Here is a 72,089-nt window from a genome sequence, read left to right as displayed (position 1 = left end):
TGTGATTTTTGTTTGTTTGTTTGCTTTTTTGTTTGCTTTTTTCTTATTGCAGATTCCTAAAAGTCTTTGGCTCGCACAGGGATGGCAGGGCACAGGTCCTTGCGAAAAAGCGCCCTCCTCTTAAAACTGTAGTCAGAGAGACGACAGACTAAAGGGACAAAGTTGCAAGGCAGTCCAATTTGCGACCCAGTACAGAAATCCATTGCGGGTTTCTATTGAATGGATCAAAAACAACACACATTGCGGGGCAACCACCATTTCTAGTCATTTTCCTCTTGATTGTTTCTGCAAGCTTGCTTCTTGTTTTTCTAACTGGAGATAAGTATCATGTTGTGGGCTGCTTGCTGTTCTACTGTACCTTGGCCCCCAGGGGCGGTACTTGTTTCATGGGAGAGGAGTCTGAGACAGCCTTGTTACACATTGGTGGCTATTCTAAACCTGCATTTCAATCTATCGTCACAACAAACTCTACACCGTAGGAAAACACTTATGGAAAATACCGCTACACTTTGGCTGAAATTCCATTGGTTAATTCCCATGGTGAAGGAAAAAAAACCCATTGTGTCTGCGTCACGAAAAAGCATGTTCACAGTAATGTCAATCAGACAAAACGGAAGAAAACAAAGCTCATTATAAGGATACATTTTTCTTGGCACTGGAGCGATGTTGCTGCTTCTCCAGTTGGATTCAACACAGTAAACGCCTCACAATTACTGTACACACCCATGTATGTATTTTGAGGTATATAGATTATATACTGATCACACATAAATTACACTGATTGTTGGCTTGAAACACATCTGCACAAATTTGTTGAGCACCAATTTGACTTTTAGTTGAAGTGCATTGTGTAATCGCCTGACTGGAGCACTCAGTGCAGGTTTACAGGTTGGCATACAATCTGAACGAAGATCTCACTCCTTTGCTCTCTCCTATTGTCTTGCAATACGCACATGAGTGACAGCTCCTCTCTCTGGCTACACCCCCACACAGGCAGTAGCCATGGTGATTGTCGCACAACTCTCTTTCTCCGTCTCTCACCCTTCTCTCTGTTCTTTTTCTCTCTTTTTCTGGCTACTTGTGGTGGAGGTAGCTACTCTTCGGTTGGCGCTGTGTTTCTCTACGCATGCATGCTTGCCCTGTCTTCTTGCCTGTGCCAGTCCTGCGGGGGGGGGGGGGGTTGTTGTCTCGATCTCTATTACGTTAACTCATCATTTGTGGTGTGTGATCTTCTTTCCTTCTTACCCTGTGTTTGTGCCTGTGGTTTTGTGATTTTATATTTTGGGGGTATTATTCTTTTGTCAATGCATGACCACTTTGCTTTCCCCTCGAATTCTTGATATGTCCATGCCGTTTCTCTTCCGGAGAGACACTGACAGTTTCATATCTCTCTTCTGTTTTTTTTTAAATGTTTTAAAGCTTCTTTTAACCGAGGTTAATCTGGGAGCGGCTTCTCTTTACATTAGCTGGTTACCAACTCAAACTGACAAATTGAAGTATTCGTACGTCCATTGATAAAGAGATGCAGTACATATTTGCGAACTGAAGTCTCAGTGTATTCTGTAAGTATTTTGTGCTTTGAATTCACTGTGTACTGTTCCTTTGAAAACGTACCTGTATACTGTATATAACTGGTGTGAAAGCAAAGTTTGTTTCTTGACCGTTGACAGTAATGATGTAATTATACTCTGGTGTGTGTGATATGTGATAACTATATGCTAAAGCTTGGAATCGTGTCTTCATTTTTCATTTATTTTATAGTAAAATAATGCCTGTTTATTTCTTTTGAGAAGAACAATACCTCTTTGTTATTGTTGGGCTCTGTTTCTCCTGGAAATGTTATCTGAAGTCTAATATACCATGTTGGAGTTTGGAAATAAATTGAAATATGAAGTGGGGGGAAAAAGGGACGTGTTACTGTCGAAAAGCATACAACGGCTGCGGTAGTGATGTTTTGCTGACACACAGTAAGTGACCTGTGAGGTTCTGCAGACTAAATGATGAATGTTACAGATACATACATTACCATCACATCTTTCTGTCATTACAACTCGTTCTAACACTTCAGCCCACTAGATGGCATATTTGTCACAGCAAATTCTTCTGAGTTGCTGGTGCTTTCCTTGCGAGAGAGTGTTTGTGCTCAATTGCATGCTTACGTTCTTGCTTAATTATTTCGCCACCAAAAAAAAAACGCATTTGCTCAACATGCACATCACATATTGTACAGTTAGTACAGTATCTTGTGACTGATACGCGGATAGTTCTCATATGTCAATTCTCTCGTTGGATACTCTTTTCACACTATTATGGCTGAACCATACTGTGCTGGCTTGGTTATTTAGTTTTCACATTTGTATTTGTTTTATTATGGGTCCCCATTAACTGCTGCCAAGGCAGCAGCTACTCTTCCTTGGGTCCAGCCAAATTAAGGCAGTTATACAGTATACAATTGAAAACATGACATTACATTTCACAACAGATTAAGTGTGTGCCCTCAGGCCACTACTCTACTACCACATATCTACAACACAAAATCCACGTGTGTGTGTGTGTGTGTATGTTATCACATTGGTCAGTAATTAGTTCAGCAGGTGACAACTGATAGGCCACGATAAAGTTAGGAACTTCTTACATCACTTCCTTCATTTGTTCTCGATTAGATTTTAATGTTTTGGAATGCATTGGGCTTCAGGAATGGGAGCAGAGTAATTCAAAACAAGTTTAGTAACTCGTGCTTTAGCCAGCAGCCCTGGCATTCTGTTTGTGTGTGAGAATTGGGTTGTTTCTGCACCCCACCCCTTATACATCCTGTGCTACCCCTCCATCTTGTCCATTATTAACTTTTTTTGTATTTTTGGGTCCTAAATGACATGGATCATTAATACACTAGACAGCTGACCCTTCTAGAATGCCTGCTTGTTCTACTGATGTACGATCTTAAAGACGCAAAGCAGGAATGAGCCATTATAACACAAGCTGTGCTATTTGAGCTGTATTTCTCAAGCAGATTCAGCCCTAGGGCAAGAATCCCCCTCCGGAACACTGCTGTGTGTGTGTGTGTTGACAGTAATTTAGGCATCATAATGTTTGATGAGCTGGGGAATGTGCAGCCAACCCCCATAAACGGTTGTTCCTAGTTCTCTGAAGAGTAACAGGAGCCTTGCCCTTGGGAGCCAGGAATTCCTGTTTGGCTCCCAGTGCTGGAAATCATGTCACTGCTCTGGATTGAGACCCCACCCCTCTTTATTTGAAAGGGATCATTTACACCTCCTCATACACATCTTTAACAGTGTCTAGAATGAAAAACATCGGAAAATAAAAGCCATACAAGACAATGTGTTAAAACATTCAGTAGTTCTTCATCCTTGAAATATGTGGGAACCATTTTATGTTGGACTTTGGTCATTGATGGACTTCAGTTATAGCCTTAACACTGCAGACTTATTTAGACTCCAAAGGATTTATGCATTGGAGACGTGTCTCTGTGCAGTTAGTAAAAATGACCAAGACCACTCCCACAGACAAGTTGTCATGTTACTAAGGTCACAGACTGAAAAGACCTTGCAAAAACAATGTATCGAACACATTTGCACAGACTATAAAACCTCTTAGCTCATTATTCAGTCAAATATCCTATTTACTTTTTGAATATCATATGAATCATTTTGTTTTCATCAAGAAATTATATGAACAGCCCAGTTTGAACCATATAGGACCAATGAGACATTTTTTAATGTGATGACGTTGAATCAAAGTGTTAAACTGATTGGATTTGCACAAAGTCATCAACATAAAGGAATTTAGTCTTATTATCCAACGTTTAACCTAAATCCAATGACATGCTAGCTTTTTATGCTGATTTCACGTTTGTTGACAACATAAACACACTGAACAAAAATATAAACACATCATGTAAAGTGTTGGTCCCATGTTTCATGACCTCAAATAAAAGATCACCTAAATGTTCTATACTGTACGTACAAATACCTTATTTCTCTCAAATTCTGTGATTTTTAACCCATCCACCTGACGGGTGTGGCATCTCAAGAAGCTGATTTAACAGCATGATCATTACACAGGTACACCTTGTGCTGGGGACAATAAAAGGCCAGTCTAAAATGTGATTTTTTTTGTCACTCAACACAATGCCACAGATGTCTCAAGTTTTGAGTGAGCATGCAATTGGTATACTGACTTCAGGAATATCTATCAGAGCTGTTGGCAGAGAATTTAATGTTAATTTCTCTACCATAAGCTGCCTCCAACATTGTTTTAGAGAATTTGGCAGTGCGTCCAACTGGCCTCACATCCGCAGACCACGCCATGGTGGCGGTGGGGTTATGGAATGGGTATAAGCTACAGACAACGAACACAATTTAATTTTATCAACGGCAATTTGAATGCACAGAGATACCGTGACGAGATCCTGAGGCCCATTGTCGTGCCATTCATCTGCCCCCCATCCCCTCATGTTTCAGCATGATAATGCACAGCCCCATGTCGCAAGCATCTCTACACAACACCTGGAAGCTGAAAATGTCCCAGTTCTTCCATAGTCTGCATACTCACCAGACATGTCACCCATTGAGCATGTGTGGGATGTTCTGGATTGACGTGTATTATAAAGCATGTTCTGGTTCCCGTCAATATCCAGCATCTTCGCACAGCCATTGAAGAGGAGTGGGACAACATTCCACAGGCCACAACCAACACAAGCCAGATGAACTCTATGTGAAAGAGATGTGTCGCACTGCATGAGGCAAATGATGGTCACATCAGATACGGACTGGTTTTCTGATCCACGCCCCTACCTTTTTTGGGGGGAGGTGTCTGAGACCAACATATGCACATCTGTATTCCCATTCATGTGAAATCCATAGATCAGGGCCTAATTTATTTATTTTAATTGACAGATTTCCTTTTTGAACTGTAACTCCATAAAATCGTTGAAATTGTTGCATGTTGCGTTTATATTTTTGTTCAGTATAAATGTAAATCAAAACTATATGTTGAAATGATATCTGTGCCCAGTGGGATGTTTCCACTTTTAATTAGGTGTTTGCACCCGTTTTTTCAGCAAGGGATAAACTTTTCACCTGGTGGAACACTTAGTAATTCTCGTCTCAGGTGTACAGGTGTAGGATCTTGATTTGACCAGTATTGTAGCAGCAAAATAATCCTGCTGAAACAGGACTTGAATGTTTAGTCCATTCACACTTTTCTCGCCACTGCAATGTTGCTTATTCAGTGGTTAGGCTATTAGCTAGCCATAATTAGGCTACGTGAAAAATGCAATATAGTGAATTTATGTAAATCCTGCGGTGCAGGAAAATTCTTAACAACAACAGAGTGGTAAAATCATGATCCTACACCTGTATCAACAGACCAATGCCACTGGGCAAGAACTGGTTTAATCAGCGTTGTTGGAATAGACGTTGAATTGATGTCTGTGCCCAGTGGAATGCTTACAATGTGAAACTCATCTAACTGTCAATAGGTTCCAATAAGTCCTCTCCTCGAAATACAAAATTGTACAACTAGCATACTTGAATTTAAATCTGTAATATTGGTGGAAAGTAGCAGGGCAGCATTTCCTGTTTGAGAGGAAGCGGGAAGTGACTGGAGGATGGTGATACTGCACTCTGGGCCCTCAGAACAATACAAAGTCTCCCTCACACAGGAAACGGATCTGCGTCAAAGTGGACCTAACAGAGTTTTATAAAGGCCAACGGCAAAGACCCTAACGAGCCAGGATAAATCACTGTTTTCAATCCACACACTCTGACTTATACCCCAGTCTTGAATTAAAAATATCCCTTCAAAACAATGACTGTAGGCAGCTAACTATATACTCCCTTCCATATGTATTTGGATAATGAAGTCATTAAAACATATATTTGGCTCTATACTCCAGGATTTTGGATTTGAGATCAAATGTTTGATATGATGTGACAGTACAGAATGTCACCTTTTCTTTGAGTGTATTTTTTATACATATCTATTTTACCATTTAGAAATGGAAGCACTTTATATATATAGTTAAAAAGGCTTCTGACCTTTGTAATTTCCCTTTAGAAATGTTAAACTTGGTTTTCCCTTACGAAAAATGTATCAGGCCCTACAAAAACGTCCATTGATTGTAATCCACATAATAATGCACATTTCCTGTTGCTGAATAATTATTTTCCTGCTGTAGCAAACTGGCTCAAATTAAGATCCTACATATGTATAGTATAATGGTCTAATTTATTAGTTTTTATAAACACAGACAATAGTTTTTTTTTTACAAATCAAGCTGCTTTATACCTGGACGCTAGACAGCACGTAGTTCTTTGAAGATGTCATTCATGGAGCATTTTCTGCAGGATGGAGTGTGTTAGCACTTCACAACTATTTTATCAGTTGGAAACACACACAGGAATTCCGGCTTGGGAATGACCATCAAGTTCCTGGCCACTACAGGAAGGTGTGCATAAAAATCACTTCCAAAGCGGGCAGCCTCTACCAGTCCTCTCCATTCAGCGAGGGAACACAAGGGAAGTACACATTTGTATATATTGATGAAACCAAAATTGGGAGATGGCCTAGATGATAGGCCTGAAGTCAGTCAATTGAGTAGAGGTGATGTGGCAGCTGCAACCACGGAGTCTCAAGACGCTTGGCATTGTGTTCTCTATTCTATGGTAAGTTGTGAGGACAACTTATTATTTAGAAAATAACTTATTTCTTTCCAGGAGAAACTTCAGTATGCAGTTGTTTGATAATATTCTAATCATGATGAAGTCGTATGATACGCAAAAGTAACCAAGGATAAAACGTTCATAATCAAACTATTAGTTATCGGTAGTTTAATTTATCAGATGCTATTTATTATTTGTCAATTGATTAGTTGAAACACCTAAATGTTTCCCCATGAAGTCTAAAATGGCAAACTTTTTTTTTTTTTGCATCACGGTGTGTTGATTTAGCCTCGCAAACCACCTGATTCTTTGAGGTTTAATGAATAGTTCACTTTAAACTCTCAGGATTAAGCAGCTGGCAATGCTAGTGTTGACGCACCCAGGATCAGAAGTCGACTTCAAATTGTGTAATTGACAGCACTAGTTTCAATTATTCAATTCAAAACAGGCCAAATTATGTTCATTGTAATATTTTAACGATAGCCTATGAAACCTGAATTCGTTTCTACATTTGAATAAAGAAATGTTCAATTAGGCATGTCTTGTGCTGATCAATGCTCTAACAAATGCCTTGGTTTATTATCTTACGCATTGCAAGCTGCCCTCTAGGCCTATTTATTGTTCTGCTATTCAAAATGAGCCCTTGATATCATGTAGCCTACCTTTGACATCAAGTTGTGTAGGCTAATATCCCATTGTTTCACATAGATGGAAGCTACCCTTACCTCAACCGCCAATGAACCTGGAGGCCTGCAGTATTTCAAAGTGGGATTGGATTGTTGACTCCTCTAAACCAGACCAACCCTTGGATTTCGTCCCACAGAAAAACAAGATCAAGAGTATCTGCCTGCTTTACGGTCCATTATTACTTTTGGTACGCGCTAGGCCAGTCTCAAACTCGTACCGTGAGTAATAATGCACTGTGGCTGTCACTGCCAACGAGGGACAGACCACACCACCATATCTTACTTTCACTGTTCTCCATATTCCTATGCATCTCGTTGTTGTAAAGCAAGAAATGTGATATATTCATGAAAACAGTGTTTGAAACTCTAAGGCCTTGTGTAGGGAAAGACAGCATTTTAATATAATAATTTGTCTACTTTCATAAACAGACTATTCATTTTACTTAAATATTATTGTTGAGTTGTTTACAGGACATATGTTGAATTTTCTGTACCTTGTGATTGTAAGCTATATGCGAATGAAGAATAATAAAAATACTTGAATATAGCTTAGCCAATAGCATTGTAGGCATTGTACATCTACCAAGGCTTCAGTTGAAATACCCCAACATTGTTTGTGATCTGAGCACCACAATACTTGCTTTGCCTTTACACTGGTTGGTGAATTCTAAGTATACCCCCCACCCCCCCAATCTTAAAGTAACTGGCCTGTGAAAATGTCACTTTAAAAAGTACATTCTGGTAACTCATATCCAAATAATGTTTCATCCTATGCTTGTATTTTTGGCCAAAGCATAAATTGGAATACTAGCACTTCAAAAAACCGGACTGTTTAAAAAATGCTTGTTACTTCCTCATAGAGGATGATGGCCAATCAGCATTCAAGAGGAGGATGAGATGGCCAGTCAATGGTCTATTTGAATTCATAATTTGAATGACCAGTGTACACCCACACCATTCTGTTGTTGGGGTATGCCAACACCGTTCCAACGCAGAAAAGCTGCTTTTTAACCTACTTAATAAAAACCATTTTGAAGGAAAAATATTTTACTCGTATCGTAAGTAATTATAGGTCATTTTCCATAGAAAACATTTGTCAGTTGCTTTAAGATGACTGCATTAAATCACTGGAGGATCAGATTATCTGCTAAATGACTAAAATGTTATACAGAGCTGCAGAATAAATTCCCTGAGCCTTGTGACTGTTTTTGATTGTGTATGTCTATCGTTTTTCATAGGCTATTTTCACAAAATGAAAAAGTTTAATTGAATAATGTTCAGAAATATTATAGCCACTTCTCCTACTCAGATGTCTACCTATAATAACCATGACAAGTTGACCCCCCCCCCCAATTCACACACCTTTGTATCACTTACATACGTGTTGGTAGCAACTAGCCAAAACAGTACTTGTGTGCATCGGCATGGGAATCCTTCATCTCATAATCATGGATTCTGCAAATAATGAGGAAACTCATCCACTAAATGACAATGAAGCTATGAAAACCAGTGTTTAAATTTTTTTTTTTTTTTTTTTACCCCTTTCTCATGATATCCAATTGGTAGTTAGTCTTGGCCCATCGCTGCAACTTCCCTACAGACACGGGAGAGGCGAAGGTCGAGAGCCATGCATCCTTTGAAACACGACCCTGCCAAATTGCACTGCTTCTTGACATACTGCTCGCTTAACCCGGAAACCAGCCGTACCAATGTGTCGGAGGAAACACTGTCCAGCTGGCGACCAAAGTCAGTTTGCAGATGCCCGGCCAGCCACAAGGCGTCGCTAGAGCGCGATGAGACAAGGAAATCCCGGACAGCCAAACCCTCTCCTAACCCGGACGACTCTGGGCCGATTGTGCACTGCCTCATGGGTCTCCTGGTCACAGCCGACCGTGACACAGCCTGGGATCAAACCCAGGTCTGTAGTGATCATTATGCCTAATTCTATAACACTTATCGATAGTCACTTATCATGACATAATTAATACAGAAATATAATGATATAAGGTGTCAGATTACATTTAAACAAAGTATTTTTCTGCATATCTAGAGCTGTCTATCCTGACCAGTGGTTCTGAATATGCTTCTCTGCATCTCTACTAACATATCGGTAAACGATTGAAAGGAATGTCTTATTCTATACATTTAGTAATTACTTGCTTTTCTAAAGTCTATCAACCTTGCCAGCAGGCATGCCAGCCAAGTGAGTTAGACAAGCTACTCTAACTTGATTGATAGCCTGAAATGGCTTGGTAGTAGCTAGTTATGGAGTTGGGAGATTGGCAACCTATCTAGTTGGCTAGCTAAAGCCAACTTCATAAAATTGCAAGGTGGCTAGTATTACAGAGAAACCAAAAAAAGGGATTCCAGCATTGGCCAACCCCCCCCCCCTGTAATTGTTGTCATTGGTACACTTCAACTGTGAGAGACGGAATCTAAAACAAAAATCCTGAAAATCACATATGATTTTTAAGTAATTCATTTGCATTTTATTGCATGACATAAGTATTTGATCACCTACCAACCAGTAAGAATTCCGGCTCTCACAGACCTGCTAGTTTTTCTTTAAGAAGTACTCTTGTTCTCCACTCATTACCTGTATTAACTTCAGCTGTTTGAACTCTTTACCTGTTTAAAATACACCTGTCCACACACTCAATCAAACAGACTCCAACCTCTCCACAAAGGCCAAGACCAGAGAGCTGTGAAAGGACATCAGGGCTAAAAGCGCACGCAAGGTCCTCCTGCTCAAGCCAGCGCATGTCCAGGCCCATCGGAAGTTTGCCAATGACCATCTGGATGATCCAGAGGAGGAATGGGAGAATGTCATGTGGTCTGATGAGACAAAAATAGAGCTTTTTGGTCTAAACTCCACTCGCCGTGTTTGGAGGAAGGAGAAGGATGAGTACAACCCCAAGAACACCATCCCAACCGTGAAGCATGGAGGTGGAAACATCATTCTTTGGGGATGCTTTTCTGCAAAGGGGACAGGTTGACTGCACCGTATTGAGGGGAGGATGAATGGGGCCATGTATCGCGAGATCGCGAGAAACACAAAGCCAGGGCAACTAAGGAGTGGCTCCGTAAGAAGCATCTCAAGGTCCTGGAGTGGCCTAGCCAGTCTCCAGACCTGAACCCAATAGAAAATCTTTGGAGGGAGCTGAAAGTTCCTATTGCCCAGCGACAGTCCCGAAACCTGAAGGATCTGGAGAAGGTCTGTATGGAGGAGTGGGCCAAAATCCCTGCTGCAGTGTGTGCAAACCTGGTCAAGAACTACAGGAAACATATGATCTCTGTAATTGAAAACAAAGGTTTCTGTACAAAAAAAAGTTCTGCTTTTCTGATGTATCAAATACTTATGTATAAAATGCAAATGAATTACTTAAAAATCATACAATGTGATTTTCTGGATTTTTGTTTTAGATTCCGTCTCTCACAGTTGAAGTGTACCTATGATAAAAATTACAGACCTCTATATGCTTTGTAAGTAGAAAAACCTGCAAAATCGGCAGTGTATCAAATACTTGTTCTCCACACTGTATGTGCTAAAAAACCTAAATAACAAATAGTTAGCTGACATGGGCTAGTTGATCCGGACATTTCTGACAAGTTACAAATTGCTCTCTAAGGCAGTGGTTCCCAACCAGGGGTACTAGCACCTCTGGTGGTCCCTGGCCTATCCACTGGGAGGCTTACTGGTCAAATGTACATGAGGGGGTAATTCAGGGGTACTCTGGACAGAGCTAAATTCAGTTGGTGGTACAGTAACTGAAGAAAGTTAGGAACCATTGCTCTAAGTTATGCAATGACTAACATGACAAGATGAACTGATGATGCACTACCCACAGTTTGGGAACCACTGCACTAGAGTATCTAGCGTCCTGCCTCTGTGCTGCACTTTGGAAGGAACAAGGAAGGAACACTTACTTGGGATAATATGGGGTATGCTTTTCCTTCTCCAGTCAATGTGCCCCCTCTGCAAAATACCGTTAACATATATTGTTTTATAAATAATTATGATCATAAATAATTTAGTAATCATCTGAAAAATGTAATAAATTATTATAATTATGAGGGGGCACATGCCCTTGTGCCCTCTGTGGGTATAACGTCTCTGGGTGAGTCTTCCTCAGGTTGTTATGGGGATCATTTAAATTGAACCTGCAATGTGGTTATGCATGGTGGCTTTTTTCCCATGGTTACTACTCACAGGGTAGCGGTAGCCTCTATGCTTTCAGTTTTCAGGGAAGGTGTATGTGTGTGTGCAACATTGCCATGGTAGGTTTGATTGAATTGCAGCAATTTGTAATTTCACAGCAACAATTCAGTAGCCTGAAACTAGACATTCATAATAAGTAACCTAATATTTCAATAAGATAGCCTTAGTGTTTCCAACTAATGTACCTTTCTTTTAACCATATTGCAAATACATGTTATACACCCCAAAAATATGTTTGCATTTTGTTTTTGATTATCAAAGCACTGACCCAATAGTTGTCTATTTCAGTACAAAGACAAACCACCCATTCTAATAGACATCAAACCAAATATGGAGGCAAGAGACCCAACCGTTCATGAAATAAAGGTGCCATAAACAGCATGACAATCTAAAAAACGCACAATGTGGAAAACAACATGATTATATAGACGGATCTGTCTGAACCTGATTTTGTTCAATTTTCCCTATCCCATTAGGCAACTTTTAATGGCAGTTATCAGAAGTTTTCAGAACCCAATCCGAAAAGTGAGATGTTCAGAAATAACAGTTTCAACACGTCCATTGAGAAGAGCAAAATCACAAGACCTGAAACCATCCCCATGTTCCAAGACAGGATCAACTTTCATTATGCAAACGACAATGGGAATGGTCAGAATAATTGAAACCATTACTCAACCTAGGCTAATTGTTCTTCATTGTTACATTTGTATGCCATCCATTATCGTTGCCTGTTACACAGTAATCCAAATCCTTTCATTAGTATTAAAACATCATACATCGTATTTATTAGACCCTACCATGGATGATTGGTTCAATAAAAGCCTTGCCTCAAGATCAATCTTGACCACAAGGTGGTGATCTAACAACAAATTGCAGCGCATGTTGCTGGCTCATGCATTGAGGATACGGGAGAGACATTATATATACAAAAGTATGTGAACACACCTTCAAATTAGTGGAATCTGCTATTTTAGCCACACCCGTTGCTGACAGGTGTATAAAATCAAGCTCACAGCCATGCAATCTCCATAGACAAACATTGTAATTAGAATGACCTTACTGAAGAGCTCAGTGACGTTCAACGGGATGCCACCTTTCCAACAAGTCAGTTTGTTAAATGTCTGCCCTGCTAAAGCTGCCCCTGTCAACTGTAAGTGCTGTTATTGTGAAGTGGAAACGTCTAGGAGCAACAACATCTCAGCCGCGAAGTGGTAGACCACACAAGCTCACCGAATGGGACCACCTAGTGCTAAAGTGTGTAGCAAGTAAAAAATTGTCTGTCCTCGGTTGCAACACTCACTACTGAGTTCTAAACTGCCACTGGAAGCAACATCAGCACAAGAACTGTTAGTCGGAAGCTTAATGAAATGGGTTCCTACGGCCAAGCAGCCGCACACAAGCCTAAGATCACCATGCGCAATGCCAAGCGTTGGCTGGAGTGTTGTAAAGCTTGCCTTCATTGGACTCTGGAGCAGTGGAAACGCGTTCTCTGGAGTGATGAATCACGCTTCACAATCTGGCAGTCAGATGGACAAATCTGGGTTTGGTGAATGCCAGGAGAACGCTACCTGCCCGAATGCATAGTTCCAACTGTAAAGTTTGGTGGAGGAGGAATAATGGTCTGGGGCTGTTTTTCATGGTTCGGGCTATGCCCCTTAGTTCCAGTGAAAGGAAATATTAACACTACAGCAAACAATGACATTCTAGACGATTCTGTTTTTTCAACTTTGTGGCAACAGTTTGGGGAAGGCCCTTTCCTGTTTCAGTATGAAAATGCCCCCGTGCACAAAGTGAGGTCCATACAGAAATGGTTTGTCGAGATCGGTGTGGAAGAATTTGACTGGCCTGTACAGAGCCCTGACCTCAACCCCATTGAACACCTTTGGGATGAATTGGAACGCCTACTGCGAGCCAGGCCTAATCGGCCAGCATCAGTGCTCGACCTCACAAATGCTCTTGTGGCTGAATGGAAGCAAGTCCCCGCAGCAGTTTTCCAACATCTAGAGGAAAGCCTTCCCAGAAGAGTGGAGGCTGTTATAGCAGCAAAGGGTGGGCCAACTCCATATTAATGCCCATGATTTTGGAATGAGATGTTCGCCATGCAGCTGTCCACATACTTTTGGCCATATAGTTCATGCTTTATTACACTTAAATTTTGAAAAGGATAAACATTTATCCAACTCCCAGTCCCTTTTAAACAGACGGTTTATATGAGTTTTAGATATTCCATTTACTTTTAAATTGATCCTGCAAATGATATTTAACCGCCTTGGATTGCTCCAGAAAAAGGGGTCATGGTAATGCAACTATTAAAATATTGTCTTACGGTGGTTGCTAGGAAACTAGTGAACCCAAGACAAGTATTAGAAGAAAGAAATCTGTGGTGATTCGTCGATATTTAGATATTTTCTTTGATGGACATGAATTAACTAATATAGATGGTGTAAGTGTTAAAATAAGAGAATAGTAGTGAAATGCCCTCCTCACAGGGTTATGTTGAGTGATGTGTACAGCAGAATACAGTAGGTATATCTGTGCGTTAGCTCCTTTGAGTAATGCTTGTACACCCTATACTTTGAATCAATGCAGACAGCCTCTATGTGTGAAGCCATAGCCCTCTATTTTTTTTGCATTACTTAAAGGTGGGTTTCTCAACCCTTTTCCTTCTGAGGACCACTGAAAAAATCCGGGGACCCCCTACATCACATATTTAAGAGGAAAAAGTGCGCTCAATATTTAATGTCTACACAATATATCAATATACTTACTATACAATACAGCATATCACCAGTGTTGGGGAGGGGTGTAGTTAAACTAGTAATTTAACTACATTTTGCAGTAGCTTGGTGGTAGTTAAACTAAATTCAAATATTGGTAGTGCTTTAAGCAGTTAAATACTTTGGTTAGCGCTGTAGCTAACGACTTAAAATACACACTACTTAAAAAAATTATAATAATACAATATGGGTGAGGTAGACAATAATTTATTTTTGGAATTCGACCTTCCTAATTTCACATTCTCTTAACATCTGACTCCAGAGAGATCTGTTGTTGCAATTTGTAATATATGACATTTCAGATTTAGATATCATAATTTATCATTAAGTAGTTTGGATGTGGTGAACTACTTTTTCAAGTAACTTTAGTGAAGTAAACTATATTTTCAGAGTAGCTTCCCCAACACTGTATATCACATTGTGTAACCAGAGTGCATGTTTTTATGTCTGCAATAGTCATTATCCCTTGCAGTGTAAGATCAAGTTTCCAATTGTCATTCCTCCTTAAACCTCACACATAACCACCTGTTCCCCAATACACAGGAACATTCAGAGGTATAACTACTGCATGTGTATCCATCAAATGCTTATTTCTGGGCATATTTGACCATCTCAAATCAAACACTCCCCCTGTCTGCTATGGATTATAATTAGGTGTCCAAAAAGCCCCTGCACAGTCACAGACACATTTCCCTCTGTTTTAGAGTATAGAGCTCTCACATTCTCCAGGGAGACTAGGCCCATTTTCAACTCAGTAATGACTCTCAGGAATCTGACAGGCTGGGGTTGGCAATGGGGCTGATATCCTGCAATACCCTGGCACTGAATGGAATCCACATTACATCTGGCAGGCTCTGTTAGTGCTATCAGATGTGAATTACACGGCCGTGCGCGGTCTGTTCTTTCTCCGTCTCCTCCTTTGTTCTGTCTTTGTAACTTTTGTAGGGACAAAAGGTGATGCTAGGAATTGTGGTTAACAGATGCTTCGGATTGCTTAGAAACTGATTGTCAGGCAAGCATTTGGATTTGATTGTATTTAAAGTCAGTTACTCTATGTAAGGTGCATTTGGAAAGTGTTCTGTCCCCTTGACTTTATCCACATTTTCCACCTTTTCTAAAATGGATTAAGTAAAAACAATTCCTCATCAACCTACACACAATACCCTATAATGACAAAATGAAAAAAGTTTTTTAGAAATATTTGCAAATGTATTAAACATAAAAACAGAAATACCTTATTTACATAAATAGTCAGACCGTTTGCTATTAGACTTTAAATTGACCTCAGATGCATCCTGTTTCCATTGATCATCCTTGGGATGTTTCTACAACTTGATTGGAGTCCACCTGTGGTAAATGCAATTGATTGGACATGATTAGGAAAGGCACACAACTGTCTATATAATGTCCCACAGTTGACAGTGAATGTAAGATCAAAAACCAAGCCATGATGTCAAAGGAATTGTCTTCAGAGCTCCGAGACAGGATTGTGTCGAGGCACAGATCTGGGGAAGGGTACCAAAACATTTCTGCAGCATTGAAGGTCCCCAAGAACACAGTGGCCTCCATCATTTTTAAATTCAAGAAGTTTGGAACCACCAAGACTCTTCCTAGAGCTGGCCGCCCAGCCAAACAGCAATCGAAGGAGAATGGCCTTGGTCAGGGAGGTGACTAAGAATCCTATGGTCACTCTGACAGAGCTCCAGAGTTCAGCTATGTCTGAAGCACTCCAACAAATCAGGCCTTTATGGTAGAGTGGCCAGACGGAAGCCACTCCTCAGTAAAAGGCACGTGACAGTCGAGTTTACCAAAAGGCACCTAAAGGACTCTCAGACCATGAGAAACAAGATTCTCTGGTCTGATGAACCCAAGATTGAACTCTTCGGCCTGAATGCCAAGCGTCATGTCTGGAGGAAACCAGGTACCATCCCTACGGTGAAGCATGGTGGTGGCAGCATCATGCTGTGGGGATGTTTTTCAGCAGCATAGACTGTGAGACAGTCAGGATCAAGGGAAAGATGAACAGAGCAGAGTACAGAGAGATCCTTGATGAAAACCTACTCCACAGCGCTCAGGACTGGAGCAAAGGTTCACCTTCCAACAGGAAGCACACAGCCAAGACAACACAACGCAGGAGTGGCTTCGGGACAAGTCTCTGAATGTCCTTGAATGGCCCAGCCAGAAACCAATTCTAACATCTCTGGAGAGACCTGAAAATATCTGTGCAGCGATGCTCTCCATCCAACCTGACAGATCTTAAGAGGATCCGCAGAGAAAAATGGGAGAAACTCCCCAAATACAGGTGTGCCAAGCATGTAGCGTCATACCCAAGAAGACGCAATTCTGTAGTCACTGCCAAAGGTTCTTCAATAAAGTACTGAGTAAAGGGTCTGAATACTTATGTAACTGTGATATTTCAGTTTTTGTGAAAATGTATTGCTTTGTCATCATGGGGTATTGTGTGTAGTTTGATTAGGGGGGGAAATTACATTAATTTTAAAGGTTTTAATGTAACAAAATGAGAAATTCAAAGGGTCTGAGTACTTTCCGAATGCACTGTGCATGTACTCCTCTTCCTGGGTGAAGAAGTGTTTCCAAAATCTTCTACTACCTGATCATATCGAGTTGTGTATTATCGAAACATTTTGAAATAGACCGTTCTTGGTATGTGTGATCCCTATGTTAACACAGTAGGTAAGTGTTCAACACCGGATCATGTTTGTTGATGCCTTATCTGAGGACCTATCTGTATTGGTGAGGCATTGAGAGGCATGCATGAGAGCTCTGACAGGTTCCCTAGATTGTCAGACCTGTCTTCTCTAATACTGCTTTAATTTGTCTCTTTGTATTGGGGCTTGTAAGTGCGTGACAGGTTTTCAGAGCTTGTCTGATTTTCATTGGCCTTAAAAAGCGTGTTTTGGTGCTCACAGAGCATAGACTAGAGCTTTTAAGGTCAACATTGAAACACAATAGTATTTTATATTTTACATTATAAACTGGGTGGTTCGTGCCCTGAATGCTGATAGGCTGAAAGCCGTGGTTTATTTTTACTGTTCTAATTACTTTGGTAACCAGTTTATAATAGCAATAAGGCATCTCGAGGGTTTGTGGTATATGGCCAATATAGTACGGCTAAGGGCTGTATCCAGGCACTCCGTTAAGAACAGCCCTTAGCCGAGTTACATTCATCTTGGTTACATTCTGCTGCCAAGACAGTCACAACAAGGCAAAGCAATGTAAGACAATCCTTGGTTAACACATCTGCTGTAACTTCCATTGTAGAAGCTGCAGGTTACGATGATAACATCTAACAAGCTAACAGGAATCTCTTGTCGTGCCCTAAAACCGGGTGCACATGTATCCAGCACCATGGACAGTGCCATATCAGTGCTAACTTGAAGTCAAAACTAGAAAAAGTAGATATGGAAGTGGAGGCAGAAATAGAGGTCACCTCTCCAGCATATACTGCTCTTAGATTCTTTGGTATCCCGCCACAACGTCAATGGACGGTGGTTGCTGACTATAACCCAATACGGGTTCCAGGAGTTTGATTATACTACAGATAAAATGTACCATTTGGACTACAGATTATGCCATTTTATAAACACATCAGTGAAAGTAATGGTGCAAGGTTCATTTCCCAGAGAAGCAGCAGGCGAGTTAAATACTGTAGCACTAAAGAAGTGAGGCGGAATGTGCCCTGGAAGAATGCATCCAGGCATCTACTCACCTCAGGTTTGATCCTCATTTGACATCTCGTTAACCTTTTGTGGCTGACCTGTGAAAATTGTCTGTGTGCCCACCCCTCACTGAGCCATACGCTCAGCATGGCTTTGCTAGAGACTCCTCTGGCATCCTTCAACCGTTCCCACCAAGATGGAGCAAGTAAAGCGCCGCACTTTCACAAGTCAGTAAAACATTCTACAACCGAAGTATATTTGATGTTTTCAGTGCGTTTATTTGTTTTGTTCTATGGTAGACAAACTTATTTTGTCAGTCAATCTTGCGTACTACTTTGTGTTTGTGTGTGTGTGTGTGTGTGTGTGTGTGTGTGTGTGTGTGTGTGTGTGTGTGCATGGGCATGTGTGTGTTTTCCAATAAAGAAGCAGATGGAGCTGTCAGCTTCTCCTCCATGCACAGTTAATCTCCTGAAAATCTAATCCTGACATTCCACAATAGCTGCTCACTACACCAGTGCTTACCATAGTTTTCATAGATTTAGTTAGGGTTTGGATCTCATCTAGCAGATTCTGTGAAAATGAGGATACAGTATGGCTAACCATTTGGCTTTTCAATTGAGCACTGAAAAGTCCTTAGAGTTAAGCTCAGTTGAGCACTGTCCTGACCTGCAAAAGGAGCCGTTGCTATAATTAAGTTATTGCTATTAATTGCTCAAGACTAGATCACTCTATGAGAGAACTTTAGTGCTCCTTTAAAGAAAGGAAAACTATACAAGCAATAGGTTAATATTTCAGTGCACTACTATTATAATATTATATATATAACTGTAATAGGCTCATATTAATTATTGTTATTTTTGAATAAAGGTCTAATTTATTGACCTCTGACCCTTTGATATGGATTTAGCACATAGAAGATGCAGAATCCAAAATCTGCGCTGGGATGAAACAAAAAAATTGGAGTGACTGAAAAAGCCATTACGATATGACATTTATCATTTAGATACAGAAATGCGAAGAGCAGAACTGCGAGCTGCATTGTGCAAATATGTGGATGGAATGCCTCTTTGATATGGCTGGGAAATGTGAGTCAGTCAAGGCATTCTGTGAGTATGAATTGTACTGAACTTCTTCAGTCAGATAATGAGATCTGTCTTGAAGCTAATGACCTGCAAATGGGATTGGAGTCAGATCAATTCATTTGTATTAATATTTTAATTATTCAAAGAGCAAGGGTTTCTTCAAAGCAGGTTTTTCTGTCCTTTGATCAGATTTTTGGGCAGAACCTATAGAATGGATGACATGTAACCTGTAAAAATAAACCAACTTTGTGGAGACACTAGTTATATATTGACAACATGATTGTAGTGGTACTGGTTCTGGTTCAGTATTTATACAATGTTGGACAGCATAACATGAATGCAACGGAGTAGACTAACAAGGGAAATACATGCCTTGTTCTCATGCCAAACCCTAAGGCTACATAGCTTTGAATAAAACCCATCAAAGCCGTAGTACAGAATGTCTCTATCAGCAAATTGCCCCCACTGAGAACCGTATTGCTCATCTCTGTGCAGCGCTTGTCTACTACGTTGTATGAGGGGAACTCGGAAAGTCTCTTGACGCCCGAGTACAGAGGCTGGGGATACACATAGCGCACATGCCAGGGTAGTCTCTATGCGCCTGAAGTGTTCTTAGCACTGATTTTCTTGGCCTCAGCTAGAGAAAAATAAGAGCGCACTCCGTGGTATTTGTCTCCTTTCTCTTGAAAGCCTTAAAACACGAATGACTGTGTTTCCAACCTCAAGGCATTGTTTGCCTTCTCTCTGTTAATGCACAGGGCCGTGAAAAAGTATTTGCCACCTTTCTAATTTTCTCTACTTTTGCATATTTGTTATACAGAATTTTATCAGATCTTCAACAAAGACCTAATATTAGATCAAGGAAATCTGAGTGAACAAATAACACAACAATTACATACTTATTTAATTTATTTCTTAAACAAAGTTATGCGATGCCCCTGTGTGAAAAAGTAATTGCCCACTTACACTCAGTAGCTGGTTGTGCCACCTTTAGTTGCAATGACTCCAACCAAATGCTCCAGTAGAGTCTCTCATGTCACTGTGGATGAGATTTGGCCCACTCTTCCATGCAGAACCGTCTTATTAACTCAGCGACATTTGTGGGTTTTCAAGCATGAACTGCTCATTTCAAGTCCTGCTACAACATCTCAGTTGGGATTAGGTCTGGACTTTGACAAGGCCATTTCAAAACTTCAAATGTGTTGCTTTTTAGCCATTTTCATGTAGACTTGACTGTGTGTTTTGGATCATTGTCTTGCTGCTTGACCCAGCTGCGCTACATCTTCAGCTCACAGACGGATGGCCTGACATTCTCCTGTAGAATTCTCTGATTTGGAGCAGAATTCATGGTTCCTTTTATTAAGGCAAGTCGTCCATGTCCTGAGGCAGCAAAGCATCCCCAACCCATCACACTACTATCACCATGCTTGACCGTTGGTATGAGATTTTTACTGTGGAATGCAGTGTTTGGTTTTCGCCAGGCGTAATGGGACCCAAGTCACCCAAAGAGTTATACTTTTGACTCATCTGTCCATAGAACATTCTTCCAAGAGTCTTGATGATCATCCAGGTGCTTCCAGGTGCTTTTTGGCAAACTTGAGTCAACCTTTTGGACGAGATGGTTCCCATTATGTCTGGCGAAAACCAAACACTGCAATCCACAGTAAGAATCTCATATCAACAGTCAAGCATGGTGGTGGTAGTGTAGTGTGATGGTGAAGTATAATTTTTTTTGTTATTTGTAAACTCAGGTTCTCTTCATCTAATATTAGGTTTTGGTTGAAGATCTGATAACATTCAGTATCAAACATATACAAAAGTAGAGAAAAACAGAAAGGGAGCATATAACGAACGATAGCTAACACACCTCACGCTGTTCCGTACATTTGACCTTATTTTAAGGCCCAAAAGACGTAATACTTCCAGATCAACTGTAATATGAATACCATTGTAAAGCATAATTTCTCCTCTTTCCAGCAAAATCAATGACGAGACTTTCATATTGCCCGTCTCTGCATGATTGAAGAAGGCAATGGAGCGTTGCCGGGTCTTTAAAAAAAATGGAGAGTGGGGAAGCAAACGCTACTGCGTTTGTGAAAGGGGGAGATACAGTGGCTTGCGAAAGTATTCACCCCTTTGGTATGTTTTCTATTTTGTTGCCTTTACAACCTGGAATTAAAATATATTTTTTGGGGAGGTTAGTATCATTTGATTGACAGAACATACCTACCACTTTGAAGATGCAAAATAGTTTTTATTGTGAAACAAACAAGAAATAAGACAAAAAAACGGAAAACTTGAGCATGCATAACTATTCACCCCCCGAAGTCAATACTTTGCCACCTTTTGCAGCAATTACAGCTGCAAGTGTCTTGGGGCATGTCTCTATAAGCTTGGTACATCTAGCCACTGGGATTTTGTCCCATTCTTCAAAGAAAAACTGCTCCAGCTCCTTCAAGTTGGATGGGTTCCTCCGGTGTACAGCAATATTTAAGTCATACCACAGATTCTCAATTGGATTGAGGTCTGGGCTTTGACTAGGCCATTCCAAGACATTTAAGTGTTTTTAAGTGTTTAGCTTAAACCACTCAAGTGTTGCTTTAGCAGTATGCTTAGGGTCATTGTCCTGCTGGAAGTTGAACCTCCATCCCAGTCTCAAATCTCTTGAAGACTAAAACAAGTTTCCCTCAAGAATTTCCCTGTATTTAGCGCCACCCGTCATTCCTTCAATTCTGACCAGTTTCCCAGTCCCTGCCGACGAAAACGTCCACACAGCATGATCTGCCACTACCATGCTTCACTGTGGAGATGGTGTTCTCGGGGTGATGAGATGGCTTGGGTTTGTGCCAGACATAGCGTTTTCCCTGATGGCCATAAAGCTCAATTTTAGTCTCATCTAACCAGAGTACCTTATTCCATATGTTCCCACATGCCTTTTGGCGAACACCAAACATGTTTGCTTATTTTTTTCTTTAAGCAATGGCTTTTTTCTGGCCACTCTTCCGTAAAGCCCAGCTTTGTGGAGTGTACGGCTTAAAGTGGTCCTTTGGACAGATACTCCAATCTCCTCTGTGGAGCTTTGTAGCTCCTTCAAGATTATCTTTGGTCTCTTTGTTGCCTCTCTGATTAATGCCCTCCTTGCGTCGTCCATGAGTTTTGGTGTGCAGCCCTCTCTCGGCAGGTTTGTTGTGGTGCCATGTTTTTTTCCATTTTTTAATAATGTATTTAATGGTGATCCACGGGATGTTCAAAGCTTCGGATATTTTTTTATAACCCAACCCTGATCTGTACTTCCCCACAACTTTGTCCCTGACCTGTTTGGATAGCTCCTTGGTCTTCATGGTGCCCCTTGCTTAGTGATGTTGCAGACGCTGGGGCCTTTCAGAACAGGTGTATATGCTGAGATCATGTGACAGATCAGGTGACACTTAGATTTCACACAGGTGGATTTTATTTAACTAATTATGTGACTTCTGAATGTAATTGGTTGCACCAGATCTTATTTAGGGGCTTCATAGCAAAGGGGGTGAATACATATGCATGCACCACTTTTCTGTTTTTAATTTTTGGTAATTTTTTTAAACAAGTATTGTTTTTCATTTCACTTCACCAATTTGGACTATTTTGTGTATGTCCATTACATGAAATCCAAATAAAAATATATTTAAATTACAGTTTGTAATGCATCAAAATAGGAAAAATGCCAACGGGGGTGAAAACTTTTGCAAGGCACTTTACGTGTGGGGAAACGGCATTTTCACCCAATATATCCAACTTATCACCTCTAAAATGTAAATAAAACACTATGAAGAGTTTATATAGTTTCTCATGACATACCTATTTCAAGGTTAGTGTTGAATTGAAATTGGGTTTTTAGGGTGGTGCTACATTTATCGTCACAATTAAACTGCGGCTGTCAGGGTTTTTGAGAACCATGATGGCTCGCAGTGATTACGCAATTTTTGAAATTACCAGGCAAAGCTCCATTACCTTCCTAAATCATGTAGAGACGGGCAGTATGAAGGTCTCGTAATTGATTTTGCTGGAAAGTGGAGAAATTGTGCTTTACAATGGTATTCATATTACAGTTGACCTGGAAGTATTTATGTTTTTGTGGCGTTAAAATAAGGTCAAATATACGGAACAGCGCAGTGTACTAAAGTGCATTAGCTATCGTTATTTGCCCCTTTTTCACTGCACTGTATTCTGAGTGAATATTGTGGCAAAAGACAGATAAGATATTGTAGTACCTAACCTTTTTCATTGTTTGAAGCTTGGAAACTTTATTGCTATTTTTCTGGCACATTAGCTCAATGGAAATACTGGTGGAATGGCCTACCTTATAAATAGGTGTAAAAACACACTTGAATGGAATAGTGTGAAAAGAATCTCAACTGGCAGTTTTTATAACAATGTTTGATATTACTTAGGCGGCAGGACATACGGTAAAACACTTTATTTGGATGGTCTACAGACTATCAGTAACAGTTGAACTATCTACTAACCATAACCCTAGCCCTAACCTTAACCCTTATCCTAACCCTAAACTTAACCCTAACCCTAGCCCTAACTCTAACTTTAACCCTAACCCTTATTCTAAACCTAATTCTAACTATAGCCTTAGCAAGCAGTTGCTCATCAACAGATAATGTGTTAATAGTATGATAATGTGTTAATAGACCATCTGTAGATTTTTTTTCTTCCTTTTGTACATTTTTCCTTTTTCATCCTATTACTCACCAGTGATACAGAGTGCCAACCAGCACATACCACAGGACTTGAGTCTCTGACATATGGCATTTGAAGTCCAGGGACCATCTGGGCCTTAGCCTTTGTATGGCACACTGCCCTGCTCCTCGCCTAAGCGAGACAAATACTGGGCCTCAACCAGAATGTCATCCAAAAGCCCCACCAAATGAGAAAGTATGAGCAGACTGGCCAAAACAGAAATACTGCGTGTATTGCCTGTTTGTAATACTCAGTATTCATCATATTTGTATATTTTGGAGGGGATCACATTTTGCATCTAGTCCAACTGGGTCCATTTGGTCAGTCCAAGCTGTAATTGTGTATTATGAGATGAGCTGAGCTCAATTGTAGAGTCCTAAATTCCATCCTCTTCGGTCTAACCCATTCTCGCATTATCTAAGCATTCTAATTTCCCCCAAGTACATACCACATTACCATTTTGATGTTGTTTGTGATGCATTAACCCCCCCCCCCCCCCCCCACACACACACACATTCGAGAAAGATAAGCTTATCAAACACCTCACTTTCACTGAAAACTCTTTATTCTCCCTCGTTTGTCTAACAATGTACATATTTGCAAGGTGCAGCACAATTATTGTCCTTGAGCTACTGTAATGTCATTACTGAGCTGGCTATTTACCTGATTAGAATATCCCTATATGCATTTTAATAAAGTATTTCACCAAACTCCTGATAAAGATGCAGGACAGATGTTTATCCAATGTTTCAGTGTTTAATTCATGTTTATTTAATCAGTTCATTTCCATTCATGCTATGATATATTTTGTTCTCTGTCGCTCTTGGGGGGGTTCTAAATAGCCTAGGCAATGGAGAGGCAATGGGGAGGTCTAATGAGTTACTGCTGCCTTGTTTCCTGCCGCTGTGCAGACGTGGCCTGGCCAAAATGTTGCGTAGTCAGAAAAACTGCACAACTCCCCGTTGATGTGGTCTATAATGTTGAAGATCGAACAGGACGTACACCTAAGGTATAAAACGTCAGCTGTCACTTCTGTTGAGCTTCCTAATGCCACTGTAAAGGCCACTGTCATAAAGATTTCACATTTATCATGCTTTTGTTGTTGACATGCATTACCAAAAGCTGGTGGTATTGATAAATGGCAGTGAATGAGGCAATCATGGCATAGTTTTGCCCTTAGTGTGGACTTGAGGAATGGGAGAAAAGATTGCGTGCTGTATATTGTAGGAAACAAACATAAAATATGCATTGGGTTGTCTTATTTTCGAAAATGAATGATGTGTATGTGACTGCTAATTAAAGATGTAAGCCAACATTTAGTGCAGCAAAATACCAACATTTGCAATTCGTTACTTCAGTGTCTGATGTCCCATGTAACTTATTGCATAATGTTTACACATACAAAGAGCAAAGAGTTTAAAAGAGAAACATTCTTTTCGATGCCAACTCCATGTTTAGAATCACGAGAGATGTGGTGGCAGACAGAGGTATATGTTCTCTATTGTCGCGCATGACATTTGTTACATGTTGGTGCAGGAGCTTTCACGGCTATTACGAAGATTAAGCGCAGGAAGCCTGCAGCTCATACAGTACTTCCCCTTCTATGAGAATCCTTAGCATTCTGCCTGCGTCGGCATCCTTTGTCGTTTTAGTGCTTTGACTCACAAGACATCATCAATCAGCTCTTTACTGTACTAATATCACCATTGGAACTTTCTTGAGATTTTCACTCAAACCCTTATAGATATCATATACGAGCACAGACATTTTCACAAGTACAGTAAAAGCCTGAACAAAAGATTGCCTAGGCGTTTCATTTCTCGCGCTGTGTCAGAAATATAACATCAATGTGACACCCCCCAAAAATCTGCCTAAAACACAATCCTCCCTGTTTTGCATCACACACACCCTCAAAGCAGTTGTAATAAATAATATGTTACGGTCTTTCAGGGAAGCCATGACATTGACTGTGAATTCCGGGGTGAATTTGCATGGGGCTCCTTTGTTCGTGGTTAGAGGACTTTACTTCTTGTTTTGTTCTTGTCTCTTGGAGCTGGTTTAGCCTCTCCGCACGTCTAGAAGGCTTTGTGCCCCCCCCCTCAAAACCAGCACAGGGGGATTTGTGGACGAGGTAAAAATAGACAGAGCAGATGCTCTTTTTTTCTGAAAGCCATTATCAGTAGTATCTGAGGTGTGGCTCTGGAGACTGGCACAGAGATATGCTTTAACACTTTACCACATTGACGAAGAGCAAGGTGATAGCTGAAGGATGACTGAAGTGTTGGAGAAAGTACACACGAGGCAGAATATAGTTGAGAAATAAAAGCAGGAGAACATTTCAACTGAACTGGTGTGCATAATTTAAAATGGAATGTTTCAGATTACACATATGGTACAGTAAATATATCCATTTATAAATTATACGTAAATTGTTAGGAATTTAACATTTAGGATATTATGCTTTGAAATTCTGGGTAGATATTCACTCTGTTTTACAGATTTATGGTTTGTGCTGACCTCCTTCTCTGGGCAAGTCTTTCAAATACACCATATTGTAGAATAGAATATGATATGTCATCTCCAAACAACAGTAACACTTTACTTGAAGGGGATATACTGTACATCAGGCATTGATAACATCTTTGTATCGTATGTCATCTCTATTCATACATACTGTACGTAGTGTTATTGGAGAACGTTCTTGCAATGGAGGACATTTAAAACATGTGGTGTATTTTAAGTTAAAAAGGCTTCTGAAGTTTGCAATTTCCACTTTGAAATTTCAGACTTGATTTTCCCTTACGAGAAATGTATCCGCCCCTACAAAAATGTCCATTAATTGTAATCCACATAATAATGAACATTTCCTGTTGCTGCAGGATTATTTTCCTGCTGTATCAAACCGGCTCGAATTAAGATCCTACATATGTAACATCTTTACTGATTATATGAACGCCTAATGTACGTGTTCATTTACACCGTGGGCAATCTGACAATCTGATATGTCGATAGCAGAATCTATTTCAAATTGAATTCTAGAATTTCACAGATGCAAGACTTAATCCCGTTGACAAATATTTTACATTGGATTGAGATTGATTTGAAGCCTACAGAAGGATGAATGGTTTTCATTTGTATAATCACAAGTGACTAGACTACAGAATACAATGTTGAACGTTTCTGTCTCTGAAGGGAAATACCTTTGTAGGCCTGCTGTGGTTATTTTGAATGCACCATCTGTGCTGATGTAATTACTCAGAACTAAATGACTAGAACACTGTCAATAGAACACTCACAAGGTGTAAGGATATCCCTTTAAAATCCATGTGTAACAGGGAAATGTTCGGTAGAGGAAACATTGATTGATGATTTGTTTCCATCTTAAATATTGGTTCATTGCATTAAACTGTGCATACAACACATTTACATGCACAAAAGGGATGTGAGAGATAGCTGAGAAAGCAATCAATCAAAACTCGACTGAGAATCAGATTGATTCTCTCTGTGGGGAAGTGTCAAATGCAAATGCATCCCACACCACACTCTGCACTATGTTACCAAAACATAACTACTACCACAAGATAGGATATGTAGTGGACACAAGCCAGAATATGAGGATGTGGAATAGTATAGTATAGTACTGTACAGTACAGCAAATTTAGAATAGCCCGTTGGAGTTCAGTCAGCATGCAGTAGCTAAAGAATGAGTACAATGATTATATTCAGAAGGATTATAGCATCACAGTATTCTTACTAGAGAAAGAGATGATTGCACTGAATTCATGGAGCATCAGTAATACCACTGTACTAACCAAAGTGGGCTACCTCCGTCAAGATAAACATCTTACCTCCAGATTCTTCATTCCCATATGGTGTGCAACAACTTGGAGCTAGAGACTCTGGTATGTGATGTCTTCTTTTACAGGCCTTGTTGCTTCTGCATTGTTCATCATCATTATTGTCGGAGCGAAACCAATCATTTTCTCAGCGTTGGGAGAAGTGTGGAGAGCTAATTAAGTGTGTTGTGTTTTGTGGCTGAAGCTCAGTCAGCGATGTACGGCGCTGTATCCAGACCAGCTGTTCCGTGCTGCCAGAGGGAAGAGGTTATTGCAGTGTACCTCTGTTGCCATGGAGAGGGAATGGTGGATCCAGATGAGCAACAATAGCGAAATTACTTTAATGTGCTTTCTTTCCTCTCCTTTCATGTTCTGGGTTGTACTGCGTTTTTGTGTCCTATACTCCATTGACCAAACAGTTGCATACGTCGTTTGGATAATGCAATGAGATGTGAAGCACTTGTTTCAAAATCTGTGAGACAAAAAAAAAAATCTGCATTTTACAGATGCATTGCAGAAATGGGTTTGATTGAGGAAAGTCATCTTATTCAGAAGTTTATTTTCTAGGACAAAGAGTCAATTGTAGAACAAAGCTCATGTTTATTAATATGAATGGTGTTGCAGATACATATGCAAGCTCAACAGAATAAAATGTCACAATTTATCACTCTAAGAAACAGACAGAAGATTTGTGATGTCAAATAAAAAAAAATTGCCAATGGATACTTCACTGGCTCATAGGTACATCGTTTGCACATTCTCGTGATCGTTACAGAGTCGTTTTTTTTTTTGCCTGACAGAAATATACAAGCTCGTCAAATACAATTACAATCTACAAAGACAGGCTATCACAGTAAATATCAATACCAACAATAATAACATACTGTATATCAACCCCAATGACAATAAGAAAGTAAAAAGCCTGCCTCCTAGCAATGCTAGACTAGTCTCCTGTACAACAGCGTCATAATATTGCAAAATACATCCAGAGAAGGGAACCATTTTGTTTGGTAAAAATGCCCATGCAAAAAGAAGATACACACCACAAAGAAACATTAATGAAACAGGGTGCTTCCAACAGTCTTTGCCTTAACTGTCTGTAGTCTGTGTTCCCAGATATACGGTATTGTCATTGACTAGATTCTTTACACTGTGGTCCATTGGGCCTCATTTATCAATCATACTCAGATCCTACAATGTACCTACAGGTGATCCCATGCAAATGAGTGGTTGTGTTGTGTTGGTTCCTGAGAGGACGTATTGCGCAGGAAAGACAGAATACTTTGAGGTGTGTTATGAGGTGTCATTACACCTGTTCCAAACAGATATTTTGCTACCAACGCATGGGGATACCATTATGGGTTAATGTTAATAGAAATAAGAAACATGGCTCGCCTCCCGGGTGGCGCAGTGGTTAAGGGCGCTGTACTGCAGCGCCAGCAGAGACCCTGGGTTCGCGCCCAGGCTCTGTCGTAACCGGCTGCGGGAGGTCCGTGGGGCGACGCACAATTGGCCTAGCGTCGTCCGGGTTAGGGAGGGCTTGGCCGGTAGGGATATCCTTGTCTCATCGCGCACCAGCGACTCCTGCGGCGGGCCGGGTGCAGTGCACGCTATCCAAGGTTGCCAGGTACGGTGTTTCCTCCGACACATTGGTGCGGCTGGCTTCCGGGGGTTGGATGCGTGCTGTGTTAAGAAGCAGTGCGGCTTGGTTGGGTTGTGTGTTGGAGGACGCATGACTTTCAACCTTCGTCTCTCCCGAGACATTACGGGAGTTGTAGCGATGAGACAAGATAGTAGCTACTAAAACAATTGGATACCACAAAAAATTGGGGAGAAAAAGGGGTAAAAATTCAACAAAAAACGAAACATGGCTCTGCGTTATGATGATCACTACAGTAGTCTCTCTCCACATTTAAAGATGCAGGTATCGAGTTACATGGTAAATGGCTGCTCCATTTGACAACTTTTACTATCTGTTCCAGTAATTATAATTACTGAATTAATTCACTCTAATACATAAATGTATTGTTATATAGAGCTTTTCCAGATGTTTAGGGGAAACGTGACCTCAGCCACCACCAATGAGTAGCACCCACCTGGGGAAAGTGGTCATGATTGTGTGTTGTGTCCCACAGTTTGGTTTAATATAGTTTGATCAACAAGGCCCAGGATTTCATATCCCTTCAGCTTCTAGAGTAATTCAATTCTACACTACGATACATTAGGCTGCACTATTCCTCTGTGATGAAAGAAGTCAAGAGTGGGTAATTCCATAAAAACACAATCAATATAAGACTTTTGAAGTCATCTAAATCAAGAAAGGCATTACCTTTTCGGTACCTGTTCTTACATTCTGTTTCTATACCTTCTACACATTATATATCATGATGTACTTTATTTCTTGTTACTGAGTAACATACAGGATACTTCTCTACTTCCACAGTACTCTACCCTGCACCTTAGAGACTACAGCCCCTATACAGTCATTGAACACTGGTCACTTTAATAATGTTTACATACTGTTCTACCCACTTTATATGTATATACTGTATTCTAGTCATGGCTCATCCTATATAACTACTGCTGTACACACGTTTTCTAATCATATACTGCCCGTACTGTCTTTAGACACCATTATATGTATATATATTTATATTCCGGTCTCTGACATTGCTCGTTCTCATGTTTCTTAATTTCTTAATGTATTTAAATGTTTCTGGATTATGTGTGTATTTATTTTTTATTGCTAAATATTACTACACTGTTGGCGTTACACAGCGTTTCCCAAACTCAAGTCCTCTGGACCCCAAGAGGTGCAGGTTTTGTTTTTTGCCCTAACACTACACAGCTGATTCAAATGATCAAATCTGATGATTAGTTGATTATTCGAATCAGCTTTGTAGTGCTAGGGAAAAAACAAAATGTGTACCCCTTGGGGTCCCGAGGACCTAGTTTGGTGAACCCTGAGCTAGAAGCACTTAGTATTTTGCTGCGCCTGTGATTACATCTGCACATCTGCGTACATTTCCAATAAACTTTGATTTGAGTTACATATCTCCCCTACTTTGAAAAATCTGTGGACCAGACCTGTGTTCAAATTCAGTTGATCTAGCCAAGGTTGATTGAGCTTGCCTGGTGCAATGGAACCAATGTAACTGTTGCAAAACTACAAACCCCGCCCATCTTACACTCCAAGCAGGCTAAAGCAAATGCTAAAAAATATTTGAACGTAATCAAATAGTATTTGAACCCAGGTCTGCCGTAGAATTAGAAGGTCACAGCATGGCTAGCTATCTACTGCTCCTGCTCGGAGCGAATGACGTGGAACAAGGTAACATTGTACAGCACCTGGTGACCATTATTCCACGCATACAGCGCTCTGTCTTTAGGGTTATAGTCCAGCATGGAGATGTGAGAGTACTTATTCTGGAACGGTATGTCAATGTACTCGTAGGTGGACGAGTTGGTGCTGAAGGCATAGTACACCTTGGTCCCACCGGAGTAGCCATTGGTGACATATAGCGTACCACAGATCATGAAGGCCTCTCCTGCGCTCCTCTTGGGGTGATTGGTGGTCCAGCTCTTGACGATCTGCAGGGTGTTGGGGTTCAGTTTGCTGATGACAATGTTCCCCGCGTTCTGATTGGTGGCATAGACGGCCCAGAGCCCGCCCTCGTCCACCATGAGGTCGATGTCCGAGTGGCCTCCCCAGGAGTAGTGGTACATGTTGTTGTAGCCGGCATAGTCCAGCTGGCGTGACTTGCTGATGACGGAGGTCTTGAAGTCAAACTTGATGATGGTGTGGCTCTGGAACTTGTTGAAGTAGATGGAGCCGTTGTAGACCACCTGACCCGTGCCCGACCACGGGTGGGGGAGGCGGTGAGACGTGAAGTTGTCGGAATTCATAAAGTCGTAGATGGACATGTACTCCCGCACAAATCGGTTGTTGTGGTAGCCGTCCATGTACCACACCTGGATATGAATACAAGAGCATTAAAGATTTGTCATTCTCAGGTACAGTGTGTTATTGCAAATGTTCTTCTAAAGCCTTCCTGTAATATCAAATCATGGAGCGCTTGTGGTCTTTCTGCTGTAACCCTGAGATTAAATTAAGGATATCAAAGTTTTCCCAGACAGACTTTCTCTACAAAGCCGGGGCTTCGACCCTCATCAATCATTGAGAGCCAGTGCGGATGACTCAATTTATCTCTGATCTCTCAGATTTGGAGTGTTGCCGTTCTTGACACAAACCGGTGCGCCTGGCACCTACTATCACACCCCATTCAAAGGCACTTAAATCTTTTGTCTTGCCCATTCACACTCTGAATGGCACACAATCCATGTCTCAATTGTCTCAAGGCTTAAGAAAATTATCCTTTAACCTGTCTCAAGTGACATCAATAAGGGATCATAGCTTTCATCTGGATTCATGAAAAGAATGAATGTCAGTGGTATTCCTTAATGAACACAAGAATAAAAGTTATGCATGATAACGAGTGATATTTTAATATTTTAGTAAAACAAAACGCTCATCCAATCCTTGGATTCATCTCTTATCAGACATAATATCAGACACCACATAGTATAAATAATATCAGACACCAATTATCCCTAGAATGACTTATCTTACTGCAATGACAACCCGGAGATGCAAATACCTCCCATTGTTGTGGTGCCGGTGAGCTAATCCCAGACAGTGAGGCATGAAAACACATTACTGAGGTTCTAATGGGGTCCATTTTGGTGAAAACTTGAGTAATTGGGTAATTCAAACATGATTTATGCTACATTGCTAGCTAACATCTTACATCTGATATTTTATCTTTCCTGAGGTTCCTCACAATTGCATAATTAACAAAACATGTTTTCGCTGACTCTGTTTTATGTTTATACTGTATAATAAATATGATAGGTATTGCAGAAGCAGACCTACCCTAGTGTCATCCTCAGGTGCCAGGGGGTCAGTCATCCAGGATCCAAACCTTGATCCAGACGTCTTAATTGTGATTGGATCGCTGATTCCTGTCAGCTTCCCACATGCTGCAAGAGCCAAAGACACAATGCAAGATACTGCATTTATCTCTGTAATATCAATGCTGTCTATAGGTTGGAAAACAGTGTGTGTGTGTGTGTGTGTGTGTGTGTGTGTGTGTGTGTGTGTGTGTGTGTGTGTGTGTGTCTGCCTGCATAGGTCAGTGACCTTGATCTACCAGCTATACCTGATATATAACTATGTTGAAAATTACATTTTCAATATGACTTGTTTATGATGACAAATCCAGCTTTAGTATTGCATTCTAGTGATCAGTTCAGTGATTTCTTCAGGTTTTGACATTCGTGTTTTAGCTGAAGGGCTCTCTAGCAAGAACTGTGTAGATACTGTATATATGTGTATGCCAGAATCTAGTCCTCCTGCAATCTATTTCTGTGCCTCAGAATCAACGTTGGCTCACTAACTTTGGTCTCGTGGTCTCTGTACAACAGTATCAATTCAATAGCATAGATAAATGATAACTATGAATAATGGAAACATACTTTTCTGTTTTTACATAAAGCACACACTCAATTACTCTCCTCTACAAATGCTATATTAAAAACAGGGACAGTAAGTGCAATATTACATTTTGAGTCAATTCACACTCACACCTCCCCCTCACTTCACATCCAGAAAAAAGTAGCAGCCCCCATTCTTCTTAGATAGCAAGAGTTACATAGTACGGAACACTATCTCCCATTGCTATAGTACTTGGAAAGTTAAAGCTGAGCACTTGAAACAAAAGTGGATAATCCTCTTATATTGGAGTGAGACATTCTTACATTTCTAGGAATTTGCCAGCACATTAGCTATTCTCCCTCTCTACAGGGTCTATGTTTTCCTATTGGTACAATCAGCATCCTAACAGTCAATGCTACCAACAGTGCATGTAGCTGGCTTGATAATGGAATCATATAGTTGCCCGAAGGAAACTGACTTCAATGCATGTTGTCTTCCCTCGGTCTCATTCCTTACCAGTCTATTTCTTTTACATTTTACCTGCTAATGTTTTTTTAAACATGCATTTTGTACCAGCCTTTCATCTACAGATGTAGGATCTTAATTTGATCACCCTGTCGCAGAATAACTTTCCTGCAAAAATATTGTTGTGTATTTGATGTTTAAAAGGGCTTCTGAAGTTTGTAATTTCCTGTTTGTAGTAACCAAATGTCCACTTGGACGTTTCAGACTTGATATTCCTTTACCAAAAATGTATCAACCCCTACAAAAATGTAAATAAATTGCAATCCATATAATAATTAAAATGTCTTGTTGCAAACTGTCTCAAATTAAGATCCTACATCTGTACTTTCAACCTTTCACTTATTTTTGACATCAATCAAAGAAACATGGTGACAGGTAGGCTTTGTATCTATATTCCTTCCCGTGAACAACCCAATGCAACAAGGAGATTACTGAAATAAGTAATCTGTCAGTTGTTATATCCTGTCACTATTTTTAGATGACTGCCGCTACAATGGTGTGTAGCTTTTAGTCAAGAAGTGAACATAATCTCATTAGAGATGACATGATGTGCTAGTGATGTAATTTTGACTAAATAGTATTACATTAGCAAAATGTAACTCAAATCACCCGTTAACAACTCTAAATCCTAACGTGTTTAAATAGTGGCTAACTTGACATACTGTATGAGGACAATCTCTTTTTTCATCAACAACATTGTTAAGCATTGATGCATTGATTTGTGTGTATGAGGTAGTCGTTGTGAATTTGTTTGATTACTTGTTAGATATTACTGAACTGTCGGAACTAGAAGCACAAGCATTTCACAACACTCGCATTAACATCTGCTAACCATGTGTACGTGACCAATAACATTTGATTTGATTTGCAGTAGGCATGTAAGTACATGTAGGAGTATGAATAGGAATAGGTGTAGTCAAGGCATCTTTGATTCCCTAACATGACAGAATAACTGAGTATGTTAAAGCTGATATACTGTAGGGGTAGAACATGTAGGTGTGGTGGATAGATAGAGATCTGCTGGTGTGAGAAGAATAACTACTGTAGCTCTGATTGGCCCCTTGCACAAGGAAGCAAATGGGGGTGTTTCGGTGTTATCTGAGCCTACCTAATTTTTGCATGCACGCACGAAGCCTCTCTTCAAGATTTGACACTCTGTTTTGTAGCTCCTCGTAGTCATAGGTTCCAATCTCCTCCTGGAGTTCATTTAGCACAGACGTCAGATTCTGGATTTCCTCTTTAAACTGCAATACCAATTTTGCATCAGCTTTGTACTCCTCCAACACTGGTATCAATGGTCTAAGTTCCTCCATTTTCGCTTTTATTGCCTGAAAGGTTAAAATAGGCTTAGTTCAGTGTTATGCGAGCAAATGGATGTGCCACACTTGTCTTGCCCTACTCTGGCTATCTCCCTATGGTGAGTGCAGAGTGGACCTAACACATCCAACAGTATCATGAGCGGATGTGACAACATCCCAAACATAAGCAGCATGAAACAAGTCCTCGGCACACCAAAAACAATTTGGGAAAATATTTTATTTTCACCTTTTAAAATGCAACATCTTAGGGTTACACGCTTTCATGTCACATACAACGTTTTCTCTGTAGTAAACCAGGTATGTATATACTACATTTAACGAGATATGGAATGAAATAAAAATGTAATGAAAATAATAAAAAAACGAACAAAATCTATTAATGGAATGCATCTACAGTAACATGCAGAAATGCAAAGAGCAGTGAAGGTCAGAGGGTGAAAAAGGTGCTATATTTCAAATAGAATGCATGATGCAAATAGTCATTGGTCAAGTTCAGGGATAGAACACTGGGATTGAACTGCCTCTTCAGTCTCTGCAGCTTTATAATTTCCTAAAGTTAGCCCTGCAAGCAAAGAAAATTAGATACTGTTGAGTGTCGAATAATCTAACTCACTAGCCTATCTAATATACACACAAAACGTGCAAGGGTCATCACTCCCAGGGATGTTCATGACAGAACATGGCATAAACATGTGAGGATAGATGGATAGATACACACAAACACACACACACAAACAAACATAAACGTCATCAGAGTAGTTCATGACGTTTATTTTTATTTGCAGGGACAAGCATTTAGGTGTAAGGGTTTCATTTACACCAGAGGCTGTATGTATCATGCTTCCCAGAGTAGTAGTGCCGATCTAGGATCAGTTTGGACTTTTAGGCCTTTATGAATAACATTATATAGACACGAAGGACCTGGTTCTACATCAGCACTTCTACTCTGAGACGCATGACAGATATAGACCCATAACTCCACTTAGAGGACATCTCTTTGTACAATGTTGTCTATGTAAGAGCAATGTTGACATACCTTATATTGCCTGGCAATGTTCTGTTTGTGGTTCTCCTCCACCTGTTTAAACTTGGTCTCCAGACCTTTCAGCTGGACCTCCATTCTCTCCACGTATTGCAGGTCTCTCTGGGTCCGCTGGTCCAGCACCTGGATAGACTGGGTCATGTTCTGGACCTAACACATAGGAAACAATAAAAAAAAATAAAGACAATAAAGACCTAAATACAGCCCCAAATATACTAAGAATCCTTGTTTTACCTGGGTTTGCATTTAGTGTTTTAGGGTCTTCCCAACATAAAATGTTGGTGCATTGCACAATTAATTGTAGATATGCTATGGATGACTGACTGCAAAAAGTGCCACTGTAATCTCTAATGTGCCAAGCCAGACATTACAGTGATTCAAGTGCTCAAGAGCAACATACTGTTATGTGGACTTGAAGAGCAAGCGAATCAGAAAGATCTACATCCGGGATAGGGATTGAGAGTATGCTAACATGGACTAACGGTTATTCCCCATCAAGGTGCCACATTTGTGCAACACCTGGCCTCCAAACAAGTCTACTGTATAAGACAATGTCAGATCATGCACTACCGTTCAAATGTTTGGGGTCCTGGTTTTTGAAAGAAAAGCACATTTTCTGTCCATTAAAATAACATCAAAATGATCAGAAAAACTGTATAGACATTGTTAATGTTGTAAATGACTAGGCCAGCATCCCGGAGTCGCCTCTTCACTGTTGACGTTGAGACTGATGTTTTGCGGGTACTATTTAATGAATCTGCCAGTTGAGGAGTTGTGAGGTGCCCGTTTCTCAAACTAGACACTCTAATGTACTTGTCCTCTTGCTCAGTTGTGCACCGGGGCCCCCACTCCTTTTTCTATTCTGGTTAGAGACATTTTGCGCTGTTCTGTGAAGGGAGTAGTACACAGCATTGTACGAGATCTTCAGTTTCTTGGCAATTTCTCGCATGGAATAGCCTTCATTTCTCAGAACAAGAATAGACTGATGAGTTTCAGAAGAAAGGTCTTTGATTCTGGCCATTTTGAGCCTGTAATTGAACCCACAAATGCTGATGCTCCAGATACTCAACTAGTGTAAAGAAGGCCAGTTTTCAGCTGTGCTAACATAATTGCATAAGGGTTTTCTAATGATCAATTAGTCTTTTAAAATGATAAACTTGGATTAGCTAACACAACGTGCCATTGGAACACAGGAGTGATGGATGCTGATAATGTGCCTCGGTACACCTATGTAGGTATTCTATTAAAAATGTTCAGTTTCCAGCTACATTCGTCATTTGTAACATTAACAATGTCTACACTGTATTTCTGATCAATTTGATGTAATTTTAATGGACAAAAAATGTGCTTTTCTTTCAAAAACATGGACATTTCTAAGTGGCCCCAAACTTTTGAACGGTAGTGTATGAAATGATGATGATGGGGAATTAATATCGGCAAAATCCTGTAGGGTGAACTGAATTGCTGTTCTCAAGGAACCATACAAGTGAGTGACTCCTGTCCTCTGTCCATAGGCTGTTACTGCTGAAAAGAAGATGTCATGGTATTCGTGGTGCAACTGGTGAATGGTGTTTGTTCTAGTGGAACTCTGATAACAGGAGGTAATGGGTACAGTAGTACGTCATGCTACATGGGTGGTTACTTTTTCTAGCAGCTGCCGGAGCTGTTTGGTCCTGGCGTCCCGCGAGCACATGGTCTGTTGAGGCGCCACCACGGTGCATACACAGCGGCCCTCTGTGTCCTGAGCTGAGCTGTACACCTGCCATGACTCCTCGGGGTTGGCTGGCAGCACCTACGAGAGAGACACACAGACAGGGAGAGAGATGATAAGACAGACAGACAGACAGACAGACAGACAGACAGACAGACAGACAGACAGACAGACAGACAGACAGACAGACAGACAGACAGACAGACAGACAGACAGACAGACAGACAGACAGACAGACAGACAGACAGACAGACAGACAGACAGACAAAGACGGGGCCAGACAGGGAGAGATGAATGGAAAAGGGTTATTCGTGTAATGATGGGATGTGACAGTATTTCCATTTCCATACCATACTGTACTGGCTCTGACATTTTTTTTTCTTCACATTGTCCTTTCCAGCACCGTTTCAGCAACTGTGGAGAATGGTTTACCAGGCCAGTACAGTCCAGCTCGGTTTGGCTTGGCTTGGCAAAGCTCACTTTAGCTCAGTAGTTTAAGATACACCACATCACTAGTCGCACCACATCACTACTAATTTCTAAAACACATTCGCTTACCAAACAATATAATTACATTTTGGGAGGTTTGAACAAAAATCATGATCTCTGCAGAGAATTTGTGCTAGTTTGAAGCGGAATCATTTCACCACAGGGATATACATAACCTTGTTCCAAGATGATGGAGTATGATTACGCAAAATGGCATCTGTAGTTTTGAACCTTGCAGTATGCTCCACCCTAATCTTCAACAATCAAACAGACTGTCCACACTCTGAAGACAAAGGGGCTGGCAAAAGGATATAACATCAAATTGAGGAAAACATCTTTGTAAATCTACTCAAATAGCTTTTGATAGATTGTGATAATATTAAAGTCATAATCTAGTACTTGTAATGTTTTAACATGATTTAATCTGTGCCGTTACATTTTCAAGCCTCCAATAAAGTCATGAGGTAGAGTCATTTAATTAAACAGTCATTGCCTACTTAGCAACACGCCTTCAGAGTAATAATTAGATACAGAGGCTGGTTGAAATGTGGATTGGTTTAAGTTTTACCACTACACGAAGCCAAAGCAATATAGATATGAATAGAAATATGGCTCTAGATATACCCTGGCAATTAGTGACATGCAGCGTATAATGCTAAGATTCATTATGTATATAATATTCCACATTAGCTGTTAGTATATATAATGGAGCCTAATGTTGCTCTTTATATTAAAATACATTAGTCACAGTTTTAGAATTGTTATTATTGTCCATCATTGGACCACATTACCACACTTATTTACAGTATATCAAATTCATCCATTTAGCAAAGAATATGTGAAAGTTGTTGTATGGCCTACACAAGGTTAACAGGAATAGTAACATAATTATTAGCAGTTTATTATATGTTCATGGATAGGCCTACTCGTTTGGCAATAGTCACTACACTCAATTTTCCTCTCTTTTGATGTACAACCAAGAGCAGTTTTTTTCTTTAAATTAACAACCAACATGATCAATTATACGCATACTAATACATTTGTTAAACTATTTTTATTCGTGCTATTGGCACAAATGTAAACGCGCAATTTGTCCTCAGTAGGGTACATGCTTCAAATGGTTCCTGAATCAGCTGTCACTCACGCCTGTACTCCGGTCTGCTTTCCCTCCTGACGCTACCAAGAGCTTGGTGGTGTTGAGTCCCACCAAGGACGGTAATGTCTGCGACATCCAGTTGGTGATCATAGCCATCGTGCTAAGCACCACTCCAATCTTGAGTAAAGGCACCGACATATCTGCGCTTTCTTCGTATTAGCAAAATCTTCATTGTACACATTCCAGTGGAGTACTAACTAGGCAAATAACATTGCCAGTCATTTGATGCAACGGCATGGCTGCAACAGCGGACAGTCTGGGTTTGAACATGTTTGGATGACAGGTGGAGGTTCTGCCCTCTTCAAAGACGACTGTGATGATGGGCCAATGCGGTTGTTTTAAACTGTGAATCCGTTATCCTGCAATCACTCTCGAGTTTATAAAATGACGGAATTCAGTCCCCTCTCCCATTCGCTGGATACCCCCCGCCCACCCAGCACGGATCAATAAACCGTCAGCCAAAGTACGTGGTGCCACGCTTTCGAGTTTGCCACAACGAGACAGCATTATGCACCTTTCCACCTTCTATACCAAATACAAAATAGTATATTCATGTTAGGGAATACTACATGTAAATAACATGACTTCAGACTTTGAAGTCAATGTGTGATATAATCAAGTTAAGCATGAAACCCCACAAAAGCAATTGAGACGAAACGAGCCCAAACGAACCTAAACTAAACGGCATTCTCAGACTGAATGCCTTAATTGTGTAGGTTACTTAATAACAGTGGCTGGATGACTCTATGGGGAGAATAACTGGATTAGTCCAACCACATTGAAACTCATCAGCATCAACCATCGACAAGCGCTATCGAAAGCAAGGTACAATCACGTTTAATTTAATCCAATAAAGATATGCAAGATATTGATATAGTTATTCACAGACAAAACGCCAAAATCGTAATCTTGGAACATCTGATTAATGGTAGAGATTTTAAACAACATCAGACTTCACATCAGGCGTGTACAAAGTCCGTGGCGCAATAATGGCACATGCAGGCATAATATCTATCGCTGTTCATGGACTTGTTTTGCTTAACCAACCACGTGCAGGGATATCTAGGGACATTCCGCCACCTTGTCGTTACAAATTATATTGCACGCCCATTTGTAAGATACTGTGTAGCCTAGTAGTAGTGACATAGCCTGCCATACCAGCTTCAGGAATGTAAATAAGAATGTCAATTTGTCATGACTATTTGAAAGCACCAAATGCCTGATTCAACTAATCCAGAGTTTGAGGATCAGTTGATTAGTGTATGACCAAGTGTGTTAGTGCTGGGCTAGAACAAAAAGCTTGAACACCCTGTTGGTGTCCAAGACTGTCGGAAAAGTAGGTGGCATTGTGGCAGCCAGGGGGAGGCGCTGTGTCACCGTGGAGTGCAAAGCATCTCTGAACAGAGAAACAATTATTTGAAAAGAAAATTGAGATATTAAGAAGAGCATGTTCCTGAAGACCAGCATTACAAATTAATACCAGTTATTAATCATAGCTATTAATCATAACAAAAATTATTCGTTTTTTAAAAATGGTTTCCCATTTTAAATAGCAGTTTATTATTGCTGTGATGAATGATTTTGGTTTGCAGCTTTCTTCCTGTAGGATCAGTGTAAAGAGATTAGGCTATTCATGTTACAAATTGGGGTAGAATCTGGTTTATGCAATACTTGTTAAGCTTTCTTATTTAGCCTTTCCACTGACATACTAAACCAATAGGCCTACAATCCTGACTAAATGAAACTGCAGTCACATGTTATCAGCGTGTTTAATATATATTCTCAAAACAGCGTTACTAATCTATGTATGTAAAAGTGCCCTACTTCTGTCACTGTGAAATTAATAGTTGACTAATTTGATGAATTTTTTTGCTCGCTGTCTATAGTATCACTTCTCACTTCTCCAAAATAAGTCTTCAGACATGCGGATATGGATAGTCACACCAATAACCCCCTGAGTGGGATAGGGACTCCGCAATGGGGTGAAAGTTGAACAAGATTTACCCAAAGTCTCAGTTCCAAGTAGGCTCTCACTGCTAATGCCATGTGATTAACTTTCATTCAGTCGTTTTGCTCGCCGATTTTGACTTCGATTATCTCACACATAATTGGAAATAATATATAATTAGTTAGATGAATTGCATGTGAAACAACAATTTAAATATTTCAATGTAGCCTAGACTATTTAATTGATTGTCTAATTGGTGTTGTAGACAATCAGGAATAGATAGCATACAGTTTGGCTATAGAAATGCCTCGGTGGATGCGCATAAGAGCTTATCAAATTTTTCGGGGGATGAAATCCCCTTATCGTCTCTATATCATAATATATTTAAATCTCTAGGCATACATCGTCTTTAATTAGGTAATCTGTAGGATAATTCGCAAATCATGTTTTAAGTATCTTAAATGGGGAGTAAAATGGCGTTTATAAACCTACTTGGGTGAGTTCAGTGCCCATCAAGACGAGGAGGGTGAGACTCAGAAGCTTGCTTGTAGGCTGCATCTCTTGCCTCCGATAGCACCAGATCCAGTACTTTCACATGCAGGTTGTCTTTTCCACTATGGTCTTCTTCCTCTTATACGTGTCGTCTTGCAATCTTCGTTGCAGAGCTGAGCACTAAAATAAAGGTAAATAATACATTTGGTGAGGTGCCGTCACTGCATGATGTTCAATGCATCTCAGTGCGTTGTGATGAAGATCCTCTTCCCTATGTCCTCCTTCTGTCAGCCACCTCGAATGCGAAACATGGAAAGAAAAAACATAAAGCTGTCTCAAATCACAACTCCAACAGCCTTTAGTCAGAAGTTGGCTCCGCAAAACAAGCAGAGGGGTGCACGACCTAAATCACGACAATGCGGGAAGGAGCTAGCCGTGGTGCTGAAACCGGATGTAACAGGAACTGGAGTAGGAAATTCAATAATTATTTGGTGGGTTTGGCCATTAAATGGAGATGGGGCCGGGGTTCATAGGAGAAGAGAGAATATAGAATAGAATGGCGTTCATGGTTCGTAACCTGTAGAACTAGCCAACATTTCAAAAAATTATATAGAATAAATGAAAGTATTATTATCTTGTAGTAGCCAACATAATGATGGGTTCTGGGATCTGCTGAGATATATATAGTAGTAGTTGTAGGCCATAGCAGCATTGCAGTATTGCTGTTTGCTACAGAATACTTCTGAAAATAATTTAGCGTGAAGTTATCAAATCAAATCAAATCAAATCAAATACAATTTTATTTGTCACATACACATGGTTAGCAGATGTTAATGCGAGTGTAGCGAAATGCTTGTGCTTCTAGTTCCGACAATGCAGTAATAACCAACAAGTAATCTAACTAACAATTCCAAAACTACTGTCTTATACACAGTGTAAGGGGATAAAGAATATGTACCTAAGGATATATGAATGAGTGATGGTACAGGGCAGCATAGGCAAGATACAGTAGATGGTATCGAGTACAGTATATACATATGAGATGAGTATGTAAACAAAGTTGCATAGTTAAAGTGGCTAGTGATACATGTATTACATAAGGATGCAGTCGATGATATAGAGTACAGTATATACGTATGCATATGAGATGAATAATGTAGGGTAAGTAACATTATATAAGGTAGCATTGTTTAAAGTGGCTAGTGATATATTTACATCATTTCCCATCAATTCCCATTATTAAAGTGACTGGAGTTGAGTCAGTGTCAATGTCAGTGTGTTGGCAGCAGCCACTCAATGTTAGTGGTGGCTGTTTAACAGTCTGATGGCCTTGAGATAGAAGCTGTTTTTCAGTCTCTCGGTCCCAGCTTTGATGCACCTGTACTGACCTCGCCTTCTGGATGATAGCGGAGTGAACAGGCAGTGGCTCGGGTAGTTGATGTCCTTGATGATCTTTATGGCCTTCCTGTGACATCGGGTGGTGTAGGTGTCCTGGAGGGCAGGTAGTTTGCCCCCGGTGATGCGTTGTGCAGACCTCACTACCCTCTGGAGAGCCTTACGGTTGAGGGCGGAGCAGTTGCCGTACCAGGCGGTGATACAGCCCGACAGGATGCTCTCGATTGTGCATCTGTAGAAGTTTGTGAGTGCTTTTGGTGACAAGCCAAATTTCTTCAGCCTCCTGAGGTTGAAGAGGCGCTGCTGCGCCTTCTTCACGATGCTGTCTGTGTGAGTGGACCAATTCAGTTTGTCTGTGATGTGTATGCCGAGGAACTTAAAACTTGCTACCCTCTCCACTACATTAGATGGCATCCATCTAATGCAAAGGCTACCCCCTTTATCTTGCTTACTATGCTCAAGCTTTGAATACTCACCAAAGTGGTGTCTTACATGCTTATCTCATACTAACTCTTTGTCATGTGATCATAGATTCCTAGATTTATATCTCTAGATTCCTTTTTTCCCCTGTCCAGGTCTTTAGTTGACATTTCCTCAACTCCTACCTTCCCCTGATCTTTTCAGAAATGTCAGAGGGACACAAGAAAAAGATGGAAGGTATGGAAAGCGAGCTGCAGAAAAAATGGTGGTATAGCCAGAAATGTCATGAAGACGAGGCAAGTCAAGGAAAGCAGAGTATGGATTTTTGCACCCACCAATTGAAAGTAGGCCTACTGTAATGATATTGCATATTTATTTGAACTGTTAGCCCTTGTGGTTGGGACCGTGGATTGTCCCGGGCTTGTAGCTGTCAAAATCCCTGCTGTTTGTTGCTTTTATTTAAATGTAAGCTGCCAAGAGCATGGAAACCAGTGGCGGTCGGTGCCGTTTAAGATTAGGGAAGACTATTTCCTTTTTGTGAGCATGGCCTTATTTCTATTACAGCATATTAGATGACTGTTATTCATATTACATCCACTCAGTACAATGTAACATCAATAGGTTTAGGCTACTAAATCATACTCAAATTTCCCTATACCCATCATGAGGTTGCTACAATCTAGCCTACGAATTAAAGTTTACAACATAGGTGCACAGCTCAAGATAAATATTTGAGTAGTCAAGGTAACATACAGTGACACATTCAATAGCGCCTTGCACACTCTTGCCTGCATCTACCTGATCTAGGGTGTAATCTTTAGTCTAAACAGTTGAAAAACTAAAGTTCCTATTGGACAAATTAAGGTATGTTTATCCTCGTTGTGTTCCATTTGCTTTCCATTTAATAAATATTTTTCAACAGAATTGGTGGAATGAGTACACCCCTGATCACCCACAAACACAGTTCCCTTTCATAGCAGCCACAGCAGCCGCAGCCTTTCATAGCAGCCCGCAGCCTCTCACCTTTTCCCTTCACTTTTGGGCTTCAGTGCACAACACAACAGCTGTCTGTGACCAGGCAAAAAAACCTTTCCAAGCCAAACCTTCATACCATGACTGCTAACTGCTACACGCAGCCTACATAGTTGTCACCATATTAACTTACGTCATAGTCAACATTGCTACTAGAACTAACACATTAGTAAACCCGCTACAACTATCAACTATTGTCTTTCTACTCACCACATTTTATGCACTGCAGTGCTATCTAGAAGTCTCATATCTCATATGCGTTCAGTACTACATTCATTCTGTGATCTTTTGATTGGGTGGACAACATGTCAGTTCATGCTACAAGAGCTCTGATAGGTTGGAGGATGTCCTCCAGAAGTTTTCATTGTGTAAATCTATGGAAGGGGGTGAGAACCATTTGCCTCTTATGGATAAAGCACTAAATAAACTTCAGTTACCGCTAAACACGGCTGCTAGAATCTTGACGAGAACTAAAAAAAAATGTCATATTAGTGCTAGCCTCTCTACTCTCTCTGCTTCTTGTTAAGGCTAGGGCTGATTTCAAGATTTTACTTCTAATCTACAGTACAAAGTTCTTTCTGGAGGACCGCGTTTTGAAATCAGTGGAATTAGAGTATGATAGCTAAGGAGATGGAGAAAACACCTGTCTACGGATTACATCTTCAAACTAAGGGCAACCATGGCATCCATGAGAGGATGAAGCATCCATCCATGAAGTATACGAGTAAGATAGTTTAGCTATTCACATTTTCAGATTTTACATGCTTCTAATTTTGACAGAAAGTCGTTTTCCTTTCAAGTTGTCACTTCGACAACTGTTGAGAGATGTAGCTGGTAAATTCACTCTAGTTATCTACTCCAATTTCAGAGCACTCTCATTTGAGTGTTCAAGACAGCAGAATAACTGACAAATTTACCAACGCTCAACACCCGGTGAATATGGCCGGTGTCAGTAAACATTGTCAGAAAAGCGTTGCCAGCAGCCAAGTTGCAGTCACTAATGCTCTGGATAACATAAAAACAGCCTAACCAGCTCTGCTAGGGCGAGTAAAATGGTCAGTGAACTGTTCTCTCATCTGTGTCTGCAAAAAGCTAGCAAGCTAGCCAACATTAGCCAGTTAGCTTGGGTGCTTGATTGCTGTTGTTAGGACAGAATGCTTGGATCAACCCTTAAAGAGATGGGTGGGGCTAAAGATAAGAAGGTGTGAACGATGTTGATTGGGTGTAGACAAAGAAGAGCTCTCCAGTAGGTACCTGTCACGACTTCTGCCGAAGTCGTTGCCTCTCCTTGTTCGGGCGGTGCTCGGCGTTCGACGTCACCGGTCTTCTAGCCATCATTGATCCATTTTCATTTTCCATTGGTTTTGTCTTGTCTTCCCACACACCTGTTTTCAATCCCATTCATTACCTGTTGTGTATTTAACCCTCTGTTTCCCCTCTTGTCTTTGTCAGAGATTGTTTATTGTCAGTGTAGTGTCTTCGTACCGGGTCTTCGTACCCAGGTGGGTCTTCGTACCCATATTTGTTTATATTAATTTTTTCTATTTAGTGTTATGGAGCATGTTACATTTATTAAAAGACTCCATTTTACACTCCGTTTGACTCTCCTGCGCCTGACTTCCCTGCCACCTATACACATATATCTGACAGTACCAAAACATTCAAAGGCCATTTTCTCAAAGGTGAGGTTACATGTTTATCAACTTTCAAAGCAGAATTGCTTTCCCATTGTTCCTCGAATGCAGTATTTGATATACAATGTTGTAGCTCTGTGTCTCTGCTTTTATCTAATGTAAAAAACACAATTTCCAAATTTGCCAAATAAGATCGAATCAAGGCAGTCGGTCACATTTGGTCCTGCCGTACATGTACGCTACAGTCACAAGACGCAGACCTTCTTATTGTCCCTAGAATTTCTAAGCAAACAGCTGGAGGCAGGGCTTTTTTATCCTAGAGGTCCATTGTTACGGAATTTGCAGATTCGGGCTCAACCTTTAAGTCTTTACAGAAGACTCATCTCTTCAGTAGGTCCTATGATTGAGTGTAGTCTGGCCCATAGGTGCGAAGGTGAACGGCTCCCCTCTCTCCACTCAGGGCTGAGTCACTGGCTTACTAGCGCTCCTCCATGACGTCCCTAGGAAGGGTGCGTCACTTGAGTGGGTTGAGTCACTGACGTGATCTTCCTGTCCGGTTTTGCACTCCTTTGGGCTTGTGAGGTGGATGAGATCTTTCTGGACTATACTCAACCTTGTCTCAGGGTAGTAAGTTGGTGGTCTGTTGATATCCCTCTAGTGGTGTGGGGGCTGGGGATGTATCCTCCCTGTGTCCGGGGGTATCGTCGAACGGGGCCACAGTGTCCCCCCCGTCTCAGCCTCCAATATCTATGCTGCAATAGTCTATGTGCCGGGGGGCTGGGTCAGTCTGTTATATCTGGTGTAATTCTCCTGTCTTATCTGGTGTCCTGTGTGAATTTAAATATGCTCCCTTTAATTCTCTCTCCCTGAGCCCTAGGACCATGCCTCAGTAATATCTGGCCTGATGACTCCTGGCTGTCCCCAGTCCACCTGGTCGTGCTGCTGCTCCAAGGTAGAGCTCTGAACCATGACCTGTTCACTGGACATGCTACCTTGTCCCAAACCTGCTGTTTTTGACTCTCTCTTTTTCTCTCTCTCTGTCACACCTGCTGTCTTGACCTCTGAATGCTCGGCTATAAAAAGCCAACTGACATTTACTCCTGAGGTACTGACCTGTTGCTTCCTCTGCAACCACTGTGACTATTACCCTGCTGGTCATCTATGACATTTTTAACATCTTGAAGAACAATCTGGCCTGGCCATGTACTTTTATAATCTTCACCCGGCACAGCCAGAAGATAACTGGCCACCCCTCAGAACCTGGATCCTCTATAGGTTTCTTCCTATGTTCCTGCCTTTCTAGGGCTTTGTGATATCTGCTGATGTAAATTGTATTGATTGATGTTATGTATTGATGTCAATGTACCCAGTGGAGGATGGAAACTATCTGTCCTCTGGCTACACCTTGGTGCTACCCCAGAAAGTGCTGTTGGGGTTACTGTAGACCTTCATTGCAAAACAGTGTGTTTTAATAAATTATTTGGTGACGTGAATATATTTAGTATAGCTTTATCTATAAAGGATAACTTTTTAATGTTTTACAATTTTTATTTTTATGAAATGCACTGAGGAGGATGGTCCCGCCCTTCCACCTCTGAGGAATCTCCACTGATGGGAACATTTCTTACATCTGCTACAACAGGCTCATTGTTCACCCTCCCTCCCAAAAACCTTGTAAAATTGAAAGAGCCTCAGTGTCAGTAGCTTCAGCCCAAGATCACACACACACACACACGCACACGCACACGCACACGCACACGCACACTCACACACACACACACACACACACACACACACACACACACACACACACACACACACACACACATTTATTTATGTTGTTTCCATATTATGTCCATCTTCGATAAGCTACCAAGGAAAGGGCTAAGAGTAACGCATATTAATATTTGTAACCTTAAAAATAAGGTTAAACTGCCTCCCGGGTGGCGCAGTGGTTAAGGGCGCTGTACTGCAGCGCCAGCTGTGCCATCAGAGTCCTGGGTTCGCGCCCAGGCTCTGTCGTAACCGGCCGCGACCGGGAGGTCCGTGGGGCGACGCACAATTGGCCTAGCGTCGCCCGGGTTAGGGAGGGCTTGGTCGGTAGGGGTGTCCTTGTCTCATCGCGCACCAGCGACTCCTGTGGCGGGCTGGGCGCAGTGTACGCTAGCCAAGGTGGCCAGGTGCACGGTGTTTCCTCCGGCGCATTGGTGCGGCTGGCTTCCGGGTTGGATGTGCGCTGTGTTAAAGAAGCAGCGGCTTGGTTGGTTGTGTATCGGAGGACGCATGACTTTCAATCTTCGTCTCTCCCGAGCCTGTACGGGAGTTGTAGCGATGAGACAAGATAGTAGCTACTACAACAATTGGATACTACGAAATTGGGGGGGGTAAAATTCAAAAAAAAAAAAAAAATTAAAAAATAAGGTTAAACTGACATTGATGTGGCTTTTTAAAATGATGTTACTTATATTGACTCACAAGGTGAATCAATAGACTCTAGGGGGGTTAATGTAGCCTTTAAATAAGTTTAATGAAATCAATAACTTGCTTAACGTTCATATACTGGCCATCTCTGAAATTCACTTAGATAATTCCTTTGATGATACAGCAGTAGCAATACTGGGGTATAACATCTACAGAAAAGGCAGGAATGGCTATGGGGGAGGTGTTACTGTATATGTTCAAAGCTTGTAAGGCTTAGAGAGGATCTCATGTCAAATGTTGTTGAAGTGTTGTAGTTGCAAGTTCACCTGACTCATCTAAAGTCTCTTTTTCAGGGTCCTGCTATAGGCCACCAAGTGCTAACAGTCAGTATTTGGATAATATGTGTGCAATGCTTGATAATGTGTGTGATGTTAAGAGATAGGTCTATTTTCTGGGTGACCTGAACATTAGCAACTAGGTGTCCTCTCGAGAGGAAGTTTCTAACTGTGACTAATGCCATATTTTTTAAACTCACTTGCTATAGCTTTACATCACCTGCCATCATGTGGTTGTGGAGTTATTTATCCAATACAACCCAGACAGTGTTCTTCAATGGAAACTTTTCTAACATCAGATATGTACGGTGCGGTGTCCCTCAAGGCAGTTGCCTTGGGCCGTTAATCTTCTCTATTTTTTATAAATGATTTGCCACTGGCCTTACACAAAGCTAGATTGACTATGTATGAGGATGATTCCACACTCTACATGTCAGCACCCAAAGCCAGTGAGCTCACTGAAATTCAGAATAAGGAGTTACAGTCAGTATCATAATGGGTGATTAATAATAAACTGGTCTTAAATACATCTAAAACTAAAAGCATTGTATTTGGTTCAAAAAATTATCTAAGACCTAAATCTCAACTGGAGTAGTACATAAAGGATGTGACCAGTGAGCAAGTTGAGAAAGCTAAACTCCTAGTTTTAATTGTATGGTCAATTGTCACCGGCAAGACATATTGACAATGTTGTTGTGAAGCTGGGGAGGGGAATGTCTGTTATTAAAAGGTGTTCTGCATTTTTGACACAATAATAAACTTTACTAGTTGTTCAGGCTCTGGTCTTGTCCACACTTGATTACTGTCCTGTAATATGGTCAGATGCAGCAAACAAAGACCTAGCTAAGCTACACCTGAATCAAAACCGAGCAGCACGCCATGCCCTAAATAACTGCACATACAGAACTAACATCAACAACATGCATGCCAGTCTTCCTGGTTGAGGCTTGATGAAAGATGAACTGCTTCTCATCTAGTTTTTATGATAAATATTACTGTGATGAAAATTCCAGATTGTCTGCATAATTAAATAATGTTCAGCTCAGACACCCATGCCTGCCTCACAAGACATGTCACCAGGGGTCTCTTCACAGTCCGCAAGTCCAATTTTTTTTACTGCAATGCACAGTTTTATGCAGAGCCATGATCACATTAAAACTTCCTTCCATCTCCAATTACTGAAGCAAACAGCAAAATGACCTTTAAAAATGGATTAAAAACAACTCATGTAATGGCTGGGACTGTGAGGGAACACACACAAACACAAACACAAACACACAGACACACTTTAACACATGTACTTTTTTAGTTGTATTGTTTGTATTGTTTTTTTGTTGCATTGTTTGTATATTTTTGCATTTTAAATTTGTGTGACTTTCCTTGTCTATTAGTGTATTAGTGTTTTGTTACTGTCATGCCCTGACCTTAGTTATCTTTGTTTTCTTTATTATTTTGGTTAGGTCAGGGTGTGACAAGGGGTGGTTTGTTGTGTTTTTGTCCTGTTTATGGAGTTGTTTACTAGTCTAGGTGTTTTGCATGTCTATGGTTGCCTAGATTGGTTCTCAATTAGAGGCAGCTGTTTATCGTTGTCTCTGATTGGGAATCATATTTAGGCAGCCATATTCCCTGGGTAATTTGTGGGTGATTGTCTATGTATTAGTTGCCTGTGGCTGCACTAATTCTATATAGCTGTCACAATCGTGGTTTTGTATAGTTCGTTCAGTGTTCTTCCTTCATTAAAGAAGATGTATTCATAACACGCTGCGCCTTGGTCTCCTCACTACGACGATCGTGACAGTTACCTGTTATGTTTTGTGTTTTTTTATGGACCCCAGGAAGAGTAGCTGCTGCTTCTGCAAAAGCTAATGAGGATCCAAATAAACAAATAGAAATTGTTCCTGCTATGCAGGAAATTCATGCAAGAACAGCATGAACAAACTAAGATACAGCATCTGTAATGATATTACTCCATAGTTGTAATATATAATATACAGGCAGTATTTGCCATTTAGCAGAAACGTTTATCAAAAGTGACTTACATTCATGCGTGTATACATTTTTACATATGGGTGGGCCCAGGAATCAAATCCAGAACCATGGCATTGCAAGTACATGCTCTACCAACTTAGCCATACAGGACCATAGATGTGAAAAAGAGACAATGTTTGTTATAGTGAATCCATTCAAAAAACACACTGATATTAACAAAAGTCTTTGAACACTGCCTTGAGTTTGTGCTAATTTGATGACTTAAACCCCAGTGCCATTAAATATACCTTCTATGTGTTAAATGGGGTTTGAATGGATGATATGTACGAAACAAGCAATGGCAAGACAGCTTGTAGAAGATTAAAGACTCTTGCCTCAGTGCACAATTACATGTCTGCTATGACTTCTTTAATGAAAAAAAGACCAAGGATCTTTCAAATGCCAATGCCTCTCATAGCAAGACAAAGAAAATGATGAGGGTTTGTTCAGTAAAGGTGATATTTCTTTCTTCCTCTCCAGGCAATTTCCCATTTATGAATACCTTGTTAGGCTCCTATTAGAGTGCATAGTGTGGTTCAGATCTCACACTGGGACCGCTGCCATGTGTTCTCATCTCTCTGTCTGTCTGCCTGCCTGCCTGCCCAGACCCGTTTTAATTTAAATTGTATGGAACAAGCTGTGCCTTTTCCCAAAGCCTATACGGAGCCTCAAAGACAAAAGAGAATAGCCTGTGGATGACGTGGCCCACTTTTTGACACTTTTTTCTCCTTTTTGTTCTTTCAGTAATGCTAGAAGTATAGGGACACTACTGATTGTGCTCATATAGTGTTTCACTAACCCACGCTACTAGGGACCTTTGAGGCATTGATCATATTTGATCATTTGAAAACCTCTGGAGATGGTCACAATATTGATTTATGTTTGCCCTAGAAAAACAGAGGGAGTTGTAGGACACTTTAAATTACATACCTTTCAAGGCCACCTGCTGCTTAATATGAATTATATCTACTATCATAGATGTACTAACTTGTTTAACATAGTGTGATCTCTCTCTATCCCTCTCTCACTCTCTCTCACTCTCTCTTTCCTGTATTCCTACCATACTTTTTCCTTTTCTGTGTGAGTGTCAGAACAACAGAACGCTGTGGTGTTGCTTACACGCCAAGCAGTAATTAACAGAATTGCTAAGTGTTGGTAGCTGGCGCCGAACCATACATTTGTTCTCTGATACTTTTCCGGCTAAGTGAATTCGGGACAGCTTGGCCAGAGTCAGAACAGTGAGGTGTTCAGCACTGTCTTTGAAGTATGAGCATGCTCAAAACAGCCTCCCTTAGGAACATCCAACACAATACCCCTCTGTGCTTGCACCTCCTATTTCACACACCCTTCCCAATGCCCTGCTTTGAACACCATTTTGACGGTTGTGATTTGTGTACATGCCTTTTTGATTCCGATTTGACCCATGAGATTGCCTGTGTACCAGCGTCATAAGACAACAATACGTATTTACAGTACAGTCTGAACTGTATCTTATTTATATTCTAAGTACGCACAATGTATTTCGGGGCCGATTTTTTTATCTGAAATTGCTCTCCCTCTCATGGGTCAATGTGTGTAGTTGTGAGAAGTTACTTCCAAATAACAGCTCACATTTTGTTTTTCCACAGAGTGTGTAGCATGTGGATAATAGCCTTGCCATCTCAGATGAGAAACATCTATTAAAACCTCAGCTGAGCCATTTTAGAGGTTAATTAATGGGGATTGTGCTGCCTGGAAATCCAAGTTTAAGGGCCTGAAAAACTATTAATTGTAATGATTTGAGGATCCTCATGCCATATTGTTTGACACGTCCTAATATCAGCCAATCAATTCTCATGCATACATTTTCCCCTGTTTAATTCAGCTACTGTGTGCAGGTGGAAAAGACAACAGAGGCCAAAAGCATCTTAACGGTCCAATGCAATTGTTTTCATCTCAATACCAAATAATTTTAGGTTAACAATTAAGTACCTTACTGCGATTGTTTTAGATTAAAATGGTCAACAATAAATAAAAATAGCGTCTTCGCCAAGAGCAATTTCTCAAGCAAGAATTTAGTCTTGGTCAGGGAGGAGATCAAGAACCTGATGGTCACTCTGACAGAGCTCCAGAGTTCCTCTGTGGAGATGGGAGAGCCTTCCAGAACAACAATCATCTCTGCAGCACTCCACCAATCACGCCTTTATGTTAGAGTCGCCAGACAGAAGCCACTAATCAGTAAAATGCACATGACAGCCCGCTTGGAGTTTGCCAAAAAAGGCACCTAAAGGACTCTCAGACCATGAGAAACAAGATTCGCTAGCCTGATGAAACCAAGATTAAACTCTTTGACCTGAATGCCAAGCGTCACATTTGGAGGAAATCTGGCACCATCCCTATGGTGAAGCATGGTGGTGGCAACATCATGCTGTGGGGATGTTTTTCAGTGGAAGGGACTGGAGGACTAGTCAGGAGAAGGGGAAAGATGAACGGCGCAAAGTACAGAGAGATCCTTGATGAAAACCTGGTCCAGAGCACTCAGGACCTCAGACTGGAGAGAAGGTTCACCTTCCAACAGGACAACAACTCTAAGCACACAGCCAAGGCAATGCAGGAGTGGTTTCAGGACAAGTCTCTGAATGTCCTTGAGTGGCCCAGCTAGAGCCCAGACTTGAACCCCATCGAACATCTCCGGAGAGACCTGAAAATAGCTTTGCAGCAATGCTCCCTATCCAACTTGACAGAGCTTGAGAGGATCTGTAGCATCATACCCGAGAAGACTCAAAGGCTGTAATCGCTGCCAAAGGTGCTTCAACAAAGTACTGAGTAAAGGTTTTGAATACTTATGTAAATGTGATATTTCCTTTTTTATTTATAATACATTTGCAAAAATCTGTTACTATGGGGTAATGGGGGGAAATAACGATTTCATCCGTTTTAGAATAAGGTTGTAATGTAACAAACTGGGTTAAGTGGTTAAGTTAAGTGGTCTGACTACTTTCCACTGTACACTGAACAAAAATGTAACCGCAACATGAAAATTGCTGGTCACGTTTTTCATGAACTGAAATAAAAGATACCGGAAAAGTTCCATACTCACAAAAATCTTATTTCTCTAAAATGTTGTGCACAAATGTGTTTACATCCCAGTTAGTGAGGATTGCTCTTTTGCCAAAATCATCCATCCACCTGACAGGTGTGGCATATCAAGAAGGTGCACCTTGTACTGGGGACAAGAAATTGCCACTCTAAAATGTGCAGTTTTGTCAGACAAGACAATGCCACAGATGTGTCAAGTTTTGGCATGCTGACTGCAGGAATGTCCACAAGAGCTGTAGAAAGATAATTGCATGTTAATTTCTCGACCATAAGTCATCTCCAACATCGTTTTCAAGAATTTGGCAGTACGTCCAACCGGCCTCACAACGCAGACCACATGTATGGCGTTGTGTGGCCGAGAGGTTTGCTGACTTCAACATTGTGAACTGAGTGCCCCATGGTGGTGGCGAGGTTATGGTACGGGCAGGCATAAGCTAAGGACAACAAACACAATTGTATTTTATTGATTGCAAATTGAATACACAGGGAGACCGTGACGAGATCCTGAGGACAATTTCCGTGCCATTCATCATCATATCACGTTTCAGCATGATAATGCACGGCCCAGTGTCACAAGGATCTGTACATAATTCCTGGAAGCTGAAAATGTCTCAGTTCATTCATGGTCTGCATATTAACCAGACATGTCACCTATTGAGCCTGTTTGGAATGCTCAGGATCAGTGTGTATGACAGAATGTTCTAGTTCCCGCCAATATCCATCTTCTCACAGCCATTGAAGAGGAGTGGGACAACATTCCACAGGCCACAATCAACGTCCTGATCAACTCTATGCGAAGGAGATGTGTTGTGCTGCGTGACGAATATGGTGGTCATACCAGATACTGACTGGTTTTCTGATCCACGCCCCTAGCTTTTAAATTTTTTATTCCCAGTCATGTGAAATCCATAGATTAGGGCCTAATGAATTTATTTCATTGTCTGATTTCCTTATATGAACTGTAACTCAGTAAAATATTTTAAATTGTTACATGGTGCGTTATTTTTTTGTTGTTCAATATATAAAAAACAAGGAAAATCACATTTTTGACTGCACTGGGCCTTTAAATTTAAATTATACAGCATGTTCATGTTTCAAAGCATGGCAGTTTTCACATCTTGGTAATATATCATTCTGCCATGCTGTGGCTTCACCGCTGTTATAGCCTCGTTTGGCCCACTGCAGATCATTTTTAACCCGGCTGCCTGTCATCCCATCGCTTTCTGATATCTCTAGCTTAAAACGGACTGATTTTGAGGATGTAGTGAGGATGTTTCCAGATGAGCTGAGTATGCTGTGTTCTGACCCATACTGAGTATAACTGGCAGAAACACCCTGGGATACGTTCAGACAGACTCAGTGAACAAGTCCAGCGATTCCTTTGAGTTCTTCTAATCTAGCTCCACATCCTGCCAAACAACAGAGTGAGCAGAGTGAGCACTGATTAGAGTAATGGTTCCTTTGAGTTCTGCTACAGTACTGCACTATTTTTTAGCAAGATGATACTACTTTACAAAGTAGAATAAATTGGTTTTGTTTAATTTCACAAAATCCCCAAAAGGAATGAAATTGAATGATGAAAATTGTATAGGTTGTTGATCGAGAGCAGAGATCATTTAAATCATGTATCAGCCTACAAGGACTTTCCTGGACTTCATAGGGTTAAATATAAGTTGAATTATTCACACTATTGGTCTCGATGACGTGTGGTTTAGGGGAAACGATGGCAATTTAAATCAACGATGCGTCCTCCCGGCACTCCTTTCTAGACGATTTGCAGTTTCACTAACTGTAATGGCCAGCACATTATCCAACCGAGAGACTGGAATCAGGAGACATTTGAATAGTTTCCTGAATTATAGCTGTGTCCGGGGGCGGACTGGGACCAAAAATCATTCCTAGCATTTCTAACACACCTGCCCATTTTCTTCCTTGAGGCCCCTACACCAGCCCATTATTTTCCTTGAGGCCACCATTATTAACCAGATAATGATAATTTGGGCAAAAGATCCCAAGTTAGACATGCCCACTAGGCTAATAATTTACCAGCCCATCTGGCATTTGACTGAAATGCCAGATGTTCAGTCCGCGTCTGGCTGTGTACCCATTTCAAAATAATCTTGTTCTAACCTAGCCCAATAATGGACTATAGGAGCCTAATATTAATCCCTTTAGTCCAAGGAGTTTACATGTTCTGTTTAAAGGGGAATTTGTTCTAACCATGAATCGATTCTCAATTGCGGTTTCGGTTCTAAATACCTCTACTTTTATATGACATCAAAATAATTTCACAAATGCAAAATACACACTTAGTGTACACTATTTTAACAGGTTTTAACACAGTTGCACCCGACAGTATTTTTGCGACAACAATTTGTGGCATCTCGGAGATGCAGATAGCGAATTAGCACAGACAGACGACTCTGTTTTCCGTAAACAAGCGCTGTAACATCGAAATATGGCTTTGTGGGAACCCTAACCCTATAAAGGTGTGTAGAAATGTAACCTTTTTTTGGGGGGAAAGTTATTTCTCACTGAAATGAAATATACGTTCCTTATGTTTCCAAAACTGCATGGCAAGCGATGCGTGTTAATTTTTAGAGCAAGCATCGGGGCTCTTATCAAAACTCTCCTGTTCAGAAGATACTATCGTCAATTGGCACTAAAGCAGTCAGCGTCTATGAATTGGGTAGTTCTAATCATGCAATGGCCACGGTTTTAATGAACACTTGAATAGATGCAGCATTTTCTCATTCTGAAAAGACACCATTTGCTTTTGTTGAGCCTTGTTAATATCTCCACTGTCATGATGTTGGCCTGGGGGTTGGTTTATGACAGTCATGAATACCTCTTCCCACCTTTTTCCTCTCTCTACCCTACTAAGGTTACATTTGCAAAACCCTTGGTTAACATTGAGATTCTGGGAATGTCAGAATGTGGGGTGAAATGAACTATATTCTGGTAATCCGAACAATTGAACATATGCGGTGGTACTTAATGAATATGATGTCAGTTCGGTTGTCATCTGAGACATTCTCATCAATGATAAGATGACAAACTCTACAGTGGAAAGTCTACACATCAGAGTTATCAGATTCACATGGAATTGTTGTTTAATTTAAATGTTTGAATATGAAATTATTTGTGATGGGATGAAATGTGATTTTAGCTTCTAAAATGTGACATTTGGTTTTCACAAGATAGGGCTGCTCAATCAGTGGCCCTCCCCTGTGAAGGGATAAGGGCTATACAACTTTTCAAACACACCCTCCTCTCCCTTCCTATATAAGCCCTTGACGACAACATAACTTCCTGTTCCGAGGATATGAGGGCGACGGTCCTATGTCAGAATGGTTCAGAACGAAGCCAACATCAGCATGAGCTTTGGTTGCAAATGGTATGAACGTTGAACTCTTATTCACTACAGAAGTGATACCTCCTAGCTGTTGAGTTAGAGACTGCAGCTGCAAACGCAGGTTAGGAAGGAACAGACAGACAGAGTATCCCGTCTATCACCCAATGACGTTACTACAACGTATCCAATTGACAACCAGAGGAATTCTTCAAAGGACAGAGGTCTCGGTTTGGCAACACGGCCTTCCAACTATCACCAACCTACTGAAGTGCAGCTCAGAGTAAATATTTATAGCATTTTCCTTTTCCAAATGGGCTGTAATTTAGAATGCATAAGATACTGTAATTACGATAGCACAGCTTTTCCCTGTGTCCCTCAGTCTTCCCGCTCTTTCACTCCAACCCAGCCCCTTTTCCTTTGTGTAACAAGCTGTCATATCTGTTCCGCCCCCTAGGGACGTTTTCCTTTATGACGTAATTTGTAATCAAGTTATGATTAATTGTGTGTATGTGAATTCTGTGTTATTAGTTAGGTATTTAGCAATTAAATAATTAAACCCAATTTTGTATTGCTGATTCAAATTGTTAGCCAGGGTTCTTGCAGATAACCAAGAATTTAGAACTTCAGATGAGACTGAAGTAAGATGAAGATTAATGTTGACTGCAATGGATGTAAAATATTACTAGGTCTTTAAGAGTTTATTCGGAAGATAACAGCTCTATAAATATATTTTGTGGTGCCCGACTCTCTAGTTAATTACATTTACATGATTAGCTCAATCAGGTGATATTAATTATGGATAAATTATTTTATAGAATAGCATGTCATATCACTTAATCCGGCATAGCCAAAGACACGACACCACCCAGAAGTGATGAGCTGCACAATGAATCAAGCAACAGCGTCCATTGAAAATGGGAAGTAGAGGGAACCAAGATGCTTTAATCAGCACAGCATGACACGCTATTAATTATAGTCTGGCCTTTGGCTTGGCGAGCCTGCTCTTTGAACCTGAGGTGCAAATAAACCCATTTCTTTGGTGATAGTGCAGCGCTCCACACAGATATATAAATCAGGAAAGCTTATCATTTATTCAATGGCTTCTGCTGTCTTTTTCTGAATACATTTTCTCTCCATGATCTGTAGGCCTACTGTCTGCTGGCTTGGGGGGGTTGAAGAGTAATATAATAAGGGATTTTAATACCTCAGGACTATCTTTTTACAATGTCGGCCCTTAGGACTCAAACATCTTTATTGAGTTTTGTTTCAACTGCGTACGTTGGCCGGACAGTAATCTCTCGTGGACAGATTCTGTGGAAAGGGTTCTACATGGAACCCAAAAATGTCTACCGGGAACCAAAAAAGGTTCCCCTATGCGGACAGCCGAAGAACCCTTTTAAGTTCTAGATAGCACCTTTTTTTCTGAGAGTGCACCATATTGCTTATACCTTGCAGATCTGCAAACACTGAAGGGAAAGAGACAAGGGAAAGGGATAGGGTGCGATTTATTACTGGTTGTGATAGAAGTATGAGTGGAGGAAGAGGTGGGGCTTGTCAGAGGAAGTTGTGGTGTGATGTGCCAACCTTCATGTCCTCCATGTCCACCTATATGGTATTAAGTAAGACCTCACTCAGGAGACCATCTGTCTGACTCACCAGCTATCGGACATTTGGGAACAAACTTACCTGGCACCCACCCAGGTGCCTACCCGCACATACACAGCATGTTCAGTCACATAATAGCATAATCTTGGCCAAGTCCCTCAAAGAGCAACCTTTTGATGTATTCCCATATGCACCTCCTCTGGATTACACTACATTATTTAGCCTCAGGCCTGTGTTGTGGAATATTGTTATTTTACACACTCTCTGAAACATATCATAACCATTACCAACTCCTCTTGTGTTGTATAGACTGTAGACTGAGAAAGTCATTATTTGTATGTACTGTAGTTGGGTTTCCTCCGAGTACAATCCAGGGAGTGTGATCAAACAGTTCCTCTGCACGCAGGTGGTAGTAGTGGATAGATTGGGAGTGTTCCCCAACTGTCATTGGTCAGACTGCCAATGAGGAGTGTATTAGCCTTGGAGACATGACGAGGTGACATAGTCATGTATGGCTACCATGGAGGACTGTTCGTTGAGTGTGTGTGTGTGTGTGTGTGCGTGCGTGTGCATGTGATCATGCATGTGCATGCGTGTGTGCCTGTGTAGAGGGAGGAGCGAGATGCTGTTCAGATGAGCTCACAGAAAAAGCACAGTGAAGCAGTATTGCAGTAACAGTACTAAATCCACAATGTTCACCTACTCTAACCCCCGTTGACAACATGGCTCCTTAAACAAGGTTCCACACTGTCGGGTCTACATTTGATAACAGCCAGAATAGACGTGTGCTCAAGGTCGACGGAAACGTAATTCCGTCTTCCTCAAGTGTGGCTCACAGTGAGATCAAGACTGATCGTTACTGTACAGCTACTCCAGCATGCTCTGCTGCAGATTGAGCCGTCACTGTTCTCTGTGTTAATGCTTCCCACTCATTTATTATGAAATACTGTAGGGTTTCCAGACAAGCCAACTGCCAGGGTTCATTCAAATGTACCTGCCAGACTTAATAAATAAGAAATATGAGTAGGCCATATTGCCTCCTGCTAACACTTAGGGGTATTTATAGTGTACCGCCATGGCACGTATGTCAGGGTTATTTTCAAAGATGGGAAAAAAATGTGATTAAATATTAATTTAGATCTAGATGGTTGTCACGTACACTCCCTCTCTGGCCTCTAGGTCATCAGGCTGCTGATTATCCCGCACACCTGTCACCATCGTCAAGCACACCAGCGCCTCATGACACTCACCATCACCTCCTTGATTATCTTCCCTATATCTGTCACTCCCCTTGGTTCTTTCCCCAGATGTTATTGACTCTGTTTCATGTCGGTGCATTGTTTGTGGTTCATGTTAATTGTTCATTTTTTAAAATTAAAACACTCACTCACCCTGTACTTCCTTCCCGACTCTCAGCGCACTAGTTACACTGGCATGATCATCCCAATGGGGGATTGATCCCATAGCAGAGCAATGAAAGTTTTTTTTTTTTTAAGAACTATCCAAGTCCAGTGTCTGGTGTTAGGAGACTGTAGTGTGTGTGTGTGTGTGTGTGTGTGTGTGTGTGTGTGTGTGTGTGTGTGTGTGTGTGTGTGTGTGTGTGGGGGGGGTTTGTTTGTGGTTGGGGGAGGTTGGGTTGTGAAATGTAATCTAATTTACTGTTTCACATTAAAGAACACAAGTTTGTAAACAAACACTGTATAACCTAAAAACATGGTTAAAACTACTCATAGAATGGTGCTATCTAGAACATAAATGTTCTTCAACTGTCCCCATAGGAGAACCCTTTGAACTATTTTTGGTTTGAGGTAGAACCCTTTTCAGTTTCATGTAGAACCCTTTCCAAGTAGTGATCTATAACAAACCAAAGGGTTCCACCTGGAACCAAAGGGTTCTCCTATGGGGACAGCTGAAGAAATGAAAACGTGTAATTTTGTTATCATGGATGGTCAGTCTTTACATCCATAGTATAGTGAATTGATTTGATAGTGCTTGCTTTTTTCCAGCCCCATACCTCAACTTTTTACAGAAACTGGTGTGGAGAATTTTGTTAGTGTTTCAATTGCAGTTTTACACTCCTTTAGAGTAATAGTTTTTCAGTTTTTGATTTGTTAAAAAAGTTTGAAATATCCAATAAATGTCGTTCTACTTCATGATTGTGTCCCACTTGTTGTTGATTCTTCACAAAAAAATACAGTTTTATATCTTTATGTTTGAAGCCTGAAATGTGGCAAAAGGTCGCAAAGTTCAAGGGGGCCGAATACTTTCGCAAGGCACTGTAGCACTTGGCATCCCACTGCTGGTCTTCCTTTGAAGCTGGTCCTGGTTGGGAGACTAAATGTAGCTGGAAGTGGTGAAAAATAAACGTGTGAAAAAATGTCACGAGGGAATACATTTTTTCCACGAGGGAGAAGCATGTGAGAAATTCATGACATTTCATACATGTCTGAAAACCACATGTCTGACCTAGGTGAAAATGTCACATAAAAACCCCCCAGCATAAATGTAATTATTTTCATTTCAAGGGTGCCACTCATCTATTTCATTACCCCTCACCTGTTGCAGGTGAAATACGTATCTACCATTAGAACAGTGCAAGTGCCTAAGCTTTGGAGGTATCATTTATATATTGTTGCGCCTTAGTAAAGTCCTTGTTAATCAGATGCATTAACTATATCACAGAATGTGTCTGGTCATCACAAATAAGACTTTCTATTTTGTAGGGGATTTAGCTGCTGGATTTAGCCCCCCCCCTTCCCATTGCTAACTAGGGATTACAGCTGTCTTGTTATAATTAATGGGCAGAACGCTGTCTTCCCGGGCCCTCGACTTAACAGCTAATTGAATTTCTAACAAGGTCGTAGGGATGGCGGATTGCTAACCCCTTTCACTGAAGAAAATTTGTTTTTTTCTCTGAAGGATTTGGGCTAGAGCGGGAGACCGCTACTCTTCCGTGGTAATTGGGTGTGAAAATACAAAATGTGGATGTTCAACTGTGATCAGCGTAAGGACAGTCTGTTCCTTTCACACAATTAGAATGTCATCAATAAGGACTGCAAATCCTGTCATTGGGTAAACAAAGCAATCAAAATAAAAATGCCTTCTGATTAGCTGGGTTGTGTTCATTAGTGGACCGGATTGAGAATGTTTTGTGACAAAATGAAAATGAGCATTCATCATTGCAAATTGGTCCAGATAGTCTCTTCCTTTCTCAGTTTGTTTTCTTCCATTTAGTGACTCAAATTCAACCATGACCACTTGGCCAAAACAGATAAAAGAGCACGGAACTGGCAGATCATGTTCTGTATACCAATTGACATTGTGATTCGTTTTTTAAATGTATATTCCTCGCTGTTTTTCTTGGAGATCCACCCGTCAACATGTTAATGGATGGTTTGTGTCCTTTACCATCTTTTGTCTTAACACCACCTGTTACAGTTCTTTTATCATTTTGGTACAATTTTCACAAGTATGTGATCATACCCGAGATGCCGGGGTTTGGAGGATATATTGTCACGGGTGTTAGGCCCGAGATGAATTTGAGGGCCAGCAAACCGTGCCAATATAGCCTCCAAACACCGGCTTCGAGGGCATTGTCACTTTTATACCACGGGCGGCCAACATATTCAAATGATTGACATGTGTAAAAATAAATCGGACTATTTCATCCTTCCAAGATATATTCCTGACCCAAATCGAGAGTTGCTAACCCTACCCAAGCCGGCTGGTCGTTCGTTCTATCGGTTCAGTTGTCAGAGACGCGACCCAGTTGTTCAGTCTTTTTGTTCTGTATCTATGGACGCGTCCCAATCGTTCGTTGTAAATGTTCCATTGTCATACTGGCTCGCAACGTTCTTATCGCTTGCTTGCTAGCCAACTACAGCTAATTTACAGTCACGTCAAACACTGCAGACAGAATAACAACAGTAGTTGCTGTTATTGCATTTGTTTAATCTGTTTCTAGAGACATTTATTTGGATACATCCATAACAGTGAGCTAATGATGCAAGATTTCGCCTGGCAAGGAAATGTGATTACTTGTCAGGACACTGTTGTTCAGAGGAGCTAGCCAACACAATCCCTTAAACCTGAAGCTGGAAAGATAGCAAATTAGCAGCGTTTCGTTTTACCTTTTTTTTTTTACATTTCTTTGACTATATCCATAAAAAGGCCAGCTGATTCATGATTCTGACTGGCTGAGAAACTTTGCTAGGTTTCTACAAATATCCGTAGTTGAAAACAATGTGTTAGTCTAAAAGATGTGAGATGTCTAGATGCTTTTTATAGTGGAGATCAAGTTTATAAATTGCTGGGCTGATGAATAGAGTAAATAGGCATTTTAACGTCAGATCTATCCGGTGGTAACTTTTGGAATAGACACTGTCTGGAATGCGGTTATAACCAATCAGCATTCAAGATTAGACCCACCCGTTGTATACATTTTCACAACTCTAAGCACATTCATCAAAATGGCTCGTATTTCAAAACTCAACACCTGTTCACTGCACCAAATCACTCAATTTGGATAAATATTAAAAGTCTGCTTTTCAAAATACAGTATTCACCTTTGAAATGATTTTCTTGAAATGTGTTAATACAATTGTCGCTTAAACTACTCAAATGACAAATACTGAACCAAAATGTAGTGCCAAGTCATTGTACTGTATGTAGTTTGATAACTGCAGAACACTACATTTCCATATGTTTGCCACAATGTATTACTGTAATCTGACATATTGGAAGGTAAAACCAAATCATATATGGATGAGGGTTTAAATGCTATATCATTCTCCATCAGCCAGTGTGGTTCAATAGGACAAAGTGTCAATGTGCTACCATTTGGAATTTTAGTGCAGTGTACAATGCACTGTGACATAACTGGGTTGTGTATACAGTTGAAGTTTAGATACTTAGGTTGGAGTCATTAAAACTCGTTTTACAACCACTCCACAAATGTCTTGTTAACAAACTATAGTTTTGGCAAGTCAGATAGGACATCTACTCTGTGCATGACACAAGTAATTTTTCCAACAATTGTTTAGACAGTTTACATGTTCACTTATAATTCATTGTATCACAATTCCAGTGGGGCAGAAGTTTACATACACTAAGTTGACTGAGCCTTTAAACAGCTTGGAAAATTCCAGAAAATGTCTTGGCTTTAGAAGCTTCTGATAGACTAATTGATGTCATTTGAGTCAATTGGAGGTGTACTTGTGGATGTATTTCAAGGCTTACCTTCAAACTCAGTGCCTCTTTGCTTGACATGGGAAAATCAAAAGAAATCAGCCAAGACCTCCACTTGTCTGGTTCATCCTTGGGAGCATTTTCCTGAAGGTACCACATTCTTCTGAACAAACAATAGTACGCAAGTATAAACAACATGGGACCACGCAGCCATCATACCACTCAGGAAGGAGATGCATTCTGTCTCCTAGAGATGAACGTGCTTTAGTACGCAAAGTGCAAATCAATCCCAGAACAACAGCAAAGGACCTTGTGAAGATGCTGGAGGAAACATTACAAAAGTATCTATATCCACAGTAAAACAAGTCCTAAATCGACAACCTGAAAGGCAGCTCAGTAAGGAAGAAACCACTGCTCCAAAACTGCCATAAAAGCCAGACTACGGTTTGCAACTGCACATGGGGACAAAGATTGTACTTTTTGGAGAAATGTCCTCTGGTCTGATGAAACAAAAATAGAACTGTTTGGCCATAATGACCATCGTTATTTTTGGAGGAAGAAGGGGGAGGCTTGCAAGCTGAAGAACACCATCCCAACCATGTAGCACGGGGCTGACAGCATCATGTTGTGGGGGTGCTTTGCTGCAGGAGGGACTGGTGCACTTCACAAAATAGATGGCACCATAAGGAAAATTGTGGATATATTGAAGCAACATCTCAAGACAGTCAGGAAGTTAAAGCTTGGTCGCAAATGGGTCTTCCAAATGGACAGTGACCCCAAGCATACTTCCAAAGTTGTGGCAAAATGGCTTAAGGACAACAAAGTCGAGGTATTGGAGTGGCCATCACAAAGTCCTACCTCAATCCTATATAAATTTGTGGGCACAACTGAAAAAGCGTGTGCGAGCAAGGAGGCATACAAACCTGAAGCCTACAAACCAAGGAGGCCTACAACAGCTCTGTCAGGAGGAATGGGCCAAAATTCACCCAACTTATTGTGAGAAGCTTGTGGAAGGCTACTCGAAATGTTCGACCCAAGTTAAACAATTTAAAGGCAATGCTCCATAAACTAATTGAGTGTATGTAAACTTCTGACCCACTGGGAATGTGATGAAAGAATAAAAAGCGGGGAAAAATCACTATTATTCTGACATTTCACATTCTTAAAATAAAGTGGTGATCCTAACTGACCTAAGACAGGGAATTTCTACTAGGATTAAATGTCAGGAATTGTGAAAAACTGAGTTTAAATGTGTTTGGCTAAGGTATATGTAAACTTCCTACTTCAACTGTAAGAATTTCACTCATCTGGATTTCATTAACATTAAGTTGATGCATTTTAAGCAGAGAGACAGGCTGTAATGTATGTGTTGGGAGTCGGAAAACAAGTGCAGGTGGTGAGTTGAATAAATGGAACATCAAACAATAATAAACACGGGTAGCTTATGGACATGAAACAATACTGACTGGGGAAATAAACCTAAGGGAGTGCCAGATATAGGGGAGGTAATGGAGTCCAGGTGTGTCTGACGTGCAGGTGCAGGTGCACGTAATGATTGATGGTAGATGTACGAAGAAACCAGCTGACGTAGGAGAAGTGGATTTACAGGTGAAACCTTGTTGAAGCACCTCTTGGATTTAATCCTCAATTGTCTGGGTCTCAGCCACAGAACGAGGGTAGATGCGTCTGCGTGTGGGCTCAGACCCTGCCAGCAGGTCGATGGCACAGTCCCAGGGGCGTTGAGGAGGAAGACAGGTAGTGCAGGTCTTAGAGAATACTTCCCGCAGGTCCTGGTATACCTCCGGCATGTTGGGCTGAAGGGCAACATTAGGACTCTCAACCGACGTGGAACCACAGGGGATCGGGAAGCAGGTCCTCCGGAATGCAGGTACTGTCGTGAAAGTGAGCACGTACTTGGTAGTCTGGTCTGCCTGCTGTAATCGAAGTAAGTGCTCAAATCCCTCTCTGCCTTCCGGGGATGATCAAAAATGCACTTGAACAGAGCCATGAACCCCTCATATGAATCTAGGTCCTCTCCCAGATGGCCATGGCCCATTCCAAAACCCACCCAGTCAGCCTAGAAATAACCGGGGCAACCTTGGACCTCTTGGTGGTGGGGGCTCCCATTTGGTGTATAAAGTAGAGGGAGCACTGAAGTAGGAAGCCACCGTCATATTTATCCAGGAGGGACAAACGGGCATCGCAGATCTGAGCGATTTGCTGAATGGGCTGTTGTTCTGGATCAACTGGTTATAGAGTATCCTCCGCTAGTTAATGACAACGCCTCCCGGGCATGTTCGAGACGTTGCACACTGCGAAGAGCCTCCTCCATAACTGTCCCCAGTTGTGCCAGCTGGTCATGGTGTTGATGTACAAGGTATCCCTGCTCATTGACTGTCTGGGAGATATTCTTTTTTTCCTGTTGCTTCCATTGCTGGAGTCAGTATTTTGTAATGTATACGCTGGGAGTCGGAAAGCAATATAACAAACACAAGTAGCATATAGACATGAAACAAACAATACTGACAATACTAACCTAAGGAGGTGCCAAATATAGGGGAGGTAATAAGTGAGGTAATGGGGGTTAGGTGTTTCTGATGATGTGCAGGTGTGCGTAATGATGGATCCCAGGACCTGTGGTTAGTATGCCTGCGATGTCAAACGCCGGAGGGGAGGAGCGGGAGTAGACGTGATACAATTCAAATAGAAAAAGGTGATCGTGTACAAAAGTGATCGTGGGCAGAAATGGCATACAATTACACATTTGCCAACTGCTTTTTAATAACCCTATATCTGATGATTTGTCCTACGTATGTACTGTATAAGGATAATGAAACTAAGAATGACATATTTCTCAAAATGCTCACAACCTGCCATTGGATACAAATAAACTCAGCAAAAACAAAATTGCTCTCGTTGTCAACTGCGTTTTTATTTTCAGCAAACTTAACAATATGTGTAAATATTTATATGAACATAAGATTCAACAACTGAGACATAAACTGAACAAGTTCCACAGACATGTGACTAACATAAATTGAATAATATGTCCCTGAACAAAGGGGGGTCATAATCAAACAGTAACAGTCAGTATCTGGTGTGGCCACCAGCTGCATTAAGTACTGCAGTGCGTCTCCTCATGGACTGCACCAGATTAGCCAGTTCTTGCTGTGAGATGTTACCCCACTCTTCCACCAACGCACCTGCAAGTTCCCGGACATTTCTGGGGGGAATGGCCCTAGCCCTCACCCTCCGATCCAACAGGTCCAACAGATGTGCTCAATGGGATTGAGATCCGGGCTCTTCGCTGGCCATGGCCGAACACTGACATTCCTGTCTTGCAGGAAATCACGCACAGAACGAGCAGTATGGCTGGTGGCATTGTCATGCTGGAGGGTCATGTCAGGATAAGCCTGCAGGAAGGGCACCACATGAGGGAGGAGGATGTCTTCCCTGTAATGCACAGTGTTGAGATTGCCTGCAATGACAACAAGCTCAGTCCGATAATGCTGTGACACAACGCCCCAGACCACGACGGACCCTCCATCTCCAAATCGATCCCGCTCCAGAGTACAGGCCTCGATGTAACGCTCATTCCTTCGACGATAAACGTGAATCAGACCATCACCCCATGTGAGACAAAACCGTGACTCGTCAGATGAGCAGGGACCTTTCTTTTGGTGTTTTTCAGAGTCAGTAGAAAGGCCTCTTTAGTGTCCTAAGTTTTCATAACTGTTACTTTAATTGCCTACCGTCTGTAAGCTATTAGTGTCTTAATGACAGGTGCATGTTCATTAATTGTTTATGGTTCATTGAACAAGCATGGGAAACAGTGTTTAAACCCTTTACATTGAAGACCTGTGAAGTTATTCGGATTTTCGGATATCTTTGAAAGACAGGGTCCTGAAAAAGGGACGTTTCAGTTTTTGCTGAGTTTATATTTATATATACATTTTTTAATTGCATAATATAGTGAAATACTGTATAGAAAATTATATTTACCATGTACTATTCTTTATATTCAGCAGTTCAAAAAGAACCGTTTTGAAACGTGTATTGTTTACTATTGGATTAAATGGAAGTTAAAATGACTAAATGGTGAGCCGATCATTATCTGATTGATGTATTAGTGACAACTAAATGTTCATGTGGTATTTCAAAGAGAATTTAGATTTTGCATGAATGACTCTGGGGTGAAAGAAGTGTAAAACTCCAATGAATGCACAATCAAAGGTTCTGAACTTCAGATAGGTGACATTGCAAGTGTTTTTCAGTTTAGTACTTAGAATTTTAAGTTTGTACTTAGAATTTTGAAAATATACCACTTACATCTGAAAAAGGGGCCAAAGTGGTTGAAAACAGCATTAATGAGACAGAAAACATCAGTGCCTCCACCTCTTTCCTTCTTGAGTAAACCCTTGAATCCCTCTGCTACACTTATTTGATTAACGATTAATGGTGTGTTGACTGAAATTGATATGGATTAATCAATAGTCCAACTGAGCAGAATAGCCTTTTGAATCACAAATCACATCAGCGTGTGAAATAATTATTTATTTGCCACTAACCATAACGCATTGATTTTAATAAAAATGTAATGCTAGAAAACTTGATTCCTTGGTTGGCTATTGATGTGTGCAGTAGGGTATAACTGATTACTGCAGGAAAAGTAACATGTCTGTTTCACTTGCTTGAGAAACATTGCAGAGCACCTCGTGAATTTTAAAACAAACTGCCCTAGCCGAGCTGACACAATCAACAGCTCATTGAGCAGCTGCTCCTCTGTATGCTATAGACTTACGCTTTGCGATTGACTTTTGTGTGGATCAATATTTCAGAGGAAAAAACAAATGTGGCGGCAAGAGCCATCATATAAATAATAGCCCTCCTGTTACAGATGGTGAACACACACTCCTGGCATCCAACTGGGCTCCATGCCAGAGATAAGGTGCATTAACATGCATGGCTGACTCCAACAGAATGACTCCAGGACCGAGGAGAGGAGGACAACTGAAGGAGAGGAGGTGAGAGGAGGATGAAGGAGGAGAGGAAAATGAGGATAGAGGTGTGGGAGAGGAGGGGAAAGAGGGTAGGAGAGAGGTGTAAGAGAGCAGAGAAGAGGAGAGGAGTTCTGTAGGAGAGGAGAAGGAGTGGCTCAGAGTAAGTGTTGATCTAGTTAATTTGCAAAATCCTTAAAATTGTGCATTCCAAAAATTGGTACTATGTAACAATGCATACGGTACCTACACTGTATTTCCGTATGCTGCACCTGCCTCCCTACAACATAACTATAATTAGAAACTCCTATTGTGAAGTCGGTCCATTATTTTGAAAACCAGCTCTTACAAGAGTCGAACTAATGAATATCACAATTTTTGTGATGGAATAGGCCTATTGCACCATAGGCTGCAGGCAAATGAATGCACACAGAAGCAATCTGGAAAATGTGCAGGTTTGTATGCAGATGATTTGACCTTTGAGTCATCACTTTGCCCAACACAGAAGTGATGAAGTGTGGCAGGTTTCAACGTGGTCTCAGAGGATTTCGTATGATTCTGTATGTAAATCCGCTGTAAATCCACTAGTACGATGTGTTAAGTTTTGTATGGTATATATTCATTTGTGGATCTCCATCATCCATTTCGTATGATATGCTGCGAATTACAATTCGTATGATAAAGTACGTTAAGAATTGCAATTCGTACAATATGTTAGGAATTATAAAAAAGTACACAATGTTATGAATTTGCAAAACGTATGATATGTTACGAATTCCAATTTGTTGTTGCTAACGTTAGCTAAGAGGCTAGGTGGCTAACGCCAACATTAGTTAAGGTTAGGAGGCAGGTTAACTTCTCTAGGGTAGGGGGCAGCATTGGGAATTTTGGATGAAAAGCGTGCCCAAATGAAACTGCATGCTACCCAGCCATAAAAGCTAGAATATGCATATAATTAGTTCTGAAGTTTCTAAAACTGTTTGAATGATGTTTGTGAGTATAACAGAACTCATATGGCAGCCCCAAAACTGAAAAAATCCAACCAGGAAGTGAGAAATCTGAGGTTTGTAGTTTTTCAACTCTTGGCCTATTGAATACACAGTGTCTATGGGGTCATATTGCACTTCCTAAGGCTTCCACTAGATGTCAACAGTCTTTAGAACCTTGTTTTGATGCTTCTACTGTGAAGTGGGGGCGAATGAGAGGGGAATGAGTCAGAGGTCTGCCAGAGAGCCACGAGCTCAGTCTCACGCGTTCACGTGAGAGCGAGCTCTGTTCCATTGCAATTCTACAGACAAAGGAGTTCTCCGGTTGGAACATTATTGAAGATTTATGTTAAAAACATCCTGAAGATTGATTCTATATTTCGTTTGACATATTTCTACAGACTGTAATATAACTTTTTGGACTTTTTGTCTTGTCACGACTTCTACCGAAGTTGTTGCCTCTCCTTGTTCGGGCGGTGCTCGGCGGTTGACGTCACCGGTCTTCTAGCCATCATTGATCCATTTTTTAAAATTTTCCATTGGTTTTGTCTTGTCTTCCTACACACCAGGTTTCAATCCCATTCATTACCTGTTGTGTATTTAACCCTCTGTTTCCCCTCATGTCTTTGTCAGAGATTGTTTTATGTCAGTGTTGTTTATATGGTTGTATAGGTGCACGACGGGTCCTCGTACCCATGTTTATTTATGTATGTACATTTAGTGTTTGGAGTATGTTTTGTGGACATATATTAAAAGACTCCGTTTTACTCTCCTGCGCCTGACTTCCCTGCCACCTATGCACACGACTCTGACAGAATCTCTGACCAAAATATGAAGTCAGCAGGAGAAGGTACTTCGCTCATGGAGGTGGAGGAACGCATCATGGAACAAGCGGAGGAGATTGACAGTCTGAGCGCCGCCATGGATCGCGTTGTCCAGAATATGGACCGCTGGGAGAGACAGGGAGTTTGTCCAGCGCCTCGACCACCACAACCGGGATCTCCCTTGAACGCCTTTTCCCCTCCTGAACTAAACAAGATCCATTTATCCCTACCCATGGGACACAACGGAGATACTGCCGGCTGCCAGGGTTTTCTCGTTAAACTAAACTTGTATCTGGCCACGGTCTACCCAGTTCCATCAGACCGTGAGAAGAGTTGCGCCCTCGTCTTGTGCCTCACCGGGAAAGCCCTGGAGTGTGGCCAGCGCTGTGTGTGGAGAGGAGGATGCGGCGTTGTACCATTTTGAGGAGTTCACCCGCCATTTCAGGACAGTATTCGACCACCCACCCGAAGGCAGAGCGGCGGGTGAGTGCCTCTATCATCTGAGGCAGGAGACGAGGAGTGCAGAGGAGTTTGCTCTTGAGTTTAGGACCCTGGCTGCCGGCGCTGGTTGGAGCGACAGGGCCCTGATCAACCATTACCGTTGTAGTCTACGCGAGGACGTCCGTCGGGAGCTGGCCTGCAGAGACACCACCCTCACCTTCGACCAGCTGGTGGACATGTCCATCAGGCTGGACAACATGCTGGCTATTCGTGGACGTCTAGATCGGGGTCTGGTTGTTCCATCCACCCGCACCCTCTCTCCTGTACCCATGGAGTTGGGAGGGACGGTGCGCAGGGAGACCGGAGGGGGTTCCCGCTCGAGCACCATCTATGGTCGCAGAGGGCACACTGCTGGTCAGTGCCGGGTTGGTTCCTCTGGGAAAAGAGACACTCAGGGCACTCTGGCATCACCCCAGGTGAGTAG

At 41.1% G+C, this 72,089-nt stretch overlaps 2 protein-coding genes across 5 annotated transcripts in view; one reads left to right on the top strand and one right to left on the bottom strand.

The window, feature by feature from the left end:
• Positions 1–1,402, top strand: part of LOC139390027 (formin-binding protein 1-like) — a 24,474-nt gene extending 23,072 nt beyond the window's left edge. For 2 of the 3 annotated variants that reach the window (XM_071137137.1, XM_071137135.1), the window contains one exon: positions 1–1,402. This exon is cut by the window's left edge and continues 1,391 nt beyond it. Coding sequence is in view for 1 of the 3 variants with exons in the window: in XM_071137136.1 (XP_070993237.1) it covers positions 53–60 (8 nt within the window). In the remaining 2 variants the exon portion in view is untranslated. The other variant, XM_071137136.1, reaches the window with a different exon arrangement.
• Positions 1,403–28,298: 26,896 nt separating this feature from the next.
• LOC139390045 (noelin) lies at positions 28,299–42,271 on the bottom strand. 2 transcript variants are annotated; one of them, XM_071137158.1, is made up of 6 exons: positions 41,868–42,271; positions 37,714–37,863; positions 36,066–36,221; positions 34,819–35,038; positions 32,625–32,731; positions 28,299–31,663 (listed from the first exon to the last, which is right to left on the bottom strand). In XM_071137158.1, the coding sequence occupies exons 1-6, from the start codon at positions 41,931–41,933 to the stop codon at positions 30,986–30,988; spliced, it is 1,377 nt and encodes a 458-aa protein (XP_070993259.1). In that variant the 5' UTR covers positions 41,934–42,271; the 3' UTR covers positions 28,299–30,985. The 2 variants fall into 2 exon arrangements, with proteins under 2 accessions (XP_070993259.1, XP_070993258.1); XM_071137157.1 differs by lacking the exon at positions 41,868–42,271 and adding an exon at positions 39,416–39,717.
• Between the last annotated feature and the right edge of the window lie 29,818 nt (positions 42,272–72,089).

Source organism: Oncorhynchus clarkii, chromosome 30, assembly GCF_045791955.1.
Source record: "Oncorhynchus clarkii lewisi isolate Uvic-CL-2024 chromosome 30, UVic_Ocla_1.0, whole genome shotgun sequence".
NCBI lineage: Eukaryota > Metazoa > Chordata > Actinopteri > Salmoniformes > Salmonidae > Oncorhynchus > Oncorhynchus clarkii.
This window is presented reverse-complemented; position numbering and strand designations above follow the sequence as displayed.

Coding starts and splice junctions, on each gene's coding strand:
- LOC139390045 (XM_071137157.1), bottom strand. CDS start 39,565: ATGTCGGTGCCTTTACTCAAGATTGGAGTGGTGCTTAGCACGATGGCT. Junction 36,222..37,713: donor TCCGGCAGCTGCTAGAAAAA/GTAACCACCCAT, acceptor CCTATGTGTTAG/GTCCAGAACATGACCCAGTC. Junction 35,039..36,065: donor ACATTGCCAGGCAATATAAG/GTATGTCAACAT, acceptor TTAACCTTTCAG/GCAATAAAAGCGAAAATGGA.